The 69164-nt window shown below is 47.8% G+C and overlaps 3 protein-coding genes and 2 long non-coding RNA genes across 11 annotated transcripts in view; 2 read left to right on the top strand and 3 right to left on the bottom strand.

Annotated features, from left to right (window-relative positions):
- The first annotated feature begins 2412 nt into the window (after positions 1-2412).
- On the top strand, positions 2413-6084 carry TXNDC15 (thioredoxin domain containing 15). Its single transcript, XM_027747660.2, has 5 exons — positions 2413-2509; positions 2598-2953; positions 3466-3629; positions 3828-3958; positions 4651-6084. The coding sequence occupies exons 1-5, from the start codon at positions 2455-2457 to the stop codon at positions 4845-4847; spliced, it is 903 nt and encodes a 300-aa protein (XP_027603461.1). The 5' UTR covers positions 2413-2454; the 3' UTR covers positions 4848-6084.
- A 1050-nt stretch (positions 6085-7134) lies between these two features.
- Positions 7135-28652, top strand: PCBD2 (pterin-4 alpha-carbinolamine dehydratase 2). 6 transcript variants are annotated; one of them, XM_027747670.2, is made up of 4 exons: positions 7135-7191; positions 9863-9994; positions 27013-27093; positions 28536-28652. In XM_027747670.2, the coding sequence occupies exons 1-4, from the start codon at positions 7135-7137 to the stop codon at positions 28629-28631; spliced, it is 366 nt and encodes a 121-aa protein (XP_027603471.1). In that variant the 3' UTR covers positions 28632-28652. The 6 variants fall into 6 exon arrangements, with proteins under 6 accessions (XP_027603471.1, XP_039240799.1, XP_039240796.1 ...); XM_039384865.1 differs by lacking the exons at positions 7135-7191; positions 9863-9994 and adding an exon at positions 11897-11961; XM_039384862.1 differs by lacking the exons at positions 7135-7191; positions 9863-9994 and adding an exon at positions 13851-14022.
- Positions 28653-30512: 1860 nt separating this feature from the next.
- On the bottom strand, positions 30513-32288 carry LOC120323933. Its single transcript, XR_005564882.1, has 3 exons — positions 32226-32288; positions 31735-31973; positions 30513-30621 (listed from the first exon to the last, which is right to left on the bottom strand). It is a non-coding gene; the product is annotated as an uncharacterized LOC120323933 (long non-coding RNA).
- Positions 32289-33025: 737 nt separating this feature from the next.
- Positions 33026-33503, bottom strand: LOC120323935. The gene is made up of 2 exons (XR_005564887.1): positions 33388-33503; positions 33026-33261 (listed from the first exon to the last, which is right to left on the bottom strand). It is a non-coding gene; the product is annotated as an uncharacterized LOC120323935 (long non-coding RNA).
- A 29213-nt stretch (positions 33504-62716) lies between these two features.
- PITX1 (paired like homeodomain 1) overlaps positions 62717-69164 on the bottom strand; it is a 14975-nt gene continuing 8527 nt past the window's right edge. For both annotated transcript variants that reach the window (XM_027747641.2, XM_027747642.2), the window contains exons 2-4: positions 68920-69101; positions 65859-66064; positions 62717-63301 (exon numbers count right to left, since the gene is read on the bottom strand). In XM_027747641.2, the coding sequence (XP_027603442.1) occupies positions 62762-63301; positions 65859-66064; positions 68920-69082 (909 nt within the window). In that variant the 5' untranslated portion in view covers positions 69083-69101 and the 3' untranslated portion in view covers positions 62717-62761. The remainder of the gene's footprint in view (positions 63302-65858; positions 66065-68919; positions 69102-69164) is intronic.

The raw sequence follows: 69164 nt of genomic DNA on the forward strand, positions 1-69164 counted from the left end.
GACAGTGCTGCCTACCAGAAGCTGCAATCCAGACTCCCAGGTCTGCATCCTCCCCTTGTTTTCCAGCACCCTTTTTTTCTTCCATGAACTTCAGAAGGCCTTGAATACATCTGGGGTTGGGACATTCCAAATGGCAGTTGCAGTTATTTTGCAGACTTTTTTCTTTTACCTGAAAAGAACATCTGATGCCTTGTTTGTTTGTGTGGGTTTTTTGTTTTGTTTGGGGTTTTGCTTGTTTGTTTGGCTTTTTTTTGTTGGTGATTCTGGTAATGCTAAATATTTGGCTTTCAAAGTGACTGGATATGTTCAGAACAGAGTTCAGCTTCAGAATGCTACATCCTGCTCTAAAAATCAGTTCCTGGATGTGATTCTTGAGCAAAATGGATTATTTTCTTGGTTCTAAGGAAACCTGAAGTATTAGCTATTAAATCACACAAATGATATCATAGAAGAATACAGGCTTTTCAGCTCAGCTGCTTCCATGGCTGCTGTGTTCCCTGCCATGGAGGGAAGGATGGAGGCTGCAGGGCAGGCTGTTCCCTCAATGCACACCTGGTGTGGTTTCTGATGACAGTTTATGATTTATTCATGCTGACAGACTGGCAGTGGTGGGGTATCAGCTACACAAGCTGGACATCTTCAGAGAGTCTTTGAGATGGTTCTGTCTCTTAATAATTTCAGATTTCTGTATGGTGAGACAGCAGGGCTTGTTCTGGGGCTGGACTGGCATTTTATGTCTGGTACCTGGTGTTACTGAGCAGTCCAGCTGCACAAGTCTCAGGTGCACAAATACCCACCAAGTTTTCATGGGTGCAGAAAGACTCATGTTTTGCAAATCTTCCTGTTTGCTAAATTTCAGCTCCTTCCCTAGCAAGCAGCTTTTCTAGTGTGGCCAAGATTTTTGAATAGATGCAAAACAGTGTATTTTTTAACAGACTTTTTCCAGAAAACAGACATTTGGCATTAAAAATCAGAAAAATGCAAGCCATTGAAAATAATTTTGAAGCAAAACTGCCAGGACATTAAATGTGCCTTTTCTGTAATGCCTAAGCACTGGCACACTGTGTTTGTTGGGAGTCAGGTGTGGCAAAGCCTGACTATGATTCTGAGGAGTTCAGTTGTGTTCCATTGATAGATTAGAGTCACCATAAAAAAACTACCATTTTGATTTATGTATGGCAGGAAGAGTATTATGTTAGGATTAAATTTGCAGTAAAAAATCATTTCCAAGTTGAAAATGCTACTTTGCCCATACTCAAGCATAAGGGCAATGGGGAAAGGGGCAGCTTTTTCCTGACTAGTCCACACCACCTTGGATTCCTTTTGTGTTTTTGCTTTCAAGTTTGCTCTGTATCAGCTGGTCTAATTAAATATTTTCCTTCTATGTGCAAACCTCATGTTTTCTATTTTTAGGCTAATATGTCCTCAATATCAGTGCTTATGCAAATAGGACTTTAAAGAAAAAATTTCAAGCAAGAAAATGTGCGTTGTAAGGAAGGACAGAGTTAGAGTTGGAGAAGAGTCCCTAAGTAAAAACCAACCAAAAGAATCCCGGTTTTGTAATAAAGACGACACCCATCTTTATTTTTACACACGTACTTTGCTTTCCCTGCCTTTTTCCAGGGTGCGGGTTAATGACCTGAACTCCTTTAAATCAACAGGGAAACACCTCCAGCAGCAGCCCCAGACCTGGGCTGGGCGGTGGCTCCGGGTACACGGTGTGGGCTCAGCCCTGCCAGGGGGGGGTCACAGAATCACAGGATGGTTTGGGTTGGAAGGCACTTTAAAGATCATCTTGTTCTGGCCCCCCTGCCATGGGCAGGGACACCTTCCACTAGCCCAGGTTGCTCCAACCTGGCCTTGGACTCTTCCAGGGATGGGGCAAGCCACAGCTTCTCTGGGCAACCTGTGCCAGGACCTCCCCACCCTCACAAGGAAGGATTTTTCCCTAAAAGATTTTTAACAAATAATTTTTTCCTAACATCCAGTCGAAACCTACTCTTTCAATCTGAACCCATTCCCCCTCGTCCTGTCACTACACGCTCTTGTAAATGCTCTTGCCCCATCTTTCCTCTAATCTCCCTTCAGGTACTGGCAGGCCGCACTGAGATCACCCCGAACGCTTCCCTTTTCCAGGCTGAACAATCCCAACTCAGGGTTCAGCGGAACCGCGAGAAAACTCGGTTAAATCCACACGATCCGTGTCTACCGCGGGCAGGGCCGGGCCGAGCCCTCACCGCGCTCCCGCAGGGCCCGGCCCGCGCAGGGCTCTGCCCGACCCTGCCGAGCGCGGCTGTCCCGGCCCTGCCCCGGCCCTGTCCCGCCGCGGCCGCGCCCCGAGCGCCCTTCCCACGGAAATCCAACCCCGGCGGAACTGGAAGTGTCCCGGGGATCCGGCGGAAGCGATCGTTGTCCGGGGAGACGCGGCCGCGGTGGCCGGGGCCGAGGGTGAGGATGTGGCGGCTGGCGCTGCTGGCGCTGTCCTGGTTCGGTAGGGTCTTTCCCGCAGGTGAGACCGGGGGGCTCTGGGTGCGCGGTGCCGGCGCGGGAGGTGCGGGGCACTGACACGTCCTTTCCTCCCCGCCTGGGTCCCGCAGGGGGGGCGGAGCGCGGCGCGGGCGGCCCCGAGCCCGTTCGGTACCGCACGGCCGAGATGGCGGACGCGATGCTGGGCAGCGGCGCCCCGGCCGAGCCGCCCGTGCTGCTCTCGGCAGTGCCCGCCGAGCCGAGCGGCGGCCCCTGCGAAGGGACGGCCGGGGCCGGGACGTGCGGCCCCACCGGGAGCGGCCCCGCAGCACCCCCGGGCCCGCCCCGCGAGCAGCCCGTGCTGGAGCCCGTCCTGCCCGAGGAGCCGAACGGCACCGACAGCGCCAAAGCCCCCAAGGTGAACTGCGAGGAGAGGAACACCACGGGCATCGAGCGCTTCACGCTGCAGATCCTGAACGTGTCGCAGGTACCCGGGGTTGGGGTGAACGCCAGAGGGGGGGAAGGTGTCGGTGTGGTGCTCTCAGTGCTTCACTTAGTGAATGTTATTGTGTAACATCCTCTGTGCTACCGAAGATATATCCGGGCAAGGAGGCCTTTCGGGTCATTCTGATTGGAAAAAAATGGAAATACAGCGCACTCCATGTGTCTGTGTCTGTCATCTCTGTGCCTGCAGGGAACTGCCAGCTTTGCTGCTCCGTGCACTGGTGCTTCTCTCTGAAATCGTTAATGGCACCTACTGCCAGCTTGTTTCTTGTAATGGCTATGCCTGTGTATATTTTTTAATTATTAACTTTTAAATCAACCTTTGAAAATGGTTAAATGCAATCCTCTACCTGTTGTAAAAAGATTAAGCACAGGTGCAGTTAACTTGGTAATATTGCCCAGTATTTAATTAACTGAGCGGTGCATCCCTACGTAGAATTTAACTCTGTGAAATATGTAGTTGTCCGTGCTTGTTCTTCTTGTTCTTTCTCCAAGGACCTGATGGAGTTCCTAAACCCAAACAGCAGTGACTGCACTTTGGTCCTGTTCTACACTCCGTGGTGCCGCTTTTCTGCCAGCCTGGCACCTCATTTTAACTCTTTACCCCGAGCATTTCCAACCCTTCGCTTCCTGGCACTGGATGCGTCCCAGCACAGCAGGTAACTCTCACTCCCTGTGCTCCATCGGCAGTTTAGTTCTGTTAAATTTGAGTTTTAAAAATAGCAGTGCTCTTTTTTCCGTATAAGATGACAATTTAATTTAGTGAGACTGACAATTCCTGTAACATGACTGTCTTTATTTCTTCCTTCAGTAGATTTAATTTCTTTCCTGCTTTGTGTTTGCCTTATGTCCACCAGTTTATCAACTAGATTTGGAACTGTGGCTGTACCAAATATCCTCCTTTTCCAAGGTGCTAAACCCATGGCTAGATTTAATCATACAGACAGAACGCTGGAAACCCTGAAAGACTTCATCTTTAACCAAACAGGTGTGTCAATCAGCCCTGATGTGTCAGTGGGAAGAACAGGCTGGCTTTTAACTCCAAAATTTCCTCTCCCTGTGTTTGTTCCTTAAAATGAACTTCATGAATACCCTGAGAGGACCCAGCAGAGGTTTATATAATCAGTTGCTGCCATGAGCTGGATTTCTGTGTGGGCTGAGAGTAGAAAATCAGTTCCTTGGGCTGCAGTCATAGAGCAGGGGGAACAGTGGGGTTTAGCTAGAGTGGATGGTAGAAGGTTGGAGCACATCTTCCTGCCCAAAGATTTAATTGAAAGTGAAATAAATTTAATTCTCTTTGCCAGCCAGCTAGTTCTCTTCTAATCTACACTGAACTGCTGTGTGGGTCTACATTTCCAGAAATGCACAAAAATAAAATTCCTGAAAAAACACTCTAAATTAAATTTCCGTGCACTGAAAAACCCCTACAAACTTACCCAAGTCTGTGCTGTGGGAGGACAGAACGAGCCCTGTCCTGCTATGAAAATACACATAAGAATCAATGTTTTTATGTAAGTAAATCCTTTGATAGATATATGTTAACACACAAGGGCCATCTCACCAAAATTTTAAGTCTACCTGTGCATAAGCCTTAGTCTGAGAACTGAAACAAAGCTCCAGGTAGAACCAGCCTCTCTGTATTTGAGGATTATGACGTTGCTCAGGTGATTTGTTTTTTAGGGATAGAAGCTAAAAGTGACGTGGCTGTGACAAAGGAGGACTGGGAAGGGCCCCTGCCCAGCGTCCTGACGAAGGGCATAGACTGGCTGCTCCTGTTCTCCGTGCTCTTCCTGGCCAGCTTTGTCCTCTACGCGACCCTTCGGACCGAGAGCATCCGCTGGCTCATCCCGGGACAAGAGCACGAACACCAGGAATAACCTCAGATGCTGAAACGGGGACAAGAAATCCCACTTATTGGTAAAGCGGGAATTTCTGTGGCCTAGAAGCTCCTAAGAACGAACTGTTGAATTTGTCGGTTGTAATTTATAATAACGGCTAAAAATCGGCTTTATTTATCCACTACTGAATCTGTAAAAAGCACATTCGTGGCGACTACGGTGGTAAGAAAACAGATACGAAGAAACACGAACTAAAGTATTTATTAAGCTGCTCTGATTGGCCTCTTTCTCGTGGGCTCCAGTGTAATTAGTGATACAGTTCTACTTTGCTCTTCTGAAGAGCTCCCTGATCTACAAGCTCTCCCTTGTAGACCAAGGAAGATTTTTAGAGCTCCCTGGTCTGTCTGTACATGGCACTGGAAGGAAAACACTGGTGAAGGGAGATAAATGATGTTTTACAAGACAGTGAACTTCAGATGAGCTGTTCCATTGTCTGCCAGCAGTAACAGTTCCAAAGCTGTTTCATTCCCGTGGCTGACTGTTCCCACCTCTGGCACTGGGATGGTGCTGCTTTTCTCCTTCACTCTGCCCTGAGTTTTGACTCAGTGGCAGTTCTTGATGAGATTTAGAATAACTTCCCAAGCTGACCTCACTATTTTTGTGTGTGTCTATACAGCTTATTTACCACATTCCTGGAGAATGAAATTGTATTAATTGTCCTTTTTAAAAAAAAATAAATGAGGTTTTTAGTGAAACCTTTTAAGTCACTTTCTTATAGGACTTAAAACATGCGATTTCTGAACTATGGCTCACCTGCCTAAATTAGCAAGACCAGTCCTGATGTTTATTTAAATTTCTACTACCATGTTTGCTGGTTCCACAGTCTCCAGCTGAGGCTACATAAAGAATTGATATTTTTTTAGTTATAATTAGTATGGAAGACTTTGGATAAGGTATGGACTGGTATGTTGTGTGGCATTTGGATTATTTGATTGCATAGCATCTACCACAGTGGAGGCTTGCCAGAGTACCCTGATAGGAAGATTTAGAGAGCAAACTAAGCTAAGGCAAAACAAAGACTTATTGCTTCACAAAGAGTTGTATCTCTGCAACCTAACTCTTCAAGTATTTCTCTGCTGGCTCTGTCTTTTCCTTTGGAAAGTGGAGGTCCTGTATTTCTGTGTCCAAAAAGGAAACTGCACTGGTAAAACGTCGGTATGACCGAAGATAAAGCTACGATGGATGTTATTAATAAAGATCCAAGATTTTGAATGAGTGTTCTTGCCTCTGCCATCTGGTTCATTTGAGAGACCCAGGGCTGGATTGTCCCTGGTGCTCATCTCCGCACTGCTGAAGAAACAGGGATGTGTTTACAAATGGAACGGGGCTGTTTCAGTGCAGCCCCATGGGATGGAAATGAAACCTGGCAGGATCCACCCACGGATGCCTCCCGTTCTCCTCCCGGGTACGTGTCATGGAATAATGGAATCACAGAGGTTGGAAGAGACCTTTAGATCGTCCAGTCCAACCGTCCACCCGGCACCGCCACTGTCACCCCTACACCACTGAACCACATCACCCAACGCCACATCTCAAACACCTCCAGGGGATGGTGACCCCACCGCCTCCTGGGCCGCCCTTCAATGTCTGACCACCCCAACAGGGAAAACTTTCTAATATTAAATCTGAACCTCCCTGTCTCAGCTTGAGGCCATTTCCTCTGGTGCTCTCACGGCAGCACAGCCCCGTCCCACCTCCCTGCACCCTCCTGGCAGGGAGTCTTACAGAGCCATGGGGAGCTCCTCGAGCCTCCTCCCCTCGTTCAAGCGGGAGGCGCGGCGGCGGAGGCAGCTCCCTGCTCCCCGTTCCCAGCTCCCTGCTCCCCGTTCCCAGCTCCCTGCTCCCCGTTCCCAGCTCCCTGCTCCCCGTTCCCAGCTCCCCGTTCCCAGTTCCCTGCTCCCCGTTCTCAGCTCCCTGCTCCCCGTTCCCTGCTCCCCGTTCCCAGCTCCCTGCTCCCCGTTCCCAGCTCCCTTCTCCCCGTTCCCAGCTCCCTGCTCCCCGTTCCCAGCTCCCTGTTCCCAGCTCCCTGCTCCCCGTTCCCAGCTCCCTGCTCCCCGTTCCCAGCTCCCTGTTCCCAGCTCCCTGCTCCCCGTTCCCAGCTCCCTGCTCCCCGTTCCCAGCTCCCCGCTCCCTGTTCCCAGCTCCCCGTTCCCTGCTCCCCGTTCCCAGCTCCCTGCTCCCCGTTCCCAGCTCCCTTCTCCCCGCTCCCCGTTCCCTCCTCCCAGCCCGGTTCCGGGGCGGCTCCGGCGGGGGCGGTGCCGGGGCCATGCCGGGCGGCGGGGCCGGGCTGCGGCGGGCGCTGCTGGGAGCGCGGCGGGCCATGGTGAGGGGCTGAGGGCAGGGCAGGGCCGGGCAGGGGGCTCGGCGGAGCGCGGGGGACCCGCAGGGGCTCGGGGCAGCCCGCCCGCCTTCCCCCGGCACTGCGGGAGCCGCGGGAGGTGGGATGGGCGGGATGGGCGGGATGGGCGGGATGGTGTGCCTGGAGCACGGGGGGCTGCGGGGACACCTCGGTGCCACCGCTCAGTGCCTGAGTGGGGAGGGGCCTCGTACAGGGACAGGACAAGGGGGAACCGCTTGAAACTCACCCAGGGCAGGGTTAGGGGGGATACTGGGGAGAAATCCTTCCCTGCCAGCGTGGGGAGGCCCTGGCACAGGTTGCCCAGAAAAGCTGTGGCTGCCCCGTCCCTGGAAGTGTCCAAGGCCAGGCTGGACGGGGCTTGGAGCAACCTGGGCTAGTGGAAGGTGTCCCTGCCCATGGCAGGGGGGGTCAGAACAAGGTGATCTTCAAGATCCCTTCCAACCCAGACCATTCTGTGATTCTCCCTGTGTCCTGCCACCATCCCACTTCATGATTGATTGTTTTGTTTTACACGAAGCTGATAACGAGTGGCACGCACAGGGTTCAGCCCTCGGCCCTCAGGCATGAGATGTTTAGTACTAATTTTTTTATGTAATTAATGAACCATTTCCCCAAGCTTCCTCCAAATGAACAGTACCAATTACAGGTTCAAACCCATGCGATGCCTGTTCCTGCCTCTCTGGGGGCTCTGGCTGTGCCCATGACGTGCTGCTGGGAGGTGGTGACTGCAGAAATGCAATTTGAATCTCCCACCTTGTGTTCTTCCTTCTTCAAGCGAACTCCTGCTGCTTTCTGCTACATTTCCGAATATCATGATGCATCAGGACGTGGCCTCCACAACCCATTCCAAAGCAAAACGTCTGCATCAAACCAAGTCTCCATATTCCTATTAAAACTGCCTGATCAAATGTCAGGTCACAGCACTGTCTTGTCGATGCCCGTGTGTCAGGTGAGGTGTCGGGAAGGCACCACAGTGTCCCCAGAGCTGACAGGACATCTCTGTGCCAGCAGGAGGAGTGGACTTTGTGCTGCCTCCTGGTCGCAATCCTGGACTTTGCTATCTCAAAAAAACCCACCCACCCCCATGGTTTTTTGTAAATTAGCAGACTGACTTCATCCTGCACCAGAGAAAATAGTTCATTTTGAGACAACCTTGAACTGGGGCGATTGTTGTATAGGCTTGAAAAAAAGAGGAACGTAAGAAATTCATGCCTATGACTGTGGTTATAGCAATGACAAATCTGAAATTTGTGTTCTTGCAAGCCCAAAGTTGTGTTTGAAGTGCAAAGTCAGTTTGAGGTCAGTTTGGGACCTGTAAAACCCATCCCTTGGTTACATCTCTGGATGTGTCCCACTGAACACAAGCAGCAGCAGTGGTGCTGTTAGATTGATTTACACTGTTTTGGGGTTTTTATCCCATATTATTGATGAAAATGTTGCTCCTTGGCCCTCCTGCATCGTAAAGCCTTGCTCAGGTCACATTAATTGCGTTAATTCCTGCTCTGCTCAGACTCACAGCCCCATCTGGTGGCATCGGGGCTCCCGCTGGAGCAGCGACTGGCAAAGGTGGAAAATTCTGAGCTGCTGAGCTGGCAGTGGGTCCTCACTGGCCTCCCATGTCTGAGAGAAGTTCTGGAGCAAAACTGCCTTTCTGCAGGTTCTCAGAAAGCTGTGCCAGCTGCTAAAGTAAAGACTAAAGCAATCTGAATTCAACTGTACTGGCTGAAAGGTTCTTCCCACCAAAGCAATGCCTTTGTCGTGTGAGTCTGAGACCCCTCTGTCAGGATCTATTGTCCTTAGTATCTTCTTTTAGGAGAAGTGTCAAACCTCTTCCAAAGGCCCCACTGAACGTTCCTCTGTGTCTGGCTCTGGCCTGTATCAGCCCCTGATTCAGATATTCAAGTGTTAGTCTGTCGCATCTGTGCTCCCAGTGGCATCGGCAGGACAGGTCACTTCAAATAAACCATATTTAAGCATCAGTGCTTTGCAGAATCTAGTGCTTATAGCAGTAACTTCAAACTTCTTGTAATTGTCTCTGTATTGCCATTCTTTTTCTTTTCATGCAGTCAAAAAGCTCTTTGTTTCTTGTAGAACTCCACAGCGTGTGCTGTCTTAAAATCCATTCCTCCTTTCTCAAAATAGTGAACTACAAGCTGGGTAGAATACAATCTCCTGTTTTGCTTGTCTCTTTTGAAATAGATATTTCCTGATATCTCTTTTAGCCTTATAATTGTACCTTTAGCAAATAATGTAAATAATCCTTTGCTTATATGACAGAGTGGAATACCTGAAAGTTATTTGAGGTGTTACAGGATCTGAATAATCCAGATGACCAAGGGTGCAGGTTTGCTGGTGTCCATATTCATTCCTGGGGAAAAGCCTGTTGCTTTTCCTTAGTTTTGTACAAAAGCATTTAGCCAGATTTATCTGCATAAAGAAAGATGATGGGGTTTGGCTGTTTTAGGTATAACTGGACTGTGAAATTATAAACAGTAAGGAACTGTACCGTGAATATTCCACATCCTTACCTTTGCACAGCACATAACCACAATTTCTTCGTGTGGTTTTCTTATTGTTGTACAGCAGAGAACCTCAGCCTCACTCCTGCCGTGCCTTTCTTTGTTTCCCTCAATAGTCCTCCCAGTCTCACTGGTTGACAACGGAGGAGAGGAACCAAGTTTTACTGGATCTCAAAGCTTCAGGCTGGTCTGAGTTGGGTGAAAGAGATGCCATCTACAAGGAGTTCAATTTCAAAAATTTTAATCAGGTAATTACTGTTATACACCACTTTTCATATAAAGGAAATGTAATTGCTTTAATTTCCATACAATCCTGATGGGAAAATATTTGTATTCAGAAATTTGGGAGTATCCTTGTGAGGCCAAATCCTCTTGGCTTTGCCTTGACGAATTCCTCTCTGATTCTGATCTCATTAGGTGGAGTAAATTAATTCCATTTCGTAGTTGATAAGTAGATGATTATAATATTAGGGCCAAGGTTGGTACTGTGGAATTAGACAAATAGTATTTGATCTCCATTTTTTTGTTGTTTTCATTGCCAGCGTGCGTAAATGAATGCTGGAAATACATAACTGATGGACAGTGGGGTTCATTTTTGTCAGGGATAAACTTGAGAAAAATGGGTAAATACAAGAACAGAAACTTTAACAAATAAGGTGGGGAAGATGGGACATGTTTCACCTTCTGAGCAGGAAGACAGAGTTCTGGTACATCCTTGAATGAGTTGTAAAAGACGATCTCGCAGTGTCTTTGGCACACAAACTGCTGGTTTTTGTTTGGAGGCAGGATCCTGAGCCACATCTCAAACCCACAAGAACTCGTGCTGGACCATCAGTTACAAACTTGCTTCAGAAACACTGAATTTGCCTTGAGATGTGCGTTCAGCCCCATTCCCCTGTAAATTCCCTCCTGAGGAATCATGACATTGCTTAGAAAAAGTCAAGTTCCCAGAGCGTGCATTTCCCTTCTGTTTTATTTCTGAGGGAGGGGTGAGTGCTTTCTGGGGAGGGAGAGGATTCCCAGGGGTTTGTTGGGATGATGGCTCTCCCTGAGCCGGTTCTCTCCCTTGCTGTGGAGGGACATGGTGAGCTCCAGCCTGGGGATGCCAAGGGTTTGTTGGTGTGTGTGGGGACCAGGAGCTGTGCTCTGAGCTGTTTATTTACATGGCTGTGCCTAAGCCCAGACCAGGATGTTTTAGGAAACCACAGTGAGCTGGATAAACAACAATTTGTAACTGTGGCTCTTTTTTTCACTGTTTCAGTCAGCAGTTGTGGGGTTAGTAAAGCCCAGGCAACAGAGAGAAGGTGAGTGAGGTGATCCCAGCCCCTCTGAGCTGGGTGAAAGCAAGAGAGAAAACCACTGCAGGAAGATCCAGCTCAAGAGCAGGACAGGGCTGGTCCAGGGAGTACATTTTTTTCTGGATTGCACTTCAGACCTGAAGGTTACTACAGAGCAAACAGAACCATGTCAGATCATGCAGAGGGCAGTGAAAGGGAGAAGCCCATGAGAGGGAGCTCACATGAAGCCTTGGTGAGATGTGCAGGCAGCTCAGGGCTCGAGCAACCTTCAGTTTTGACATGGTGAGATAGAAGTGACCCTTGGAAGAGTTGAGATTTCCGGCCTTTGTGCTTTGAATATTCATGAAAGAGCTTCTCTGCTGGGTTATTGGTTCAGCACGACTACAAATGACTTTTGTTTTCCCCAAAGTTAATTTAAAAGCAGTTTTACCCACTGTAAATAAATGGGTCAGTTTGATCAGATGGACTTGGGCAGTCTCTGCCAACAGGCAGGTCAGGAGACAGATCACTGTGTGCACCAGCAGGTACCTGGAAAACCCATTGCTTTGACAAAAATTCACAAAGCTGTATTTTTTCTTGATGGTGTAGATTTGTCTTACAACATGGGTACATTTCCATGTGTCTTTCTAATGTGAAGATTGATGGAGCACATATCAGTATAGGAAGTTGAGTTTATTTAAATGTGCTTATTGATAAATGATGAACTATGCATTTATGCTTCTAGTACATGTTGTCTTACAAAAGGTACTTTAAAAAATTGCCACTTTAATTGTTTGGGAGATATTGGAACAGTCATTTCATTCTTGGTTCTTTCCTGCTGCCCTTTTGCAGATGGAGTAAAATCAGGTGCGGGAAAAAAAAATCACCCCAAAAAAACCGACAAAAAAAAGTAGAAAGTGGTTGAGCTGACATGAAAGGTATTTCAAATTTATGTTTTGCAGATGATATTGGTATGATTAATGTCTTCATTGCTTTTTTTATTTTTTTATTGCTTCTTGCAGATAGTGTTCATGATGCATGGAAAATTCTGTGGCTTCAAAATCTATGCCAGGTTTACAAAGTCTGTGTATGTCAACAGATGTTAAGAATATAAACACAACTTTTTATTATAAAGTCGTGCAAATGTGTAGACATGAGCTTGGTTTATGTATGTTATTTTCAGCATGAGAATGAAATGAAACTTCTGTGCAACAAGAGTTATTTAGATTCCTGAAGCTTTCAGGCTGAGATTAACTTGGTTAAAAGCGATCAGCAGCGAGCTGCCTTTGTGAGGCTGACAAGCTAATGACACTTCTGGCTCAGGGAATTAGTTTGTAACCCACAACTTGAAAGCTCTGGTGCTGTTTGTTAGTCTGAAGATACATTTTCATGAAAGTGGGCTTTGGTGGTGAAATTCTCTGAAACAAGCTGGAGCCCAGTCCGGGGGCCGTGCTGGAAGCCCTGTGTTGGTTGTGTTGCTGCAGGTCCTGGTGGACTGGAGGATGTTGGTGCTGGATGCTCCCGTTGCCTTTAGTGTGAGGCAGGCTCCTGGTGGGTGGGTGTTCTGAATCTCATATAAAATATAGAATACAGCAGTGTGTGTGTGGGGAAACAAACACAGCTCAGCTGTGGAGGAGAGCCTTGTCCAGAAGAGCTGTGCTGATGGCACCACTGCGCCCGTTCCTCCTTAAGCCCTGCAGTTCCTGTGAGTTATTGCCACTGTGGAGCAGCAGGTGGGCAGCAAGGATTTAAAGCTGGAGTCTTTCACCTCCAGGGCTCTCACTCTTGTGCACTCACTCAAGAGACCCCGTGTTGAGACTCTTTTCCCAAGGAACTTGTGCTGGGCAGGAACCTCTGGCTGTGAGTGGGGTCTTGGAGAGCGGGTGGGCTCGGAGCACTCCATGGTGAGTCCTAATCCCTACCACGCATCTGGGTGCTGGTGAGCCTCAATAAACCTCGCAGCCACGTCAGAGAGCTTCTCTGGGGCCTCTTTCCCAGGCTGCAGGGCAGAGAAAAGCAGTGAGCAAGGCTTTCAGACCGTGGTATAGTGTCATGAAGGGACGCTCTTTTCATCCATGTCTTTGTGCTACTGAAACAAAATGTTTTTCTTCCAGTGGAGCAAACTCTCTGCTTCCAGTCTGCTCAAGCAAAATTTGGAATTGGGATAGAAAGTTAATTTGCACCTCCAGACCGTGCCGGTAACTTCTCCCAGCATTCCAGGTCAGTTCACCTTGGGAGCAGTGATCCAGCAAAGGGGACAGCCCTGGCTTAAAAATGTGAATTTCTCCCAGATCCATCCGAGCCCAGTCCCAGGCTGGGCAGGCTGTGAAGGGCTGTGAGTGCTGGGTGCCCAGTGCTCCCTTTGGTTCCTGTATCCAGCTGCTCACTTCCACCAAATTTGCTGGAACATCTTAGCTCTGAGACTTCCATGTCTCTTGTCAAAGTTGGTTGGATTTGACCGGGGGGTTTAAGGGGCAACTGCCTGTGTGATTGCGTTTCCGTAGGTAATCACACCAAGGCAGCAAATGCAGTTAGGAAATTACAAAGGTGGGCAACTTTGCTGATGGTCAGGTTCAGCCTTTACAGCTGCTTTCTTTTATAGGGTAAGTTTTTAATTAAGTTTGGTTTTTTTTGGTTTTTTTTAAAAATAAGATCATGTAGGAAGTCTCCATGAGACCTCTAATGTCATTTTCTAAAATGACAGGAAATCAAACGCTCCAAGAGTTTTAAAGCTATTAAATACATTTTGTGTTTTGGGGCTAGAGGATGGAGGTGGAAGATGAACCTAAGTGGAGGGGATGGTATGGAAACAGTGTGCAGCGAGAGTAGAAGCACATGTGTTTCAGTTCAGTTGTGGAGTCTTGGCATCTTATTTAAAGATGCTCAAAAAACCTAGAACTATTAAATAAATTATTATTCTCACTTTGTATTTCCCTTCCAGATTTACTATCTCTTTTGCTTGGAATCCAGAAGAAAAAAGTCAGACAGAGCATGTTACGGTAGATGCCTTTTTTCCTCCCTCCTCCTTGTGATGCCAGTTATTTTCCTTTGGCTGTAGGGAGACATGCTCAGATTTGCCCCTTTAAATTGACATCTTTGTTGTATGATCCCAATTACACATCCAGATGAATTTGGTAGGATATGCAATGAATGCTCTTGATTTCTTTCGATGGCAGTACTTGGTGCCAGTGTAATACAATCTGTCAATCCTTCCTTTTTCTACTCCCAACACATTGCTTTGTTTTCTACATTGATCAAAGGTTGGGAAATTTGTTTTTATATATACAGGCAGTGTATTTCATTGCGGCTTTTTTGTACTTAATCTTTTGGCTGTTTGGCTGAAATACGTCCACGCCTTTCATGTATTGAAAACATAATATCCTTTAACCTACAATCTGCAGAGTTAAAATGAATTTTATGGTAAATATTCGGTTGTGGACCACATCTCCAGCTTTTTATATGCCACAGTGGTCTTGTGGTTTTTTTTCTTCTCCATTGTCTGATAGTGAGGTCATTTTCAGTCCTCTGAGAAATTTTATTCCCAGCCAGATGCGGGCCATATATTAAAAGTAGCACCTGTGGCTAATATCACAGCAGCTTACCATAAATTTACATGGTAACTAGGATTATATCTGTCAAGACTGTTAAAAAATGTCTAGATTTAATTTGATTTCCAGTATTGAAGGAGCTCTCCAACATTCTGCTTCATAACTATATTTTAAAAGTTAAAATCACTCCATTGTTAAGTTTTATAGCACTCCCAGTGCCCATTAAGTTGATTTGTTAAATGGGGGTCAGAATAAAGCAAGTTGGCTACGGGAGGATCGGAAACCAACCCATTTGTGACAAATTCAGTCCTCGCGTGTGAATCTTCTCCGAGCCCGGGGAGTGATTGGGTTCAGGTGCAGCTTATGTCACTTGTGTTTAACCTCAAAGCCCGAGCAGCCTCGGCCCCACTGTCACTTCTGCTAATCAAAAGTCAGCCCCATTTCTGTACATTTTGGGGGGAATTGCTGTTTTTAGTGCAGGATCACTCTGCTCACTCCCTCGGCCAGGGTTTTGCGTTTGATTGCTCGTCGACCGAAAATAAATTATATTTTTTATCCACCTCGGTAGGTGCTGGTTTTCATAGAGGCTTTCCTAGACTGCTTCATTTTCCATTATCCTTTGAGTGCCTCTCCCATATGCGGTGATTTGTGCACCTGCAAAGTTATGAAAGTATTTCTGTTGGTAGTTATGTTGTTCACTGACTTCCCGGCGTTTATGAATACAATAACCGATTTGCCATAAATCAGAATTATTTATGGGTGGGTTTACAGAGCTGAGAAAATCTTTGTATCTGAAAATAATGAATTTCTGGCGTATCTGCCTGTTGACATTTTCCTTTATTAGAAACTGATAGTGAAGTCTGTGGGACTGGCAGAGGTTAACCTGCAGGCTGAAACGCAGGGAATGAACTGGATCAAGTGTCTTGGAGCAGAGCACAGTAAAAATATATGATTCCTGGATGGTCACACCTTCCTTGAGTTTATTCTTGGGATGGACTGAGTGAATAACACTCTCACCTCGCAGTCAGCAGGTCAGGGTGCAGCTGCAGGACCTGGACATGGATTCACTTGCCTGGCACTGCCCAGGGGAAGAGGGTAGTGCAGGGTCTGGGGGAAATGAAAGGAGAAATTCTAGGAAGACAGCCTGTTTGAAAGCTTATGAGACTCCTTCTTTGGCCTTAGGGGAGCAGGACATGACACTGGTGCTCTGGTCAGTGCAACCTGTGTCCAGTGATGCCTCCAGTTAACTGGCAGTGGTGAGAAATTATGGTGGAAATATCTGGGAGTGTCCTTGGTGCTGGGAGCTGGGAAATAAAGGATTTGTTTTCTTCCCAAGGCTGATGGTGTACAAAACCACAGAATGACAGAATGGTTTGGTTGGAAGGCACCTTAAAGATCATCTCATTCCAACCTCCTACCAGCCTTCCACTAGTTCAGGTTGCTAAGTGATATTTCTCCCTATAATAAACCATTATTTTATAGTTTATAATTATTGGGGGGTGGCTTTTCTACTTGCTGAGTTTCCCCCCTCCCCTCCAGTAGAGCTGCTGTATCTCCTTTTATTCAGACCACTGCTTAAAATATGCCCAGTTGACCTTTGGGCTGCTCTCCAGTTGACTCAAATACAAATTGCTTTCCTTAAAAGATGGATTTATTATCACTCAAGTAAAAATTATTACAGCATTTGCCTTGTGTTTGTTGCATGCATTGATCTGAAAGTGCGAAAGAAATTATTTGTCAAAATGCCTTTTGGATCTCACAAGCTGTTTCTCCTTTTTTTTTTTTTTTCAGCTGCACAAATTGATTGTTTGAATTAAACAGAACAAACGTTCTGTCAGCCATGTGGGCAGGGCTGCTGTATTGTCATACCCAAAGAGGGCAAATGGTCAACTTCATTTTAGCTACAGTTTGGGCACTTTCCTTGTTAAAACTCCTTTGGAAAATGAAGGGAAAATTCAACGGGTTTGAATTTAGTTGAGCAACTTCATTTGGGAAAATACAGGTCTGAGTGCTGCTGCCTTTTCTGAAGAAGACAGTCACTCAGCTGAATTTTTTTTACCTTCTCAGTTAAGGAAAACTGGTGCCTTGAAACTCTTTATGCATTAAAACTTATTTTTATGGGGGTGCTGGGGCGATGCTGGTTAAATGCAATCTTACCCATTTAACCTTTTGCATCCCCCTTGCTTTTGGAGCAAGGCCTGGGTATGGTTCCAAACCTTAAATTGCCTTTAGCAGCAGCAGCAGCTCTCACTTTCTCATCCTCCCACGGCGGAGCACCATGCTCGGGGACGTCGCCCGCCGCCGCCGCAATTAAAAATGAACCGAAATGAAACTGCAACGCCCCTGCTTCAAAATTAACCATTACTCACCGAAAGCACATCAAACCCACTTAGCGGACATCCGTTAATCCCGCCGTGAGCCGCTCCGGGCTTTAATGCCCCCTGTTTTACACGTTAAGGGGTTTGAAGTCGCGGGCCGGCGCTGACCTTTCGCATCTGCTCCTCTCGCAGTAGGAATCTCCGCTCGCTGCTCCCCGTCAGCCTGGATTAGCGTGACGAAGTGCAGCGCTTCTGCTGGCTGCAATTTGGGGTTTTGATCAGAATTATTTCTTTCACAAACAATCACGTTTTGGCTAAAGCGTTACATCTGCTCTGCGAAGCCGCCGGCAGGGCCGCGGTTTGTCGGGGCGAGGCGAGCGGAGGGTTTTTTGGGTCCTCTTCTGTAAAGCTGCTTCACGTGTTTTGTTTTTTTTTTTTTGTGGGGAGAGCTTCCCTTCTTCCTCTTCTCCCTGCCCTTTATTCCTTTAGTTTTGTTTGGCTGAGAGCAAAAAGTCGCTTTTGGACAAACTTCATGTTGGTTGTGATGTCTTGGAGGGGTTTGGTGGCAGCCCCGTGCTGAGTCAGCACTGCACTGTTGGGTTTATTGCTAAGGATGCTTTGTAGGAAAATGTTGTTTATTCCTAGGATCAGAGGGAAAAGTGCTGATTTCATGATCTACCGTGATATTTCTTGTGCTGTGATGAGAACAACAGTAGGCAGTTAAATACATGTCTGTGTATGACCAAGGGTGTCCCTGGTTGAGGGAATCTTTACTCCGTGATGCAGTGGATGGGTGCTTGTAGTGAGCAAAACACAAGCCCAGAATGTTGTGTTTGTGCACGGGTCTTGTAATGCCCAATCTAATAAAAAACCAGAGTTTTACAAAGGGTTTCCCTTTGTGGTGTGCTCATATGAATTTCTAAAAGAAATTGGATGTTCACTGGAGGACTTAGAATTTTCCTCCCCTCATGAGCCCATCTCTCCTCCACTAGATGTACCAATGTAAAAGCAGTGTGGGTTGCCCAGAGAAACTTTTGTGTTTTAGTAAAAAAAACCCCATCAAACAAAAAAAACTGTGGAGCTTCTCAAAATATTGCTCACTGGACATACTCTGCCACTTAGGTGAGCCTTGTTCTCAACAATACATCTTAACTGCGGCTGCCTTTGCCCTTTTCTTCTTGACCTGCTCCTGCCATTCTTCCAAATACCAGAGACAGGAGAGGAAGCTCAGGTCAAGGTGACCTGCAGGTCACAGAGGGAACAGTGAGCATGGCAAACCAGGCAAGGGACCTGACTGCATGGAGCTTCAAGGATGCTCTATGTTGTCTGGGAAGGTACTTGGTCTCTCTTATTCTTTTTTTTCCCCAAGGATCCATCACTTCTAGACTTGAAACGATTGATTGCAAAGTAATATTTGAATTTTAGGGTGCAATATAAATTAGCAGCCTGCCAGTGCTGGCCCAGGTAAGTCTCCTACTGAGTTCACTGCCCCTGTGTATCATCTAAACTGTTCTACTATAGGAGGTGTCCAAACATTAAGACCCATTCTGACAGCACAGTGGGACACCTTCAGCAGTTCAGTTTAGTGAAATAATCCCCTGACTGGATCTACAGTAAATCCTTAGTTTGCTTTGTTTCACATCTTCAGGTCTTTTTAGCTTCTGGCTTGGCCAAGAGGGTGATGGAAAGACCTCTCCAAATTCCCCAAGTCTCCATTGTGATTTCTCTGTTGCGTGTTTGAATCATTGAACTTGTCTTTAAAAAAAACAAACTAAACCAAAAATGCTGACAAGACAGTGGAAGATGAAATGGTCATGAGACCAGCTTCTTCTTCTCTTAATCCATCATAAAGCAAAGCCTTTCTTACCACTCTTTGATGTGTTCTTAGGATCATAAAGGGCAGAGCTTTAGAGGATTATCAGAGGCAGGTTATGATTGCCCTTGGACACTCAGCAGAGAAGATCTTGGATATTAAACTGATAGTATGTGTATCATCTTGGCCAAAAGACCAGGGAGAATTTTGTCTGAGCATTCCTGGTGTTATCAACAGCATGGATGGCACGTGAACTTCTCTTTCATGTCTGCAGGATGAAATCATTCCTTTGCATGTGAGTAAAAAGAAACACTGGGGGAAATAGTGCAGTATTTTGTTCTGCTCCAGCCAGATCTGTTTCATCCAAAATGTGGTGTGATGAGATAAAGAACTTCTCTGTTCTTCTGCACCATACCTGCACTCAGAGGGTTTGAGCACCTCTGAGAAGTGGAGCATTCACTTAAATTAGTTCTGATTTGCTCTGGTTTCCAGCACCTTCATGTCATGGTCTGGCACCGTGAATCGAGGAGGATTCAGGTGCCTGAATTGAGAGGGTTGGAACTGGGGACTCCCTGCACCTTGTTACTGCTTTATTTTTATAGTGGTTGGTGTGATGGCTTTATTACAGTACAGCCAGGGGTTTGATTTGCTGGGCCAAACATTTGCTTTAACAAGTCAAATTATCATTGTTCTTTCAGTTGTGCAGCCAAGAGAGTTTATTATTTTAAGTGCCTGATTGCTTTAGCAGGTGCTCAGTTAATGGGGGCTTCGCTGTGTTATTTCATGTTTTTAGGTAGGGTGCAAAAAGCTCATTTTAAAAAGTCATGTTTCTTGAAATAGCTATTTTATTTGGTGTAAACCTCCTAAGTGCAACCTTTATATTCCATTTTTTAACACAAAGCACACAATAATGGCTTGGGAGGTGCAGAGCCACATTTAGCTGATGACGTAGCTGGAGGATTTATTCCACGTCCTAGTTCAGTTCTGAAACCTGGGATTATGTCCCTCTTTTTTTTTGGAATATCTAAGTTAGATATCTACATTTTTTAATAAATAAGATAATATTTATGAGTCTTTGTTTACCTAGAATGTTAAGTGACTGGGGAAAAAAAAAATTTATTTTGAATATTCATATATGAAATGATACATCACAAATACCTTCTTCTGGGTTTGGTTGGAATTTAGGGTATCTACTTATTTTGCAGTAGTCTTTATGGACAACTATAATCATATTTATCTACCTATAAGCAAATGAATGTATTTTGTAATATGGTTGTATTGACACTGAAACTTTTATCACTCCCAGGAAGGAGTTTTTATGCTGCCTTAAGACACCTCCACGTTCTGTCACTTCTGCTCCACCAAGTCTATAAATCTTTTTGGTGGAATAGGTGATTAATTTTGGTGTGAAGTCTGTTCATTGAATCACCAAGAATATTATCTGTGTTCTGTTCATGAAACCCAGGTGCAATCACTTACCTTAACAAAAAGGAGAATAGGAAAAAAGATCCTCAGCACTGAGGCAGCTGGAAAAATCAAGATGTGATGAAGAAGGCAATAGGTGAAACATTTTGTATTATATTATCACCAGTGAGGGAAAAAAGGTCTAAATTCAGCAGTTATTAAAATCCTGATATAAACAGGCTTTAGAAAAGATCAAGTTGAGGTTTGTTGTGCAAATTGCACACAAGGGTTTTTCACACTCTTGGAACTCGAGAGGAAGAGCAGAGCAAAGCAAGGAGCAGGATTTGAGTGCACCTTTAGTGCCCTCTGCCTTCCTCCCAGTCCCTTGCCCTGCCCTGAGCCGTGTCCCTCCCCTGAGCAAAATGCTCCAGTTTGCTTTTTGGACCAGTTGAATCTCAGATGGGGCAAACGGCACTTGCACCTGCTTTGTGACTCTTAACGGCTTTCAGCTGAAAGAGGGTAGGTTTGTATTGGATATTAGAAAGGAATTCTTCCCTGTGAGGGTGGGGAGGCCCTGGCACAGGCTGCCCAGAGAAGCTGTGGCTGCCCCATCCCTGGAAGTGTGCAAGGCTAGGCCGGATGGGGCTTGGAGCAACAAAAGGGCTCGAAGGTAGGGAGCCTTGAAAGGTAGGGGCGTTAGAACTAGATGTTCTTTAAGGTCTCTTCCACCCAAACCATTCTGTGATTCTGTGATGTCATAGCTTAGGTCACTGCTGAGCTGGGAAGATGAAGCCTTGGACTCAGAGAGTTGCATCTCGAGCATCATCAGAGCTGTGTTGTGTCAAGAGCCACACTGGGTCTAGATGGTGCTGAGTGAGTGTTAACCTCCCTTTGCCACAGGCAGCACGGGCTTTCCCTGGGACAGCATTCCTGGAATTGCCTTCTGTCATCTCGTGCAGCTCTTGACATTGCACTGGTACCTGTGAGAGAACCGTCCCCGCTGAGGCAAGGCCGTGCCTCCCAGCTCTGCTCCTCTCTGCCTCCACTTACTCTTCATGTTCTTCAAATTGGGAAATCATATGACAATAAACAGAAATACCCTCAGTGAAGAGAGAAGGGGAAACTGTTGTTTATCTGGTCAGGTGGTTTAGATTAGCAGTGATGCTGGTCTGTATTATGTTACTTTAAATCATAGTGTCCCAACAGGACATAAATTATGAAGATTGTTACAGTATGTTTCATCCAATGTAAGATCAACAAATTGGAATAATTTTTTTAATAGGAAAATCAGTGCTTTGGCAAGGTTATTGTTGAAGAATTTAATTTAACTTGAGCTTTGCTTGCATTATTTCTTAATATATAAAAACTATTTGCATAATGTACGAAGTATAAACATTTTTAGAATCAAAGGCAAGAATGCCTTTTCCAAGATTACATAGAGTGGCAAACTACTTAGAATAGATCAGTGTTTGTGCTTTTGCTGTCAAAAATGTTTGATATAGAGCTGGCAAGCTGGTTTCTTCACGGACATAATTGTAAACAAGTGTTGGGAGACAGAAACAGCATTCTTTGGAGAACGTGGTGTAAAGGTTTGCACATTCACTGCTGCAGATCTAACACAGAGAGCAATGTTTACAGCCAGAATAGGAATATAAATAGGTAACTTTTTTTAGAGTGCAAAGCAGCATTACACTTCTGTGTAAATGAGGTGTGCAGATAAGTACTGGGGATGAGAGGGATCAGCTCTGGATTTTTAAAGAATATTGTAAACACAGAAAAGCACAGACAGTTCAGTTGGAAATGGGAATTGTGGGGGTTTTCCCAGTTTCAGATTTTGCTATGAAGACAGAAATGGCATCTCAGTCCACGCCAGTATGTCTGAGTATTCTTCTTCCATCCCTTCCCCTCATGAGTATCCTTCAGGAGCACTGTTTTCCCCAGTCATGAGTGATGCTGGGGAACGGGAGGGTTGGCTCTGTTCACAGTATTTTGCTGCTTGAGCTATTAAAGGGGAGAACACCAAATTTCTACCAGTGGTTTGTCAGGTGGTGTTCACCTTCAGACCCTGCTGGCTGCCTGTGACAGGATGGGGTGGGATGGAGGGAGTAGGGAGTTGCAGGCACAACGCCTGAACTGCCAGAGAGACGGGGACATGAGTAACCTGAGTTTAACTCTATTTTGGGACTTGGTTTAGTTGCATTTTTAATTACTGTCCCACTGTTTGTGGAATGATATTAAAAAGGGGGAGAGCAATGGGAAGATGTTCATCTGATTTACGTTGTGGGTGAATCCAGACACAGCCAAAAAAGAAGAGGAAAATACCCAATGCCACGTGGATCCAGTGTCCCTGAGGATGGTTCAGGCAGACTGATGATGCCAACAGGGAAGAATCCCAAAATGGGCACATGGTTCTGGGAATGAATACCTGTTCTCCTGTGCTGCCATCACCTTCCTACATACTAGTTAGATTCCTCTTTTTTTGTGTGTTTTAACCATATTGTCAGTCTCAGATGAAGAGATGTGGCAGATGATCAGATGAGGAAGATGCTTTGTGAGATGATTTTTGCATATTCATATGATCAAAGTCTTTAGTAATGGAGTAAATAGAATTAAAATAAACTAATTAAAATAAACCCTGCTTTTTTCATGAGAGCACAACCCTTGGGACAAACTAAACCTCCTCATTAAAGAGCTTTTTCCTTCTATCTGCTGGCCCATAGCTCACTGTTAGGTAATAATGTCAGCTGGATGTGTGAAAGCTTCTGCAGTTTGGGAGTGAACCTTAATGATTTAACTTTGTTGTTCTAAGTGTCAAACTGGTGAGGAGAACACGTGTTCCAGGGTGTTTTTTTACTCGGGTGAGTGGAGAGCAAACGTGTGAGGCGTGGTCATCTCCTGCAGGACAGTGTCACTGTAACTCGACTAATTCATTAATTTCCCACTGATAAATGGTACAGATGCAGCCTGGGTGGGTGGGGAAGGGAAGACAGGTAGCCCTTACACTGCAGAAGGTCGAGGTTAATGCTACCTCCAGCATTATAATGACAGATGGGAGGCAGAAACCTTAATGTACTTGCGATTAGCACATGCTTTCCTTGGCTGGGCGTCCGAAGGATTTAAGAAGCCCGAGTGCACACTTCATTTTAAAACAAACAAATAAAAAGTGTGTGTGGTTATATCGTGGAGCCTTTCAGCTGTTTTTTCTTAAATATCTCCACTTCTGAGTCAAGTACTGTCAGCTGCTTCCTCCCGGAGATGCGCGGGGGTGATCCATCACGAGGGGCTCGCGGTGGGTGATGTATGAGCACGACACAGCGACCTGTGGGCCTTTGATGTGTAACTCATCAAGATAATGTTGGCAAGCATTGTACAAAAAGCAGCATGTTTAAAACGTATTAAGATGAATGGATTCCTCGCTTAAGGAGTGTGAAAGGAAGAATAATAGCAGATTAGCTCCGGGATCCCGCGGTTCTCCCGGAGCCGCACAGCGCGGCGCGGAGGGGAGGATGGAATTTCATCTTTCCTCCCACTCCTGACAGCAAAGTGTCTGGCCCTGGTTTTCCCATTCTTAGGAAACAGGAGTCATATTAAGTCTTATTTTGTGATGGAGGATTTTATCACTTCCAAAAGCGGTTTGGCCAAACCTTCTGAGGTAGCTGGATTTTTTTAAAGTTTGCTCTTGGGTTTTTTCCACTTCGTGGGGTTAACTTGTTCTTCTAAGAGTAGCCCTGATTTTTATCTCATGGAGGCATATTATGGCTGGTAGTGTTTAACAAACATTTTAGATGTGATGTTACGATTAAAACAACATTATTTTTTAGTTCCTTCTGAAAGACACGAAGGGAAGAGATGTAGCAGTGCACCCAAGGCATCTTGTCCATGCAGGATTGCTTCACTCCTTACTTCTTCTATTGCTCTTCATGGTTCATTGTAGGACTCTGCACTCTGCCATCATTTGGGTGATGTGATGTACTTATGTAGAATACCCTGTCTGGGTGCTGTTTTAGCCCAAACGTCCTAAAAGGGTTATATTGAAAATGTCTGTCTAATATGCCTGTCACTGAAATACCAGAATACTTTATAATATTTAATACATCAAAGTCTCTTTTAATACTTTTTTGTGGCTTCCAGAAAATGCACGTATCCTTTTTTTTCTCCTCTCTTTTTATTTTTGAAGGAAAAATCAGAAAAAGTTCTCATTAGGGGCAGAGGGGCTGCAGATCCCTGTTAATAATATAGTGAAAGTCAAGACTTTGTTGGGTCTCACTGTCGTGAGTAAAGTGCTTGTCCCACTTTCATCAAGAAATGTGTGATGGTCTGATAAACTCTGCCCACCAGTGCAGTCTTGACAATGATCTTGCACTGCAGACTGCATAATAATTTTCATTATTTTTAATTAAAGTTGAAGAAGTGCAGACTCCTGCTCAAATTAGGGTTGGTTGTGTTGCCGGAATGCGGTAATTACTTTAATTGATCACAAGATAGTTTCCTTGATCACCAATTAGACCAAATTACCGATCAAGTTTCAAGACGTGAAGAAATGTCCAAACTGATTTTATGTAATAGTGTTTTCATATCTAATCAAATCTAAATAACTTTTCCTTCCAGAACCAGTTGTATTTTCCCAAAGAAAGGTTAAGGCTCTACAAATATAAAGGTGATTCATAAACAATAGCGTTCCAATTCGTTTAATTAGCAAGGGAAGCATTTAGGACCTTAATGGAGATTGCATTGGTAGCTCATTTTCCATAGCTCATTTTCTTAGTGGGAGATGCTTTTTGTGTGTAATTAAAATAAACTAAAATGCAAGGAGTAAGTTGCTGTGGGTGCAAGGAGGGAGAACGTCTCTGAGCAGAGCGGGGCACAAAGGCGGGCGGGCTTCGTCCTTGGCTGGGACACCAGACAGGGGCTGTCGTGGGCAGCTGGAGCAACAAGCAGCAGGACCTGTCCTGGAGGGTTCTCCATGCTGGAATTTATTCCTTTTCGTGAGTTGGACAGCCTCAAGCTGAGCAGTCTTGGTAGGATGAACAGTTTTGGGACCGATGTCCGTTTTATCCAGCCGGAGACTTCACTGACTGCAGGGAGCAGGTAGTGGAGTGGTGTGTTGGTGCATGGACTGGGAGGATTTGGTGGTCCACTGATGGGGAGGATTTGTCACCTGAAGTCTGAAGGAAGGTCTACAGAGCAGATTAATTTTGCAGACTTGTTTGCTTGTGTAATTCTCTCTGTGAGCCTTTGCTGGATAGATGATTGCTGTCCCACAGCCAGTGACTGTTTGTGCAGTGCAACCTGGGTTTGTATCTGGCTGAGTTCCTGGGATGCACAGACAGACCCCAGAAGAACATCCAAAATCTAGTAGGGGTTTTTATAGATTTATTCTTATTTTTTCCCTTGCTGTTTGCTTCTACAAAAGCAGTCTGGCTGCAGACACATCACTAATTTAAACTTCTGGGGACATTCCTGTGTATGGATTGCTGTGTTGGAAATAGCATTGCTGTCAAGGCCATGGACCCTCTAAAACCCATTTAAATCAAGTATCATTCAGCACTATTAATGCAGAAGTTTTCCAAATCATTGCTAACATCTGATGCACAACTTGCAGCTTTCTGCCTCAAAGCATGCTGCTGAAACGTGGGCAAATTTTTAAAAGTAATTGTTCACTCCAAGTAAAACTAAACCGAGCGAGAGCTTCAAGGGAAGTTAGATTTTTCTGAATTTTGGTATGCTCCTGGGTCAAAGAAAAAAAAAGCTTTTTAATTGCTGACAGTTTGGTGATTTCCAAATGACAAACCTCATTGGAGTGATTTTCTCTGATTATAACGTTTGCATTCATTTGACTGGCAAAGCGACCAACAAAGTCATACTTCATCCAGGCACCGATTCTTTTTCCTTTCCTTAAAGGTTTTTGTAATTTGTGAGAGGAAAAAAGACTTGAAACTATTATCAACCATTATATGTTATTCATGGACCACATGTTTGTTTGAAATGGCCATCGCTTGGTGGAATGCGGGCTATATACATTCTCTTCCATAAATTAGCACTAAAAAACTACCTAAATCAGGTAGGGGTTTGTGGAGCTTGTTGTATTATAATCTGAACCAGACTGTGATGTGGATGTTCCTCCAGCTTTGCATCTTAATTCAGGTCCTGAACCCCATGGATGGAGCTTGGTATGAACAAAGCTCGCTGCTGAGGCGTCCTGCTCACGCTCCCGGGCCCTTTGGGCCCCGCTGCATAATTGCATTCTTGATTTACATGGACATTCTAATTTTCTTTATAATGCAGTGATTTGCTCTTAAGTATTTTGGCAAGGGCCTGTTATTATTTTCTTTTTGAGCCTGTGATAAAACCTGTGTCCTGGGGGAGTGTGCTGTGCAGAACGTAGGGGCAGAGGATTGGAAAGCCTATTTTAACTCATTTTAAGGGAAAATATTTCTCATAAAGCAGAGGGGCAAACCCACCTGCTGCCTTTTTCTCCCCAGTAAAATAAATAGCAAAATAGTTAGGCAGAAGGATGTGTTTCTGGTAGCAGTGTTGGGAATACTGTGGCACGATGCTTAATTAGAAATGGCGTGTTTCTAAAATGCATTAAGGGAGAGGGGGTTGGGGTGGATATTGAAAATCCCTGTTGGATGGTGAAGGTAAAATCAGTGCTCTTCTGCAATAGCTTTGAGTCCTGGAGTGAATGACACTGAGCAGAGTGATTTACCAGGGTCTGCAGGGCATGATTTCAGCAGTTTTGGGAAATGCACCGGTGGCATGAGAAGCTGAAATGCTCCTTTAACACTGAGGCGCTGCCTCTGTGGCATCTCGAGGAGTTTTTGAGATTTTGGGTGAATCTTGCCAATCTGCTGCCAGTCCTGGCAGGTAGAAGAGTATTTTCCTCTTTGTTCTCTCTTTCCCTAGGCTTTTGGATTCATGACCCGGGTTGCTCTACAAGCAGAGAAGATGAATCACCACCCGGAATGGTTCAATGTCTACAACAAGGTAACCTGTTCACCAGCCCTAGTTACTCACATGGCAAGTTAAGGAGACCAAACCACTGGTCCATTCTCTCTGCCTTGTTTGTAGCTTGTCTACAAGATACAGGAATGAGAAATGTCATTATAAAGAGAGTTGAGATTTTAAAGAGATGCTGAGATTTGCAGTGGTGGGGAATGGAGAATGAAGCTCTTTGCACCTTCTGCCAACTGTATGGTTTGGGCCTGTGGCTTCACCTCTCTGGGCTGAGATCTAAAAATAAAATAGAAGCCTTTAAGCTCTTATTTAGCCAACCTGAATAAATCACTCTTTTGAAACTACTCACCAGCTCTCCTTCCTTTCTGTGCAGCAGGTCGGGAGCTCAGTGGTGTAGGGTAGCAGACTGTTGGTGTGTTGGTACCTAAAAGGGAGCCTGGCAGTCTCAGTTTAGGTGTGATTTTTTAAAAATTTTAGGCTCCTATGTCTGAACATAGCAGCTTATAAAATTTGTTTATAATATTACCTAACTGATGGTGGTCTCATATTTACAAGGGTCACAGGGATTACTGCAGCCCTCGAATGAAAGGTGCTGTGTGAAGGGGGAAATTATTGCTCTCCCTTTGGTTTTATTTTCTAATACTTCTCATTGCATTGTATCACTTTGTTTGTTGTAGCATTTATTGAATATATGGCAATCCCCCTAAAAATATACTGAAAGAAAAGAAAGGACATGTGGATGAGCAGCCTGCAGCAGGACATCCCACCTCTCCACACAGCTGAGGCTCCCAGCACAGGCCCTTCCTCATCAGCCCCTCAGGTTTAAGGGACATTAAATGGTCACTGGACAAAGTCGTGATCACCAACTCTTCATGATTTTCATGGCTTTCTAGAATATTCAGAATATGTCTTTTTTTTCCTCTTCTGTCTTCCAAAAGTCTCGGCAAAGGCAAGACAAAGTAATGCCCAACTTGGCATCTGGCTCAGTCTAGACAGACCCACGAGGCAGCCACGCCACAGCAGCGTGCACTGGTCTGGTTCTTGTTTTTTTAATTAACCTGCAACAAGCTTAACAATTTCTTCACCTTCAGGGTGCTGGTTTTTAACAAAACACATGAGCCCCTGACCCAGCTCTTGCAGCTTGGTCACTGGCCCAGGTTCTTCATGGAACCGATCCGTGGAATTTATTGTAAAGACCGAGTGATTTAATCGGGCACCTCTTCTTGGATGAAGCCCAGGAATGCAAAGCCTGTGTTATTCTGCGAAGGGGCTCATTTTGGTGAGATTCCAGGCTCTGTTAAACCTCCTCACCTACAGCATCTTCTGGTTTGCCTGAGCAGGGAAGGTCCCGCTCTGTCCTTGCCAGGAGTGAAAGCAGTTCACTGTGGAGACACACAGCATTCCCAGTGAACTCTGCCTGCATGTCAGAGATCAAGATGACTTTGTAACCCCTTTCTTTTGCTTTTTGACAGGTTCAGATAACTCTGATTTCCCATGACTGCGGTGGGCTGAGCAAGAGAGACGTGAAGCTGGCTCAGTTTATTGACAAAGCTGCTGCCTCAGTTTAACCAACATGTAAATTGCTCTAATGCAGTGTCCACCCATATTTTTTGTTTAAATGGTGTCCCTCTTTACTTGTAACCCTGATTTCACAAACCCCTTGAGACAAGATATTCTGTAAAAAGAGTGGCTTAGCTTTGCTGACCTTTAAGACCTTAATCTTGAGACCCTTCTGGATGCCTGTGTTTGTCCTTTCCCATTGCTGGCTCTGCAGGAGGATGCAGCAGATAAACCAGCAATAAATAAGTTTTGAACATATAAATAAGTAAGTTTAGTAACTAAACCAAGCTGGAATGAAACTGGGAGCCCACCCACGTGTGTCAGTGTTCCCCAAGCCTAGAGGAGCTTGTGGCAGCTGCCATGTGATCTTACCCCATGCCTGGCCACTTCCCTCCTATAGATTTGTACCTCTCTGCACTTCACACAGGGTAAGAGCAGCTCAGCCAGGTCAGTCCCCTCTGGCTTGGTTTGGGTTTGGGAGGAACCTTAAAGCTCATCTTGTTCCACCCCCTCCATGGGCAGGGACACCTTCCACTAGACCAGGTTGCTCCAAGCCCCGTCCAACCTGGCCTTGGACACTTCCAGGTGCAGGATTGGATCTTGCAGTTGCCGAAAACCTCAGCTCTGGAACAGCAAATACAAAAAAATCCCGGTGAGCTCCCAGCACTCACGTCAGTAAATGAAGCCTGCTTGGCTTAAGTGTTTGGCCAGGTCAGTGCTCAGCACCTTGCAGGATTGAGCCATTATTTGTGTTGTAATGCTCCAGTACCTGCAGGATCAGGCCGGGGTAGCTTGGCCGGGTGCCCGGAGCCCCAACCAGAGCTGCTGGCGGTGAAGGAAGCGGCATTAGCAGGATTCTTGCTAAGCTGGGCTCAACTGAACCTGTGCTCACCCTTCCCTTTTTTTTTTCTGTAGCTACAATTACTCATTGCGAACGTTGTGGCGGGAGCTGCAGATCCCACTGTCAAGGTTTAAAACCATTCCTTCCGCGGTTTCCAAGTCTTTGTTTTTATCCCGTGATCCTCACCCAGACAGATTCCCAGTGCCGGCAGGGAGATTTCACCCTGCTCCAGGCTCCCAGGAGGGCCTCTCTCCCTGCAGTCCCACTGCTGAGTGTCCCCAGCGTGCTCTGTCATGCCTTGGGAGCAGCTCCGGGCTCGGAGCTCCCGGGAGATTGACACCTCCGAAATGCCGGAGCGCATTGCTGGGATGACCCCGGCGGCGCAGCCACCAGCTACTGAGAGCTGAGGCGTGAGTGCCAAACCCTGTATCGGGGGGATGTGCGAGGTGTGTGGTCTCTCGGGTATTTCGGGCTGCAAAATGCCACGAGCTGCCACCCAAGCGCTCGCGTCGATAAAATAAGAAAGGTATTTTTTGTAAATCCTTGGCGAACGCCACTGTCACGTGCTAATTAGTTGCAGGAAGCGAGATGTTGGGGTTTGTTGTCAGAAACCCTACTTGGGATATCGAGTTAATACCTAAAAAGAACCCAAATTCAGGCTGCGTGCTCAGATGTCCTTCTCTCACAAGTGCCTTCCCCCAGTGGAGTGGAGGATTTCCCCGATATGGTTTGAAAATGGTCACTGTTGTGAGGAGTGAATAAAACTAAAACAAACAACCAGGCTGTGATGTCTCCTGTCACTGGTGGGGAAGTGAAATGAGCTTCACCCAAAGTTTTGACAGCGTCTCTAATGAACTGTGAAAAGCCTGCTGTTAGGAATTGATATATAACTGTGTGTGCGTTGAATAAAACCAATAAAATCAAATTCCTCTTTTGTAATTTGTTTCTTTATTATTGTACATATGTGACAAAGCTGTTTAGTTTGGAGATAAATTTAAGATAAATAATATTTAGTTGCTGGGAGGTCTTTGGTTTAGAATATTGATATTTATTTACATACTCTGAGGAAAAAAAATCCCCATCAACTGATTCAGCTCAGAGAACTGCACTGTCTGGCTATGGCACAGAGCTGTCCTGGGGCTGTCGAGAATCCTGATCTGCAAAGAGGCAAAAATACTCAGGAAAGGGAAGGATGGCTTTGAAATGCTCGAAGTTCTATCATCAGTGCTTGTTTAGCCATAATTTCAGCCATAATTTAGTAATTTTTCGTTAACTTCTGGGGCATCCCACAGACCTGCAAGTGAGGTGAGCATTGCTGTGTAGTACTAGGGAATAAACAGCTTCCACTTTCTTTTCCAGTGAGTACTGACTTGGGAGGCACTCTCACAGTGAAATCCTGGCTCTGCAGATGCCATAAAGAGGATCTTTCCTTATACAAACACCTTTTGTTTTGGGGTGGTTTGGTTTTTAGACAGGTTTCCCATCATTTCTGAAGTGCGGCCCCAAAGTGCACTGAACTTCACCTCCCACCCTGTCTTGGCAGCATCCCCAACTTTCTGCAGAGCTGGGCAGGGGAGTCCCGTGATGCTGGGGAGCCCTGACCCACCTTCTTGTAGCTCCCTAAATCCACGGCAGGCAGCTCCCAGCCACTCCATGCTCCCACCTCTCTCCAGCTCCTCCCCACCTGTACGTGTGCGGCCAGCGCGGGGTGCCGGGGGCCATGGGGAGGGGAGGCACAGCCCCCCTGGCTGAGCTGGAACTTCACAGCAAATTTAGACAGCAAGGATTTAGTGACAGGTGCTGGATTTGGGCCAGGAAACTCAGCCTAAGGCTCCTTCTCTTGTGAAGAGCATCATCAGCCCAGCTCTGAGCCGAAGCAGCCGGTGTGCAGGGGTTGGGTCCTTCCCAGGTGATGGCATTGCTGGAGCTGTGCTGCTCTGGGATGTTACAGCCCGAGCAGCTGCCCAAAATACAGCTTCCACTGCTGTGCTGGCTCCTCCTCGGGGTCAGCCTGGTACCTGCTCCCCGTGAGCCCACAAAGTTGCACCCCAAGGCAGCGTGTTGCTGCTCCTGCAAACTAATCACTAGTCACAGCTTCAGCTCACGGCTGCCAGCCACCAGGTTAAACACTCCCCTGGAGTTTTGGGTTTTTTTTTGCTTTAAGACTAATTGTGGATTAAAATATTTGGATAATCCATCAGAAACAACCTCCTTGCAGGCAACTTCCCTGCGTTGAGACTGATATGACTCACTGTGTCCCCTCCACCAACCTTGTCCACAGCGTATGAGAAATGCCGTCCCTGGGAGACCCTCCAGTGGTGCTCTGTGGCCACAGGAAATTAAAAAAGCAAAAACTCAAGGCTGAGAGATGCCTGCAGTGTGCTGTGTGGTTGGGATTGGTGCTCAGCTCCTGTGAGGCTGGAGATCAGACCTTCACAGGACCGTCTCTGAAACAGGGCCAGCAAATAATCCCTTTCTTTCCCCGCAGTGGGAGCTCAGGTCCAGTAAACTGCAAAAGTCATATTGAAAGGAGAGGCAGTGGCATCAGATGTGCTGCAGGGCTCTGGGGATGGGCTCCCACAGCTCTGCAGGAACATGTTAGAAAGCAAAAGTCTATCTTGGTGTGTGAGTCACAGCTCGGCCTGGCTGCACAGGGATTCCTGCTGCCCTTCCTCCTCCTGCCTGCCCAGACTGCAGACCAAGGGGGGGTGGTGGAGTGGCTGAAGAAGAGGTGGGTTTTCCGTTAATTAACCCCTCTCACCTGGAGCAGTTTGGACATTAGAAGGCTAATGAGGACATGTCCTCACCCAGCTGCCTCTCCAGGCTGGAAGGACAGACTGATGTGGTTACTTTTCAGATTGTGACATGTCCCTGGCTCCAGGGTGGGGCTGGAGGGATCACAACATCCCTTGGAATGTGTCAGGGCTTCTGTGCTGGTGACCACTGCCTGTTCATTGGTCTTGTCTGGAGCCCTGGGGGTTCAGCAGAGCAAAACCACAGGGTGGATCCCATGGCAGTTTTGAGTTGGTTTATGTTCCCTGGATGGGGCTTGGCCCAAGGTCAGGGGTTCTTGCAGCATCCTTGGTTTTGGGTGACGAGCACAATTCCTGAGTTTGCCCAGTCCCTGCTCCAGCACTGCCTCCTTACTCAGTCTCGCAGCCTGCCAGGTCCTCAACCCTGCCCTGCCTTTCCCTCCTCCACGGGGCTTTTCAATCCTGCAAAACATAACTTTGAAAACTTTGCACTTTCTGCAACTTCTTACATGTGTGTGCATCTCCTCTGGCCCTTTAAGCCTCAGGTTAATGAGGGGATTGTCAATTAACTGAAGTTAATGAGTTCTTCTGCATGACCTACTTTCAGTTTTCACCATTGTTTGCTCCAAGAAACAAATATTTGTGGCTCACTCCAAGATGCACCTTGGGATTAACCAAACTCGTGTGTGTCCTGGAGCAAGTGCTTGCACAGCGTCCAGACTCGCAGCACAGAGATGCTGACTCATGGAAATGGCAATTGTTAGTGCTCTTTCTCCTCAGGATCCAAGGAAAGGAGCAAACACGGACGTGAGTGTCCTGCTGACATCAAAGGCTGTGTTTATGTAAAAGCTGCTCACTCTGAAGATCTGTTGCAGACTTGGGCTGTGGTGAGGAGCTGACAACTCGTTTGCAAACGAACTTTGGAAGGAGCCCAGGCTGCCAGTGGTTGTCCAGTCAGAGCCAGCCAACCCACATGGACTGCAGGGATGCTGGAGCGTTGGGAGAGCAGAGGTCTCTGCTTGGGCTCCTGCTCCGCTTCCAGACCTGGTGGGTGCACAAAGAAAGGAGGGTGACCCCCCAAAGCTCAAAGTCACAGTTTTTGCTGTTGGACACTGGAGCCAGGTGACAGGGGGGTGTGATGGTCTCCATCCCACTGCTGGCTGCTCCCACCTTGGCACGGAGGCAGGCTGGTCCCTGGGATGCTGGGAGGGATCATACCCAGTGTCTGCACACCTACTCCCCCCGGTAGGAGCAGGTGGGTGCCTAAACTTCAACCCAATAAATTAAGAATAATCAATGTCTGCTGGTTATACTGCTAATGCTGGAATTTGATTTACCCAGGACTTGGCCCTGGAGCTTGCCTGTGTGGTTTCTTCTGGAAGTGACCTCATAAGGTGGTGACATCAAACAGCAAGTTCCACCCTCCCACTCATGCTGAGAGTGACTTGGGGAAGGTAAGAAGCACCCAACTGTTCCATGGATCCATCATGCAGGTGGCACATGGAGCATCCAGATCCTTCCAGGGTGGATGAATTGCCTCCAGTTTTGTTACCAGATCCTTACATTACCTATTTGAGGCTGTTGCAAGGTGTGCTTCCATGTGCCTTGGCCAGGAGGGGATGGGGGGCTGGCACCCATGGCTGCTTGGGGTGGCTGTCAGGCCACTGTCCTTCCCTGTGCCACTGCCTGCACTGGCTCAGAGTCTGGATAAAATGCATTTCAGCTTCAGATCCCTTTGCCTATTTGACACTTACCATTCTTAAAATGCCATTGTCTGGTCCTTTCCACAGCAGCCCTTTCCCCCTCGTGGTTTTGGCTCAGCACCCTTTTAATACTCAATTTTCACATTGAAAAATCTCTTTTGGTCACACTCCTTGATTTCCTTGTCTTACACAAGGCAGCTACTGTAGGCAAACCTCTGAGCCTTAATTATATATCCCAGTAAAATATAACCAGGCCTGGCTAATGTCAAGAAACCCAGTCATGAGCATCAGAGGTTTCCAAGAGCTCTGGCTGCAGGACCAGGCTCCCTGCAGGGAAGTGAGTGGCACATGCCTGGCACTCTGAGGCACTGGCACAGGTTTCCCAGAAAATTTGTGGCTGGCCCATCCCTGGAAGTGTTCAAGGCCAGGTGGGATGGGGCTCTGAACAACCTGATTAGTGGGTGGCATCTCTGCCCATGGCAGGGGGGTGAAACGAGATGGCCTTTAAGATCCCTTCCAACCCAAACCATTCTGGGATTCTGTGACCTCAGGTGCCACCATCCTCCTCATTGCCTTCCTCCCATATGTCTTACCCATGGACAGCACCACACACACCCACTGGAGGGGACAACCAAAGGTTTCCAGACCCTCCACATCCTCCAGCTCACCGAGGACAGCAGTGGGATGAGCGTGGAGCACTGCTCCACAGTTAAGTCACAGCAGAAAGGGGGGGATCCAAGCCCAGGACTCTCCTGTACCCACATGTCAGGGGCTGGCTGGCCCAAGAGGGGCTGATGCTTGTGGTAGCCCATGAGAAAAGGTGAAAATTAATAATTCCTGATTTTTTAAGAAGCCCATGGCTTGTCCATTGTATTTCTCCCCAGTTTCTCTATCCCCAAAGGAGGGGAGAGATTTTTGTTTTTTACTACAGCAGAGTAGACACACACACAAAAAAAACCCCATATAAAACATAGGTCATGTCCTATTCTTGGTCTGTGTGTATTTTTCTCTCCAGCACACCATCTCCTACTTAGTTTTCTCCTGACGACTCTGGAGGTTTATTTTTCAGCAAGGAGCTTATGTGGGCAATGAATGCTCAGCCAGCATTTCTGCCTGTAATTAATTGGCTGGGTAGCCCACCAGAAGTGGGATATTTATTGGCACAGGGCTCTTATAACGTTCACTTCTGAGCCTTCGTTCCTCTAGTTTGGATCGTAAACTTCACTTATCACCAGACTTTTATATGTTAATTATTCTGTGTCGCTGGGAGAAGGGAGGACACGTAGGAGTGCATGAAATAATAAATAATTTAGGCACGGGGGATCAGATGCTCTGGTTTGGGCTGACTGATTATAAGAGAGAAAACTGATGCATGGCAAAATTGGGGAGATTTAAATCAGGGTAAGTGTGTGTTTGTTGGTTTGAGCCTCACGCCATGCACTCGTGGAACTCACTGCCAGGAGATGCCTCGTCTGGGGACCACAAGGAAGAAAAACTGTAGGATAAGATTTGGCACCATTGCCCCCTGAGACACTTAAAACATTGAGGTGCTTTGAAAAAAATCCCAGTCAGCACAAATCTACCAGTTTAAGAGCTTAAACGCCTTTGAAAACCTGGGCCATGCAGCACTAGGGTTTGATGGAAGTCCGTGGGACTTAACACCTGAGGGACTGGGACCACTGGGAAATTGCATCCTGGCTTTGGGAGAGAGTGCCTAGAATGGCATTGCTGGGGGAAAAATGCCAAAGAGAAAAATTCTTCAGGGTCTCACAGTCCCTTCCCATTCCAGGGGTGCTATAAATATCCTGCAAAGCCCCACCAGCTCCAAGGGCATTTGGTACTTGGCTTTGTGTCCTGACCTGAAGGGACAAGTGCCCTGAGCCACTTGGCATCCCAAACACCTCTTTGCCTAAAATTTGTTTAAAATGCGCTAGAACCATCTAAATGCATTTTGCTGAAGGTGCAGGAGGCTGTTTATGCCTCTGTGTGTATTGTTATTTATTAATTGAAGCCTAAATTAGCCCTCAACAGGTTAGCAGTATTTAATGCAGAGAGCTCAAACATGCAACACATTCTTGGCACGTTTCCCTTTATTAATTAAAAACCTCTTTAAAACACTCTGCCTTCCACCTTGGAGCAATAAATTTCCACCTTGAGGAAATAATTTCCTTGTTGTATTCCATACAGAGACGTTCTGTTAGCTGCAATCCCCATTTCAGTGTAGGCCCCATTCAGCCTTATTTCAATTTCAAAATAAACTTTCAAAATGCCAGGTTTTTCTATTAAAAAAAAAAGAAAAGGAAAAAAGCTAAAAAAGAAAATAATCAACTTTTCTGCTTTTTAAAAAATATATTTGGGATTAATTCTGATGTAGTTTACTGCTTGTGCAGACTGTAAGCCACAAAGTTCCCTCTTAATAAGAGCTCACAGGACTCTGCAGTGGTTCCTGAAGCAGGAGAAGAAGCCTTGCTGATCCAAAATGAGCTGATGGCCCTGCATGGGAGGCACTGGCCTGCCTGCAGTTGCTGGGAGTGTTTTACAGCCCCCCTGCCACCCCCAGCTCTGGGTGGCTGGTTTTCTTTATGACCACGTGCCCCAGCCCAAACCTGCCCGACCCCATGACATAACTTGGCAAAAATGTCACCTGATTTGGGGGGTTGAATGGCTTTTGTTCCCCTGCTAGTCCTGGGCTGTGCCTGCCAGACTCAGAAGGATGCACAGGACTGCAGAGCAGTGGAGAATGTTGCTGTTTGGGCCAAGAAACAGAAGATCCCAAAAGGTCTTCTGGGGTTCTTCAGGGGAAGAATATGAGCAGCCACCCAAGTCCCGCTGCAGCAGACGGGCTCTGGGCCACCAGCACTGCCTGCGAATGTCAGATGTTGCTTAGCAGGGCAAGACATGGATGAAAAGCTTTCCATGGAGGAAAAATTTCCTTTTCTTTCCTTGCCCATTTTTATAATAATCCAGGCTGTGTATCCTATAGGCCTTTTTGGTAGGCCCATCACACGTGCAGCTGAAAGTATTGTGGCGGCACAGAGCGCTTAAAGTATTACAGAGGTGGGGAAAAAGCTCTTAATGGGTTTTGATGGGTTTTGCCTGAGTTTGTTTAACTTCAAAGAGAAGTTTAAAAAGGAATCCTTTCAGGTCATGTCAAACCAAGAGCCCTGTCCAGCATGGCTTGGACTCCCTTTCTGTGGGTGCTCGAGGGAGGTCGTGCTCCTTCCCGCGCTCTCGCAGCCCGTCGATGTGACCTATCCAAAATGCTACCATGGACTTGAAACACATGGTGCAGGAGAGCTGAGCACTGCTTGATGAAGGGCTTTTGCAAAGCTGACTTGAAATAAATGCAGTAAAGCTGTCACTGAAATGTAAATGATTAGAGCAATGTGACTCCCTGTTTCCCCCAACTCTTCTGCTCGTTCTTGCTTTTAGCAAATGTAATTTAAAAATAATCAGTTCAGGATGGCTTGGTTGAGAGTGTTCTTGCCTTTGGGCCAGAGAATCACTGGTTTCAGTCCTAGACTGAGTGGGCCAATGGTTGGGTCCCACACAAGGGCAGGGGTGGAGGTCCCTGTGGGGCTGCAGGACCTGCCTGCCTGGGTGGGCACCGGGGACACCCCAGGGTGCCTCCCTTGGGACAGGCACCCCCATCCCATTAGTGCCCAGGAGCTCCTGCCCTATCTGGCACATCTGCCTTCTCCAGAAGTGCCCTGGGAATGGATATTTTTCTTGGGATGAATGGATATTTTGAGGCTGTTTTCCCTGGGGAAGGCACCAACATGTGGTGCATTCTAGAAATGGACTGGATTCATCCCCTTCAGGAGGACTAAGGTCTCATTTCTCAGGACATGCAGTGCTGGTGTGGGATCGGGGTCCATCACAAATGGGATCAATATCCTGCTGGAAAATTCACTGTTGTTCCTTGTGCCCAGCCCTGGCATGGCCTGGGGTTTACAGGGTCCTGGGTCTCCTCTGGGTGCACAGTCCCAGACTCCATCCTCGTGATCTGGCTCACATGTTCCATCCCTCAGCAAGCCTGGGAGAGAGGAGAGAGCACATTCCATGTTTATGGGGACAGTGGGGTTGGAGAACGTGTTTACATTGAAGTTTGGGAGTAAGAAGAACTTGCCTTCTTACAGCACTAGTCCAGGCTGACCTGGGCTTTCCCTCAGCAAGGGACTTCTCTGGATCTTATATGGGGAACAACTAACCCCAAGCAGCAAGTCTAAACCATGTAACCAGAAAAACCTCCCACAAATCCCCCAAATGGAGACTGCTGAGTTTTACATATCTTGGGTTAACCTTAATGTGGTACAAGCCTATGATCACAGTGTGATACCTATTGTTTAAAAAACCCACAGTCTGGCCTGGAGTCCAGAAAAAAAATCCCTGGATCTCAAAAATTCTCTTTTACCCTGGACTTCAGGTGACTGTGGTTACTGTCAGGAGTTTCTGTGTTATTTCCTCCCCACCACTGATCAGGACTAGGGCTCCTGAAAACTGTTTTGTGTGCACATGGCACACGTTGTGAAGCCACTCCTGGGTTGCCCTTCTGCCATTGTCCTCTGATCTTTTGGGAGAAAATTATTTTCAAGGATATGAAAGAAAATTTGCAGAGTCAGGAGGCTCAACATGATTCAAAATACTTGGGATCTCTCCACTGCTCCTTGGCCTGCTGGGTGGATGGGGGGGTGCTTGCCAAGGGTGCAGTTCTCCATGTGGCCTAGACATGGCCCTTCCCATTCTGCATAGCATTTTGGGACCCTTTTGCCATACCCTTCTCTCACTGCAGGTTGCAGCATCACTACTGGGAACATCCTGGCATACTGGGAGAGACTGTGGAAGTCACGAAAGCAAAATCTTTGCCGTGTCACGAGAGGGTGGAAAGTTGAAAGCTTTTCAGGCAGAACAGGATCCTTGGTGGCTGTCAGAGCCCTGCCTGCGACCTGTGCTTCCAACCTTCTTTCAAATAAGGCAGAAACCTTTGTGACTGAAAATAATTCAGGAAATCTCTGCTCTCCCTGCTGTGCTCTGAGCGGGTGGAAGCGCAGCCGCCTCTCAGGCCCCGGAGCTGCTGATGGAGGGAGGAACGTTGCCATTGAGAGCTGGAGTGACTGTGGGCTGGGAACACATCACAGCCTGCGTCCTTTTCCTGGAAACCTTGTGGCAAGGCTGGGACTAGAGCCCAGGCCTGCATTGCTCTCCCTGCCAGCTCCCTCTTTCTATGATCGAGCAGCCTTGGCACAGCGAAAGGGCTGCACTCCGAGTCGTGGCAAACCAACCGGCACTGAGGCTGCGATGCCTCAGAACAAAGCAGCTCGTTTCTGTGCTCTGATGCTCGTTAGCACCTTGGAACAACGCACTTGGCTTCGTCTGGCCATGTCTGAGTGCAAACACACCCACCCGGTTCGGGGTAACTGGAGAAGGGAAGGGCAGAGCTGTACCAGCAGCTGCTCCCTGCACGGCACGGGCTGTGCCGGCACAGAGCTGCACCTCAAGGGCTGGGTGACCGCGGTGGCAGAGCCTGCTGTGCCAGAGGCGATGGGGACTGAGGCACCCTGACCCCCTCCCGGGGATTAGCAGAGCAGGGCTGGCTGCACAGCTTTACTTCGCCCCCGACACAGTCCCCTGTTATTGTTCCCGCTGTGGCAGGAACCCAGAAATGGGGTGACAAAAGGGGGGAAAGTGCCTGGAGGGGACCTGGCATCCCTCCTGGATGGATGATGGGGGGTAGAGGGGTGGGTGCCTTGTGGCAGGGATGCTGAGGGCTCACGGCTGCTCCTCTGCTCCTGTGCAAACGGGCTCCTGCCTTCCATGACCTGGACATGAGGCAGCCACGAGCTCTGCCTTCGATGGCACTGCTGGTGTAACATCAGGTGAGTTTCTCTTGGTCTTGACAGTTTTGTATGACCATTCCTTGTGATCCTGCACAGTCAGTGGGAGTTCAGCGTTGCCAGAGGAACACAGGATCCCAGAATGTTTGGGTTGGAAGGGACCTTAAAGAACATATAGATACCTTGGACTAGACCAGGTTGCTCCAAGATGGTGGGCATGGCTGGGGGAAGGTCAGATACTCCCCATGCCCCACTGATTTTCCATCTCATTGGACTGTATGCCACCGAGAAAAGCAGGTTTTCATCTAATCTCTCCACCAAATTTGTCACATCATGTATTAGAGCACCACATGTGTTTCCATCATGTTGGCAAAGTTTTAGGAAGTATCCCTCATAAAACACAAAATGATTACAAATGAGAACATGAAAAATAAATTCAGCAGGAGCTGAGTTGTCCCTGGTTTCTCCTTCACCCTTTTACAAGGAGCTCCTGTTAGCAGCTCTCAGCCAGCTTGGGTGAAGGCTTTGAGGCACAAAACCCCTGCAAATGGCAACCCAGGGCTGGCATTGCAAAGGCAGATTTAGGAGAGTGGCGAAGATGAGCTGGGGTTGGTGAGAGGCAGGCAGGGCCTCAGCAGTGACAGGGAGAACTCTGCAAGATCAACCCACTCATCTCTGTTGGGATGCATCAATAATTTTGCTTAGATACTGTTCATGTCAGGCTCTCATTTATTTCACTGCTGGAAGGCACAGCATAGTGATGAAGAGGGTATTTTCTAGAAATCTTCCCTGTGAGGGTGGTGAGGCCCTGGCACAGAGAAGCTGTTTGTTGGGACATTACTCGACCCCTTTGGCCAGGCTGGGCAGTGTGAAGCAGCCCTCTGGACAGTGCCCTTGGTTTTGGGAGGTGCCAGCAGCCTTGCTGGTGCCCGCTCACAGTGTGATGCTGACCCTCAGCTCTGTCCTGGGGAGACTCACAGAGCAGCCACATATCGAGTGGGGTTCTCAGCAAAGAGACCCCTGCTTATTAATGAGGGATGTTAATGTACTTTGTGAATTGGATTCTCCTGCAATTTGGGCTGGTGTAGACTAGGACCAGGCCAAAAAAGTCAGGAGGGCTGCACTAGTGTGAACTGGGCTTCATAAAATAGAAAGGAGAGGCCCCTTTTGTCAGGCGATGGCTTTTCCTCAGAAGCTAAATGATACATAATGTTTATATAGTGTTTTGCCTCTCCTAAATGCAGGCTAGACATTAATTGATTCCAGGTTTGCTCTGTGAAGTAGGTCAGCTCTTTCCATGCTGCAGATAAAGGAGAGGAGGGGATGGCTGGGAGGTGCACGGGGGGTCAGCGCCGGCGCCGGGGCACCCACACTGGTGGCTGCCCTCCCTGCTGGACCACGCTGCCACCCTAAATATACACCACTCCTGATGTATGTGGAAATCAGCTGGGCCTCTGTAAACCCAGCTACATTAAGCCCGGTTCAAATGAAATCTGTTTATGTCTCCGTCGCTCGCCACCGGTCAAAGCAGGACTTAACCAACCCAACGCTGTTTGTGTTCAAGGCCTCTTAAACCCCTGCTCTGACGTCTTGAAGTGAGATACAAAGCACTCTCTAGGACCTGGCTGGAGGCCAGGGAACCGTTTCAGACCCCCCTCCCATCTCTTTTGCTCGTGGGGCCGTTTAGAAAAAGCATCACACATTTCAAACAGTGATGGAAAAAAATAATTTTAATTCACTTCTGTTTACATAGCGTTGGAAGCTTGGGAGGGTTTGTAAAGACAACTATTAATGGCTCGAACTGGCACGATTAAAATGTTGCCTTGGTCTGGGAACCCGAGCTGCATCCCAAGCCCCTGGCCCTGGGTCAGCCAAGCACTGGCTGAGGGTTCTGGGGAGCGAGGACCCAATGGTTTGGTGGGTCCCACTGTTGGGTTCCCTTTTGTCATCTTGGAATCAGCTTCCTGCCCATTCTGCTAAGGCTGAACTGCTAAAACACAAAGCCTGGACCCGGGGAAACACCTGGCTGTTCCTAGTTGTCCTCATTTCTGGCTGCCCAGCCTGGAGGTGTTGGGTGACCAGATCATAGGGAACTGGAGCATCTCCAGCCTCTCAGCACTGTTCCTCCACTGCTGTCTCACAGCTCAGCTTCACAAAGCTTTTTGGTCCAGCTTTTTGGGACCATGGCCCTTTAGTTTTGGTTGGTACACTGTGTGACTCAGCTCCAGAGCAGGAGGAGCCGTTCCCCAACGTGCTGTGGGTGGATTGGATCCCATGTGAAGTGCCCCGAGCTCCCTCAGGCCATCAGGGAGGTGGGATGAGCAGGCACTGGCACACCTGCAGCCTGAGCCTGGCCTGTGTGTTACACACAGCCCTGCATGTGTCCATCAGAAGACTCAGACACAGTTTTACTGGTCCGTGGCACAGCAGGATCTTGCACCTATAAAACTGCTCTTAATTACTTCCCAAGTTACTCACCAGGGTGATGCTGATTTTGTCTTATAATCCAACAGGACTTTGTTTAGTATAAACCTCTGCCCACCATAACTTCCTTGTCTGTCTGTACTGGTGTGTGATCATGCACTGAATGCACGTGTCCGTGGCTGGATTTTGGACACCATTGGCCTGCTCATGGAAGCTGCCTGTGTCATTTTTGTTTTCCAACCTGTGCCTTCCACACTGCAGCACTTCCACACAGAGCTGTGATGCTGCTCTGGGGGTCTGGCAGGTTGGGAGGTGTCTGCACAGGGGGTAACAGCCTGGGAAGTGCCTGTGAGCCTGGGTTGGAGGGGGACAAACTCCAGGTCCTCCATCCCAGTGTGTCCAGCTCCCACATGCACAGGGAGGAAGAATCATCCCGTCTAGCCATGTCACTGGCTGCCTCTGATGTGTTTTTGCTCTGCTTTGCCAGCTGAGTTTGAAACAAGCTCTGTAGTAGCAAAGAAAATAGTAGAGAAAATTATGGTTGGGAACTAAATCCATGCCAGCATCAGTTCCTGCAGCATCTAGACACTGCTTTGAAGCTCTCCACTCCAAATATTACCTCTGTGATCCCTGGGATTACCATGTACCGTGGCATCAGAGTGCCAGTGTTACAAGATGCATAAGCACACACTTTATCTGCCTGCTTTGCAAGTCAGCCTTGCCCAGCAGATGATGGGGATGCTTAAAGGCATGTTGATGTTAGAGGCTGGATCACCTACTGCTGCCACTCTGGCTCTGGCTGAAACCAGGCTAGGACTAACCTGACCTCATTACCCAACTCTGATGTATTCTGCACCCAAATCTGCAATGTGTGAAATGCTGTATTTAAAAGAGAAAAATTAATTTGTGAAGATAAGGTTTTATATGCAGACCAGAGACTGATCTTTGCCAGAGGGCTCCCTTGAGGTGCTGTGATGTGTTTCTCCAAGGCTGCAGACCCTGAACAATGTGGTTGCACGACAGGGAGAAGTGGATAGAGAGGGGGTTTCCCGCTGCAATCATTATTTTCTGCAGTACATTATTTTCCTGTGCTGGGAGAAAGTGTTGGATGAAAGATCTGTGAGTAACACACAGGCTGAGGAATGCTTTGTGAGCTTAGTCATCACCTGGGTGAATCAGGCAGGGAGAACAGCCTTTATTCTGCAAGATATCCCAAACCTACAGAGTTTTTTCTTAAAAAAGGGTTCAAAGTTCATTTCAAAATTATGCAGCTGGGTGGAGCCCAGCTTCACCCTGCATGAGAGGTGATCTTTAGGTGGATGCTGTGTTTGATACGGCACTCATAGGTAGCAGCATGCTCTGACACATAGAAGTCACATTACCCAGAGCCATCCCCTCTGCCTGTGCCAGCAGCAAGGAGCATTGTAGGGGAGGGTTTGAACTCGGTGGGAACTTCTCTGAGTTTAAGGAGTGGAGAGTCCAGTTAGAAAGAGATTAAGAAAAGTCCTGAAAATGGGTTTTCTGTTATAATAGGGATCCTTACCTGGATCCTTCAGTTCCTGCTCCTCTTGCACGCCCGTGCACCACGGTGAGTTCCAGCTGAGGAAATTATTCTGGACTGAAGTTATTCTGGACTGAAGCTGATGTGGGAAGAGAATCAGCCCCAGAGCTTTCAGACTTGTCATTAATGCTCACAGGCGTGAGACACCACGAGGGGAAAATGCAGCTGGGGACAACTGTGAAAGGCAGCAGCACAGCACCTCAAACCAGCACAGGAGCCATGGCAGTGAATGTTTCATGGCTTACCACCCTCAGCATGGGATGCACTCCAGGGCCTGCTTTTCTGTCCAGTTTTCCATTTTGCACTGAAATTGGGCACTTCTGAACAGATTGTGTGCAGCTCCCCTGGCTTGACAAGCTGCTGCTCCACAGGGAATGCTCCCCACCAGGATACTCCCCTGCCAGGCTGAGCCCATGCTGGGTGCCTACCTGTGGGTGCAGGACAGAGACTTTCTGGAGTCAGGTCCTCAGCCCCTGGGCTTAGATGCTACAAAGAGAAAAAAATGGTAAACCAAGACATTTGGAAATCTGTTTCTTATTTACTGTACTGCCGAGCTGCTGTGAGACTTGCTGGAATCACAGTCCCAGGAAAACAGAGTGGAAAGGATTTTCCTACTGATTTTCCTACTGGTGGTGGGAGAGACCTCACTGGCTGCTGTGGGATGGGACAGGTGAAGGTTGGGTCAGGGATGGACCTTCTGCTTGCTTGTGAGGGGGAGGTGAACGTTCCTTGTTTCTGCTCAGCCCTTTCTTTTCAAGAGGGGAGTTTACTAAATATTGTGAAGAACGGAAGGCAGACTGGAATACCTGGGGAAGGAATACTTGGAGAGATGCTTCACAGGTTAGGTTTTGGTGGTGATGAAGGATAAACATGATGTCAGATCACAGTGGCAGGACAAAAAATGTCAGATGCTCAGGCCACAGCAGGTTTTGTTGGATGTTTCCACGCTGGTGGCCTCGCCTGAACGGATCTCCCAGCACTGCATAATTGTGGGCACACAGGGAGGTGCCAAGGCAGCCTCTGATCCAGGGACTGTGAGCAGAAGAGGGTTTATGGTACCAGGGAGCTCTTCCCAGTGCATCAAGGACTTGCATCTTCCATTTCCCACCACGAGAGCCGTGCCTGCACCTCTCCTGGGAATGTCACACATCATCACACACACCGCGAGTGGGGTAAGTGGAGCAGGGAAAGTTTCCCAGAGGCTTTTGGGCCGTGGTGCCAGGAGTCATAATTGCCTTGGCAGAGGCAGCCACAGTTGTTCAAACCTGCCCTCTGCCCGTGAGTCAGAATGGAAGTGCTGGAGTCACGGGATGGCTCAGAGCAAAGATGCAAAGCTGGGAGTTGCTTTCAGAGATTTTTATTTCCTTGAGGGAAAGCCTGAAAAATATTAGTGAGGGAGTGAGAGAGACTCCAGCAGCCTCAGAGCCTGCCTGCAGCCCACAAGGGCAGTGCTGGGCTCTCCCAGCTGGGATGGCAGGGAATGGTATCAGAGCTCCCACTGCCCACAGAGGGTGGGACCATCTCTGTGGCCCCCAGGAACAGCAATGCTACGGCAGGGAAAGCAGCTGTGCAGTTTGGGTGCCCGTGGGTGAGCCCTGGCACCAGTGACATGCCCCATGAGCTGTTCAGGGCACATTTTGCAAAGGCAGCATTTGCCTGGCAGCCACCATCCTGCTCGGTGCACAGAGCCATTTCCAGCAGAGGGACAGAGCCCCAGGTTGTATGAGAAGTTCTTGTGGAGAACCAATCCCCCATGTGTGGGGTTACAGATTTGAGTGTGCCCCATTCAGGCCAGAAAGCATGAGGAGATGGCTCAGCAGGGCTTCCTGAGGACTACTGGATTTGGCCACCCTGGAGGATCATCAGTAGTGAAATACTTTTACTCTTGGGGTGTTGTCAGTCCCCCTCTGGTCTGTGGAATGGAGCAAAGAGCAGAACTGAGGGGGAATAAACCCTCAGCATCACCAGCCTGGGCAGAAGGGATGGGAGCTGCTTGCCCTCCCAGCATCACACCCTTGCCCATGGCACCCAGCTCCACTTGAGCACGGGGACAGGCAGCAAAAGGACTGGGGATGGAGGAAGTGTGGGATGGGTGCTCGTGGAGCTGGAGCTTTGCAAAGGCTCTGGGGAGGACTTGGCATGTGAGCTGCTTCCAACACGTGGAAACCGTGATGGGACAGAGTCAACCCTGCTCCACGGGATGGCTGAAGTGCTCAGAACCTGGGATGTCCTGAGGTGGGTGTTGGACCAGTTTGGAGGCAGATGGGAATGGAAACCCCAGTACCAAGCTCTCCCCAACCTTGGGGAGGTCCTGTCACCTCCAGACTCCGAGTTTGTGGCTCGGAGCCATCTCTCGTTTAGCCCCAGTGAATTACTGAGCCCCAGGAAGCCAACCTTACCCAGGCTTTTGTACAAGTCAGGGGCTCAAATTGAGCGGGAGCTGGGGGAAACCGTTTCCCTTGTTAAAATAAATGTATTAGTTTAATACGTACCAGGAGAGGATAGGGAGTTCTCCTTGTTAAATATTTACCAGTCAAACCCTGCTGAGGACTTACTTGGAGCAATTCAGCTTTAGTGATTTCCTTCTATTGTGGTCTCAGTCTCCAGCATCGCTGGGAAACCGCCCGGCAGGGCCAGGAGGGCTGGAGGCAGTGAAATTGTGGCTGGGATGGTCACTCACCACTCTGGGGACACTGTGGGGCCTTGGTGGGTCCCCAGATCCTCCCTGGGACCTCCATGGAGATGCTGGTACCTGCCTGGAGCAACAGAACAAACAGCCTTGTTCCCAAAGGGAAGAAGGTGCAGGAGGGATGCCCAACAACCAGGCAAAAGTAAATAAATTTTAAACATTGTTTAAAATGTGCCTCATCTGTCCTAGCAGACCTGGGAGCACCCCAACAGTGTTTTTCTAGACTCATCATGGTGAATTTTAACAAGGAGCATTATTTCTATGGAGCTAATCACCTTGGGAGGGGGAATCATTGTAAAGAACCCAAATTGTGAATTACCTTCATTTCCCTAAAATGTCCCTCCTGCAACCTGATGTTCTGATAACCTCCCATAGCTCAAGATTTCCTGACGCAGATATTCTATTTATAGGACTAATTTTTATTTATGTCATTTACATGTATATATACCAACCTGACACACATTTACATAAACAATTCGTCATTTACAAGTTTATATTCCAGCCCTCTCTGCGGTTCTTAAAAATGGGAACACATTTTTTTTTTTTTGTAATCAAGCTGAATTCAGATTGTGTTGTGGGTGACTCCCACATTGTTTTGTAACAGCGTTGCTTTCCCTTAAACTCCCCAGAGTAAAATGGGAAAAGGGAGAGCGTGAGGGATCTCTGTGGAAACGCCCATGGCTTGTTGGTCCCTCGCTCTCCCGAGCGCAGAAATCCCAGATTTCCAGGGATCCTGTCACCGTGTGTAATGTTAAGAGAAAACAGATGGGTGAGGTTTGCAACCAGAACTGTGGATATTCCAGGAGACATCAATTGTTGGAAGTAAACAACAGCCCTGATTCAACAAAGCTCTTAAGCAGACGCTTAACTTTGAGCATGCACTTAGCCCAGGCTTCAGCGAGGCGTTAACATATGTTCTGCTATATAAGGAGGGACTTAAGTACCTACTTACAGTTAAGCTTGTGCTTAAGTGCCTTGTTGAACTGGGGCCAACACTTGAGCTCTCCCTCTGTCTCCCTGACATTAACTGTGCCTGACATCCAGGAAATTCAAGCAGGGGCTGCTGTAGTCACCTTACCAGCACAACTTTTCCCTTCAGACAGTGGCTGCACCTATTTCACAGCACGGCCAAAGTGCTCTGGGTGGCAGGGTCAGGTCACCCCCCCGTCAGTCCCCATCCCTTGGGACCCCCATGACACCTCCTGGGGAGAGACCAAGAAACCATCATATTTCTAAGTCTCTATGAAGACCCCACCTAGAAGACTATTTTGCCTTTATTTTTATTGGTTTTTTTTAATAAATATTTTTCCATAATGTTTTGCATGTTCATTAAAGATGCTTGTTTTCTTCGTGCTTGTTTTCAGGTGGTTGGGTGGGTTTTTTTAAGTCCTGAGCAGCAAGAAGTGCACTGTGCAATGATTTAGCCTCCCTGGTCCACCTTTATGAATGAAAACTTAATTTTGTAGCTTTTTCTCCTGTTACATCCCCCATCTGTTGAGTTGGACAGCAGGTGAATATGAATGGGAAAGGCTTCAGTGTCTTCACAAGTTACTGAGGACTTCCTGAACCAGCCTGGATGCTCTGAGAAGCCCTTCCAAGTAGCCTTAGACCCTTCTCTGTGGGGGCTGTAGGTGACCTTCATTTCAGACCCAAGTTTCTGAGGATGAAGGTCTTATCCTGTCACTGCAACAGCCCTTTGAATCAGCATCACCAAAAACCTCAAAGCCCAGCTCTGAGTTGTGCCTTGGGATCAATTCATCATCATGTGTTGGCTTTTATTTGCAGCTACACAGATTTCTCTGAAAACTGAATGGATCTTGTTTCATGAGCCAAGGAGAGTTAAGCAAAAGCAGGAACCAAAGCTGGCACCTCCAGACCCAACTCACACAAGGCAAATCCTGAACCAAGCATTCCCAAAGGTTTCCTGATCTCCTGAAGTTCTGCCCTTCTTGTAATCAAAGGGGACTTTTGAACTTGCTTCAGTGGTACCAGGGCTGTTTTCTCCTCAGGAATTTATTTCTGGATGGTTTTTAAGCTGTGGGTACAGAAGTTGCCTTTTCAGTCCCAGCTTTCTGTCTGTGCCAGCTCTACCCAAAAGTCACAGCTGAAGAGTTGTGCTCAGTGCCAAAGAGAGGAGTTTAGTTTGCCAGTCAAAGCCAGGTGTGAGGGACATGTGGCCCTCAGTTAAAAGTGTCCCAGGGAGTGTCATCCAGGTACAATACCGAGTTTACTTGAATTAAAAAAAAAAAATGAGTAAGGATCTCAAACCAGCTCTTCACTGCCTATTTTCTTTGCAGATGGCAGCATCCAAGTTCCAGTTATTTCTGTCTTGGAAAATAAAAAAAGTCTACCAGAGGAAAAGGAATGTGAGTTTGCAGCTCAGTTTGGTACCTGGAAGACTCCAGGCTGGAGTGCACACTCCTGATTTATGGTGTACTTGTTAAAACCACTTGTTCTTGTCATAACAAAACAGACCGAGGCGAAGCTGGGTAGAAGGTCCCCTTCTAGTTGGCACTTCATCATGGCTTCCTACTCTGTCTTAGGTTCTGGGGGTTTACAGTTATATAAAACTTAATGAATCAGTATACTTCAGATTTCCTTCCTAATGCATATGGGTTCAATTAACTGCACTGTTTGCTTATTTAAGCGTTTTCATTAAATTGCTTTACTATATGTTCCCGCAATTGAAGGGGAACACGGTGGGGCTGATGCCATCTGCCACCATCAGTTTAGCAGAACCTTTCTCTTTGTTCAGGCCCATTCTTTTTTATTGGAAGAGACCCTCCTACCCCCAGTTCCCTGTGTGCCACGCACTTATTGCATTCTCCTCTCCTGGCTGCAGACTGATAAATAAAAGGCTTGTGGCAGAGCCTTCATGTTCGGTAGGGTCTCTTTTACAAGATCTGTTGTGTTTTGCTCCCCCCCCACCAGCCTCTCTCCCCCTGATTGCAGATTCCTTCTTGCTCCAGCCTGTGAATAAAGAACTGTTGCTGTTACAACAGCCCAGCTCTTGCCTCCTGGCTCTGGGGGTGGGGGTTGCTCTGGCCAGAACACCCGGCCGGGCTGCAGGCTCAGCCCAGGACAGCCAGAACAGGGCAGGAGAGGCTTTCCCCTTGATTTTAAGGAATAGCTGATCCCAGGCATCTCACCAAACCTTCCTAAAGATCTACTCGTGGCAGGGGGTGGTCTCTGGTCTCCCTGCCTTCACCCACAGCTGCTTTTTTTGGATTTGGTGCTTTTAGGGCTTCTCACACTGCTCTGCCCCCAGCACAGAGGGAGTGTTTTATCACATTCCTCCTTGTTGCTTTACTCCATCCTTTTCTGCTGCATCTTGCAGGGTGAGGGCTCTCTCTGAGCAGCCCTGTGCTTCTCAAAGGGCTGGTGGCCCCAGGAGGGCTCCTGCCCATGTCCCTCCAAACCCTCACACCACCACAGGGATGCCCATCAGGGGCTGATGGTGCCTTTCCCCGTTCACAAACTAAGCTGAATAAACTCACCCCCTCGATCTGGGATGCAGTCTGCACCCTGTTATACAAAACAAGTTCCTTTATAGACATCACTAATAGGAAAAACACCTCTTGGAGAATATAATAGAAGAAGGAAAAACATTCATCCTTGAGGACTCTCATCCAGAGGTTGGCTTTTTGATTTGGAAATGCAGCATTTCATGTTGCATCAGTTACCTGCCACCTCTGGGTTAGGGAGCAGAGAAGGCATTTGTGCTCCTGGAGCAAAGGGATGTTTTGCAACAGTCTGAGGTGGAAAACGCCCCAGCATTTTCTGTTCCCTGCCACAGGCATTTTATGTAAGAGAAGATGCAAAGACAATAAATAACTTGTCCTAAAGGTACACAATGAATCTGTGGCAAGGCCAGCAAGGGAAAGGCTTTTAACCAGTTGTGGTTTTGGAGGGGCAGAGGATGATGCTGTGGGACTCTTACTGAACCTGTGCCTCCCTTTTGTAGAAGGGTTTCAGTTTGTGAAGTGTGCCAGACCAAACCCCTCCAAGAACAGAAAAGAAAGAGAGAAAGAGAGAAAGAAAGAGAGAAAGAAAGAGAGAAAGAAAGAGAGAAAGAGAGAAAGAAAGAGAGAAAGAAAGAGAGAAAGAAAGAGAGAAAGAAAGAAAGAAAGAAAGGAAGGAAGGAAGGAAGGAATGGAACAGCCTTCAAGTCCTTTTGTTTGCAATAAAGTGAAATTAAGAAAAAAGCAAAATGTGGAAAAATACATTTAAACTGGAAGGAAAAGCATCCCCCCCCTCTTACCAAGTGGTAACACTTTTTTTTTCCTTTTCTTATTTTCAAAAAAATTTTCTTATTTCTGGGGGTTTTTTTCAATGAAAAATGCAACCAAGGCACCAAAGATTTTGCAAAAAATTCCAAGTTTCCAAATTAACCTCGGGGGGGAAGTTAGGGGGGTGGGGATCAGCTGGAAAAACAGCTTGTACCCTCGATGGCACCCCAGTACCCCCCCACTACCTACTTGATTCCTGCTGGGCACAAGGACCCCAACCTCTGCTAACAGCCCCACAGGCTGCAGGACCCACATGCAACAGCCTGGATTTGCCAAAATCGTAAGGAATCACCAGAAAAACCCCCAAACTGAGGCAGAGTCTGGGCTCTGGGAGACTTTCTGAGAGAGTGGCTTGACAGCCCTGCCATCTCCAACCTCTCTCTGGTGCCCTTTCTTCTAGAAGTGAGGCATAAAATAAATTTAAGCTGCTGGCTGTGGTAAACATTCCCTCCAAACATGCCTGTTCTTGATACCCCAAATGCAGATATTCAATTGTGGAAGAAAATGGAGAAAGGAAAAAAAAAAAAAAGGAAAGAAATGAAAAGGAGAGAGAGAAAAAGCCCGACGCTTCCAAGACACTAAAAATAGACTCTGATCACTTACCAAATGGTAAAATGAAAATGATTTGCTTTGAATAGTCTCCAGAAAGGCTCAGATACAATGTCTTGTGGAGCAAAATTGAATCAGTTGAAAGTGCAGACGCCAGCTCAGCCTAATCCCTCCCAGCTGCTTTGCTTTCCTTTTTTTCCAACAAGCAGCCCCTAAAAGTCATCTCCCTAATCCTGCAAACTGAAATTCAATCTTGTATTTTTTTTTTAAATCAAGTTTCAAGCCTGGGGCTTGCAGGGTGGGGGAAGAGGAGGAGGGAGGGCTTTGGGGTTGCCTCCTTCCCCTCGCCCTGACTGCAGTAAACACAGCCTTGAATTCAAGGAAAAGCTTTAGACTACAATTCACTTGGCTTCAGCCAAACACACAAATCTGAGGCCTTTAAAGCCCCTCCAGCAGACGGTAGATAGCTTTGAGATGCTCACTAAATGGCTGTCTGGTTGCTGCCTTTTTGTTGTTGATTGGGGGCCCAAGGAGACCTTGTCTCTGGGTTGTTTTTTCTTTCTTTTTTTTTTTTTTTTTCCTTTTTTCTTCGGTGTCTGCTTTTATCAGTGAATTCGGGTTGGGCATTTACCTAACGCAAAGACCAAGACAAACAGTTTCGCAGTGAGGCTGGTGATTGCAACCAGCAGTGCATGTTCGGGCTCTGCTATCTCAGGGAATACCGAGAGGTATTTATGACACTTTCCCAAGAGTTTCCCGACTCCTGCCCTCCACTCCCCCAGTTCCTGCCACGTGTGCGACTTGCAAGGACTCAGAAAAGCCTCCCCGGGCATCCCAGTCCTCAGCTCCCTCCGTGGCACCCGGGAGTGGAACTCCACACACTTCCAAACTTGCTTTGTCAGTCGTTGCCACCTGATGGTTGACTGATTCCAAATTTTTTTTGGCATCAAGCGATACTGGTTTGGTTTCGGAGAGTAATTGAGAATAGATAAAATAACAGCAAAGCATTCAAACCCAAATCCCAGGGGCTCAGCATCCTGATAATCCAAATTCCTGGGTCTAAACTATTCCAAACTCAGGGCTTGGGAGGGGTTTTCCCCACTCAGCCATTCATGTTTGAACCCAGGGCAGGGTCCAGAATCTGAGCAGGACAAAAAAAGATGTCAAAGAGTAAGAAGAGATTTTACTGTATAGGAGCTCCCCCAGAAAAGCTGCAGGCAGGTGTAGATTCGCCTGGTCAGGGAAAGATTCTGAGTACCAAAGGAAAACAGGAAACAAAACTTATAAGGGGCTGGAAAGGTGAGGTGAGAACCTTTGACAGCACTTCTCTTACCCTGATAGACACGATGACAAAAGTGGTACTGACACAACACCCCTGCAGCTGCTGCAGCCACGGGGGTTTGAAGCTGGAAATCGGTCCCAGACTATGAAAATCACCCTTTTTATCAATGCAGAGATGATTGCTTTGTCTGTTCCCAACATCCACTTTTCTTCCTCTTGTTGGCATGATGGTCTTGAGCCCCTCACCACTTCTACTTGTTTGCAGCTGGTTGTTATTTCTGCTTTGGGACATGGAGTTACATGACATTTACTCAGACAATATGTGTTCTGCCTCTCTGTATCCTGTACCCATCACTCTGATACAAGGCTGGGTCTCTGAGAATGATAAAATCATTACTGCTGAAGTTATGTGGATCTGAATTACAGTTTATCTAATGAGGGAGAGCACGTTGGGCACCCACATCAAATGGCCCTACGTGCTGCTGGCTGGCTTTTATGGTGTAAATTTAAGAACAGTTTAGATGAACATACATAAATAAATGTGTAAAGATCCACAGGCACATGGGGGATGGATGTATTAGAATAATCAGGGGGCTGTGCAGAGGGTGGATAGTTTGATATTAATGCAGAAGACATGATGATGGAGGGAAAGCACGTGAATTTGACATGGACTAGGTGGCCTAGCCAGGGGTTTGGTGTGGTAAGGGTGGTGTTGATGCACGTCAGGAGAAGTAGAAGAGAAGTGGGATGTGATGTGTTACAGCAAGTCCTGCCTGGGTGAGTAGAAAGTTTATTTAGCAGCTGACTGGACAGCTGAGCAGTGGAGTAGGGATGAGGTGGCTGATGGGCTGCATGATGAACCCACAGGATAAATAAGGGACAGAAGAGAGGGCTGCCACAAAATAGAAATATTTTAGAATGTAGAGCTAGGTATGGGAGAAGAAGGATGGAAGGAAGGAAGGAAGGAGGGAAGGAAGGAAGGAAGGAAGGAAGGAAGGAAGGAAGGAGGGAGGGAAGGAAGGAAGGAAGGAAGGAAGGAGGGAAGGAAGGAAGGAAAGCTTAGAAAAAACCTGAAATTAGTTTCACAAGAAATATATATGGAATGGGTTGCAGCACACCTAAGCCTGATGGCCATGCTAAAATGAGCAAATAGGTGTCCATGTGTCACATATTGGTTTGTTGAATGGGTGTGGAACAGACAAATGTGGGAGAAAGAAAGCTGGACTGGGCACGTAAAGTAATTGCTGAGTGGCTGATGAGTTAAGCAGAGTAAATGTAATATGGATAGATTAAAATATGGCAATGTGAACTATTGCAAGTAGGTATTGTAAGTATGTGGCTGTAACAGGTAGGAAGGAGATAAGTACAGATATAGGAGAAAAGTTAGCGGAATGTAGGGAATAAGTGGAGACATGAATTGATACCTGTATCAGTTAACATGTTCAGGTATGTAGGGATATGTTTGGCTACATAAATTAGAGTGACACGAGCAGCAGTGGCACCACCAGATCTAAAACAGGAAAATGGGTGTAAGGAAGAAGAGGTGATCCACTGGAAATACTGTGAATATTCTGGGGTTAGATCAGCTGGGTAGAAATTGGGTGGATGAAGAGATGGGTACATGTACTGGCTGAAGAGATTATCAGCTGAGCTTGTATTAGCCAGAAAGATTGACTAGATAAACCTGTAGAGAACAGATTAATAAATTAAAGGCCAAAAGAGAAAGAGATTAGATTGAGATGGATGAGTTCACAGCAGACAGAACATGTGTTGTCTGGGTAAAGGGATGGAAAGATAGCTGGAAGAATGGAATAAATATATGGCAGAAAATATGGGCTGATAGGGTGAATAGGGCACTGATTATGGGGAATGTGGATACTGAGGGAGGAACAGATAAAAGAAGAATAGCAGAGTTAATAGATGAGTAATGAACAGAATAGTAGATGAGTAGCACCCACAGAGAGGGTGTCTGGTCATTGAGACCCCCTGCAAACACACAGGCAGAGAGCTGTGAAAAAGGTGATGCACGAGAGGGGGATGAGTGAAGGGAGCACTGGGTCAACCCACACAAAAAAATTAAAGTGCACAGACATGAGAGGAGAATAGATATGGGAAAAAGCAAAAAAGCACTTAAAGAGGAGTGAGGTAAGACAGTAATGGAGCAAATATATTGCATAAAAAATTCATGCAGAACAAAGAGATTATGCTGAAAAAACAAACTTGGAACAATTAGCGAGCTAACAGGTTGGACTAGATATTGGGTAGATAGGGAGACAGAGGAGTATTCATGAGCTGGGAGTGTTGAGAAATTAGCCTGATGGTACGAATTAGGGGGATGTTTAATGGCAGAGTAAAGCCTGGACAGGATGATTGATGAAGAAGGATGTGGGTGCACATACAGATGAGTGGGTACCAGGAAGTTCATCAGAGTGGGTACGAGCAAGCAGAGAGATGAATATGGATGGAAACAAGGAGGGAGATGAAAATATGGAGTTTAGGAGGTACTATGGAAATCTAGGGAGATTAATTGAAATTTGCATTAGATTAATTAAATAGCTAAGTAGTCACAGGCTCTAGTTTAATGAGTATGTATAAAAGAAACTGTGAAAAGGTATCGTTAATCGTGGCACTGGTTGCATTGATGTCTTGGGCATGACAGGCAAAAGCAGAAGGGGTGAATACATTAGTGTTGTAAGAAGGGGTGAGAGTGATTAGTGAGATAGATTATAGATGTGTGAGACAGGAATACATGCAAAATAGGCAAAGAGGTCAGGTAAATGAGAAAACATGGGGAAAATGGATTATTAAGTGTTATGAAACTCACGTACAAACACCTACAGGGGTGTGTGGGAGAGAGGGGAGGTGATCGTCAGTCATAAGATGGACAGAAAGGGAACAGATCTGTTTACACAAGAAAGAAGTGTAGAGAGGTTACATGATCAGGGCTGACATGGCTCCCAGATCAATCCTAAAACTAACACTAATTCTAAATTCTGACACCAACCCAACTCTTAGCTTAAAGCTTATCCTAACACGACACTAAGCCAAACCTATCCCTTACCCAAAAATATCTGAACACAGCTCTAACCCACAACCCTGACCCCACCTAAAACTGCACCCAATACATAACCCTAACACAAACTGAGACCTCCCACTGGCCCTGACACCAGCCATAATCCTCTCCTAAACCTAACCCATGCCTTACCTGAACCCAGCCATAAACCAAACATAATCCTAAATGCTGAACCAACCATATCCCTAACTCTAAACCAATCTCCACCCAACCCTAACCAAAGCTTGACCCTAATTCTAAGCAGCAAACCTTAACCCTGTCTCTAACTCAAGATTAACCTTGCATGTTAGAGGAATGGGGAGAAATATGTGAAACATTTGTATTTAGCTGATACTAAACTGTGTTAAGACATAAGGAAGAAAATGAGGTAAAGATGTCAGAGGTGGCGTTGTCAGGTTATGTATTATAAAGTTATATGGCTTTTGTTGGCAACAGGGAGGCAGGAGGGTTGGCTGACTGAGTGGGTACAAGGTAGAGATGAACAAATGAATTACGTGCCTCTAAGAAAGCTGTAGCAGAGAGCTCAGAGTGTGCATGTACATAAGAAATTCACAGTTATGATTTCAGGTCAGAGATCAGACGGATGAAGATACATAAAACAGAGTGATGTGTGTAACCAGTGGTTAAATCACACATCCAAGTAGACTTGAGGTAGGTGTGGGTAATGGTATGGGATAGACAGGTGAGGAATGAGAGGGGGGTGGAAATGTGAGTCAGGTGAACACACACAGAGTAGGGGGGTGCCCTGGATTGTGTGATGTCAGAGCCTGTTGGTGTGTATGGGTGGGACAAATAACGGGGTGGGATCAGGTCAGAAAGCAGACAGGACTGTGGATTGGCAGTTTCTGGCTTTTTCAAATTCTAGCCCCTGCGAATGTGCCCAGTGGAGGTGCCAGCCCCTGCCTGGTGAGCTTTAGCCCATGGGCTGCAGGAGATGTGGAGAGACCTGTGCAGGACATTCCAGCCCTGGCCTCCACTCCTGAACCCACCTTTGTGGGGATGCTCCCCAAAGCTGCTGCCTTCTACAGGGCAGGGAGGGGAGGCTGCTGCCTGTGTTCTCTGGTCCCTGGGAGGGGCTGGCCCTCAAACTTCTCACCTACTTTTCCAGGTTTTCTGTCAAAGGTCCAAAACCTACCCCTGTAAAAGTTTAAAGAGTGGGGTCTTGCTTTGTGAGACCGTAAGATTAAATTTAGAATCTGACTTAAAGCGGAGACTGTGAGAGCACGACTCTCCAAAATGCTTCCAGCACCTTGATTGACTTTATGCTCAAATTTAAGCCACTGTATTTTACTGACTTTAGCAGCAGAGTGGAGGAGTGGGGTGTGAGCAGTGCTGTGGGTATCCACCACAGCCCCCTGCCCCACAGCCAGAGGCAGATCTCCAGCTGGCCTCCCTGGGACCAGGGCTTCACCTCCCCAGAAGCATTTCTCTTGAGTAGTTTCCTTGAGTGCTTAAATACTTTCCTGAATTAGCTCTTAAAAGAGTGAACCCTCCTTTCAGACTTTCTGGGAAAAAAAGAAAGGAAGGGAGTGGAGGGAGAATGGGAATTTTTGAGGGTGCCCAAATGCCCAGAGCCAGCCTTTGGGAGGGATTTGGCTTCTCCCAGTTTCACCCAGGCAGTTAGAGGAGCCCCAGAAGGAGCCAGAGCAGATACCTCTGGTAGACACTGGTACTGGGTGCTTTCAAAGATCCCACTGTGTACTTAGCTGTATCTTCAGACATCTAAATCCCTCTAAAAGTCTCACTCTTAGTGTCTAAATCCCAGGTGCCTAACTCACTTCTAGGAAAATCTCACACCACCACTGATTCTCTGAGTCTTTTTTTTTTTTTTTTTTTTTAAATCTGGTCCTCACTCACACGTAAGGATTTGAAAATCCCACTGCTAATCTCCTGTACCCAGGCGTGTATCACTTTGAAGACTTCAAATAAATTGCTCTGTGCTTCTGGGGGACAGCCACTACTCTGTCCCTGCTCGTACTGGGTCAGATTTTTGTTTCTTGCATATTAACACGTAGGTTTTGTTGGGGGTTTTTTTGAGGGGAGGGGGGAGGTCTGAAGCTGCTCTGCGAGACTTGAATTAGCAATTCGGAGCTGTTTTACATGTAATTCCGGGGAGGCATCGCGGGCTGCATCGGCAGAGGTGTCGGGAGGAGCTGGCTCTGGGCTCCTCATTTACATCGCTGGGGTTCGCCCGTGGGCACAAGCCTTCCCTCAGCTCCACTGATCTCCTGGGAAGATTTGTGAGCGAATCTGCTCATCCCTCTCAGAGACCGAACGTTACCTGGCTTTTTGCAAGAAATTACTTGAGTGAAGAAGGCGAGGAAAGAAAAAAAATCAAATGCATGTGTTCTTTCAATTTCCTCTTTTTATTAATTTTTTTTTTTTTTATTTCCCGTGGGAATTTTTATTTGTTGGGAAGTTATTTGGGAAATAAAATTTTCGTGCATGTGTTTTCTTCATTAGAGAAATTGGAGTTGGGGATAAACAAATTATTTTTTCCTGTTTAAAAAAAAATTTAAAAAAATAATTCAACAAAAGAACAGGCTGGTTGCCATCGAAATATTTTTGATAGAAAATCTGCCTGCAGCCCTCCTGCTTAATCAGTTTGGAGCAGAGTGTAGCCTGTAGCTTGTTAATAAGAGCAGCTTGCCCGAGCAGTTTGCACAATGGTGAGCTGCAGAGAGAGGCTTGTTGCATAGCTGTGGATTTTATTTTGCAGCTCTGTTAATTAAAACATATTTTACTTTGAAGGAGGTTTTTACTGTTTTCTATGAGCTTGAGCAGAAAACTGTTCTCTTGGATAGATTAAAGGAGGGATATGAAGCATTTTTTTAGAAGGAATAACTTGGCTTTGTTTGATGGGCAAAATAAAAAATGCACAAAAAAGAATGTATAGTTTCATATTTTTATTTGCTCTCAGTCCTTGTGTACAGGTTGGTCTATAAATTAGAATATTTTGACTGTTTTGATAATATCAGACTAAGTATTTTACATACAAGTTGCCAGACTGAAAAGTCACAGATTCTTATTTAATTGATAAAGTAATTTTTCACTTATACAAGGGTATACTAAAATAATAAGGCCTGAAACTGTGCCACTGAAGTTAATGACAAACCCTTCATAGGTTTCATATAAACCCTGTATTTTTATTATCCCAGTTCCACGGACTTTTGTTGCAAGACTGCAGCAAAATGTTAGGGCATTTCTAAGTGTTATTTTTATTATACAAAACCCCATTAAAATCAGTACTGAAGCATCCCATTAATTTAAATGGGACTTTGCATGGTTTGCCGAGTTCCAGGCCACAGATAAAGAGAAGTATGCAATTTGGAGTTAAACTGACCACAGCTTTTTATTGCAAGACATTTAATCTTGAGCGAACAGCGAAGGCTGAGGCACAAAGTCTTTGTGAACTTCATCTGGGCTGGTGCAATCGGAGCCTCCACCGTGTAGAAACTCCTGGGTTGGTCGTCTGGGACCTCTCAGGACCATACAGCATTCCCAAGCAAACCTAAGCAAAGCTCTCCCCAGGCAGCTTTGCCTTGGAAATGCTAATAGGTAAGCCAGCACACCCAGAACAAATGGAAAACTTGATGCGGGTATTTCTCTGGCTCCAAGTATCTGCTTGCCTGGACAAAGGCAAGGCTGCAACCCGTAGCAGGAGTCTGGGGACTCCCTGCAGCGCCCGCTGGAAGGCAGGATCCCACCGGGATGGAGCAATGCCGGATTGAAGCGATGTAACTTCAGAAATCTCAGTTTGAGCTTCAGGAACTGGGAGGAATGTGCAGGGCGAGGGATGGAAAACCATCGCCTCCGGTGTGTGGGAACACCCACCAGCCAGACACCGGCAAGGGGAGCTCAAAAACCGAAGTCAGAAGGGTGATGGGGAGCGGCATTTCATACGGGGGACCCCCCTTTGGGGACTTTGGGGGCTGAGGGGCCATAAATGACACTCCCTCCTGTGCTGCCCCAGCGTGACACACACCTGGGCACCCCCAAGGGCATATCCCCAAGGAAGATGTGCTTGGGCAAGGCAGTCCCAAGTCGTGCCTCCAACACACCAAACCCCCAAATAATTCGAACTCTAACCGTTGTGGGGGAGACCTAAAGGCTGCTGGAAGCAGGGCATCCGTAAGAGTGCACAGGGAAGGTGTAGGAGCTCCTTTCTGCTCAGTGTCTCCTTGGAATTTTCCTTTCCCTGAGCCATAAATGGGTCAAGATGCCCAAATTTCGCCCAGCAGCAGCAGATCAGCTTTCCCTGGTCTATTCACAGGGCAGGGGACACGTGTGAGGGACACCAGTACAGAAGCCCAAGCAGGCTGTGTCCCTGGTCTCCAACTCTTTCCTAACTTTCGGGAGGGGGTGGGTGGCTCAGGACTCTGAACCAACAACTGAGTCTTAGGGCAGGGTTTGGCTAAACCTGAGCGCCGCTGCTCTGATTTAGGACTAACAGTGCTACCTCCAGGAACAGGAGAAAACGAACAACGAAATTCCCGGCTAAAATCCCAGCGAAGGCTGGCAGATCCCCTCCCGCCTGGAAAGACTGGGGGAAAATCAGTCCTCGTGCTGCTCTGGGGACACTCTTGTGGCTATAAGAAGGGATGGGGTAGCCGGGGAGACTCAGATTCGCTCTGCTGAGCCCCCGCGTTGGGAGTAAAGCCCCGGGACGGGCGCGGAGCCCCCCGATCCCCGGGGAATGGGCCATCCGCGGCCGCGCAAACAGCGCGTTTGGGTCGGCGGAGAGCCCCGGCCGTGGCCATTCCTGCCTCCGGGTCCGGCTAATTAATTCATTCGTTATATTAATTACGGCATTTGGGGCAAAATATTAACAGGAATCGTAAATATATGTACCAGTACCAGTAAATATATAGTCATTAACGAGTAAAGAAATAGTAATTAAATAATAATGAAATCAGAGGGGTTTGTGTTTGCAAAAGCTTGGGGAGGAGAAAAATCAATAGAACAACCTTTGATATTCAGGAGGCCAGAGAATTTGGAGGAACGAGAGAAAAACGCACCTTAGGAAATCGGGACGAACGGCTGCGGGGGGAAGGAGCGGTGCCAGGGCTGCGACCCACCGGGGGTGCTCCAGGATAAGGGGATTAACTCTTTGGGGAGGGGAAAAATCCCGAGCCACGGCTCGAAGCGTTGGGATTTGGTGGGAACAGCGATGCAGCGGCGAGGAGAGCTGGACTCCCAGCCCCGGCAAACAGCGGGAACAGCCTGCCATAAAATCAGAGGTGGGGAGGGTTTCCACTGCCGGGGCTGCCCATGGGGGGCAGGGAATGGGGGTCCCTCCCTGGCTGGGCGCTGGGGGGGGACACGGGGAGACGGCGGAATTACCGGGGGAAGCGGGGGGGGGCCCTCCCCAAAATGCCACCACGGGGCGAGGGACAGAAAAGCTGCTTTTCTTCTTGTTTAGTCGCTCTCTTAAACACAGCCAGAAAAGAACATTAAAGGCATTTCTAGATTTCGTTTTCGTTTAGTTTTTTTTTTTAAGTTTTCTTTTTTATTCCCATGCTCTTAATTTTGAAAAAAAAAATCACAAAACATAACTTATAAAACAATATATATACTGCATCCTTATCCACAACAGCATAATTGAAACATCCAGCGTAACGTTTACCACAGGTGTGAAATACACTGGGAAAGAAGTACCGGGTGCATTTTATGTTTCTTTGTCACCTACAGGTAATAAGTATCGACAAAAATAAGCAACAAATATGCCTGCAGTTAAACTTCATATGCGTTTTGTATGCGTATTAATAAAAATCATATTTATTATTTCCACGTTTTGTATTTTTTTGGTTTTTTGTTTTTTTTTTTTTTTTCCAACAAGCACTTGTAAAAGTATCTACATTTACATAATAACACCTTAAGATAATAACACCTTAAGATTTTTTTTTTGATTCCTTGTTTTTCCTTCACATTTAGAAAAGCAAGGAACTCTTTAAGCTTTGCTAAGAACCTTTCCAGACGCCGAGGCTCGCTGTTTCTCTAGCAGAGATGCAGTATCTGAAATCACTTCATAACAGACCATTTTTTGTCTTTTTTTCTAGACTCTCTGAATGGGGGTTGGTTTTCGGTTTTACTTTTTAAAGAGAAAAAACACCCCCTGCATTTAAATAAAGATGAATGATAATTTCATTATCAGGATAAGACTTTGGATGGGGAGACAGATGAACAGTTTTTGCATCACTGAAGGGTTTCTGTGCTCTCTCACAGCCGGGGATACTGCAGTCTTTCGGAAAGGATGAAGAGGTAGGAACCTTGAGCTGCTTAGTATCAGGAATGACTGGATTATAGCTTCCAACTAAAGAAAAAACATCAAGAATCATGCATTTTAAAAACGGTTTATTCAACGGCCAAGGACAATGATCCGGCACAATGCAACTGTAGATATAAATATAACCTTATATAAGTGGTTGACCCTTGTCATTATTATTTTTAATAGTTTCATACCTAATATTTTAACCATTTTTTCCCCCGCAGATTGCACTCTGCGATTTTTTTTTTTTTTTTTTTTTTTTTTTTTTCCGAGTGTGATTCTGTTTCTCAGTGGTAAACATTAACCAAACTCTTCCCGTGCGACAAGCGGCCAAGAACCGTCCCACCAGCTCTTACCACCGAGGCGTCCCCTCCTGCCGCCCTCCCCGCGGGGCAGCGGCCGCCTTACCGACTCCTGTGCAAGTTCAAGTAAACACATACAACCCGCATAATCCAGAGAAAAAAAATTGCAACTCATCCATGTACCAGATTTCGGTGTCTCTTGCAAAAGTTTTCTGGTCCGTTTACGGTTTTCGAGGGGGTTATTATTATTATTATTATTATTATTATTATTAATTTTGTACCTTTTTAAAGCGCTGTTTTGTTGGTTGCATCATTAGTTTGCAATAATTATTTTTTTTTTTCTAGACGGTCGAAGTCTGCGGAGCTTTTGGGTCTTTTGTTTTTGGGTTTGGGGGTTATTTTGGGGGTGGCGCTTTGCTTTATTTTTTTTCCTCTCTCACTTGCTTGGGGTTTGCTTTTAGTCATAACCGTGTTTAATTAATTTTTTTTTTGTCTTTTCCGTTAAACGTCGCTTTGCTTCTGCTTTGCTTTGTCGGCGGTGCTTTCTCGGAGGTGGTTTGTGTCAAGTCCGTCAACTGTTGTACTGACAGGCGTTTAGACTAGAGCCGGGGCTTTGCAAACTGCTGTAGCCGAAACTGGAGTGCTGCTTTGATTTCAGTCTGAGGCTGGCTAAGCTGGAGTTGCAAGTGTCCCGGTAGACGCTGTAGGGCGAGCCCGGTGGCCCGTAGGGGCAGGCCGGCGAGGACATGGCCGAGTTGAGCGAGGAGCCGCTGATGTTGTTGATGTTGTTGAGGCCGGAGTTGGCCATGCCCGGCACGGCCGAGTGGCCCATACTGGAGGGCATGTTCATGGAGGGGATGCTGCTGGGCGCCGAGAACATGGACTGCGAGGACAGGGGGCTCATGGAGTTGAAGAAGGTGAAGCTCTTGGTGGAGAGCGGCGCCGGGGTGAGGCTCTTGGTGGCCCAGTTGTTGTAGGGGTACCCGGCGTACATGTCGTCGTAGGGCTGCATCAGCCCGCTGAACTGCGGCACGTAGCCGTTCTTGCACAGGTCCATCTGCTGGTTCCGCTCCCGCTTTCTCCACTTGGCTCGGCGGTTCTTGAACCAGACCTGCGTGGGGAGGGGGAACCGACACGACTCGATGAGTGCGGGGCCGCAGCAACCCCCCCCTCCCCGCCGGCGGTGCGGGGGTGGCACCCGCAGCCCAGCGCCGATTGCCCCCCGGCCCGCCCGGCCCCACCGGGATGCCACAGGAGGCTCCGGGGCCCCGAACCGCCTCTCCCCGCAGCCCCCCCGCCCCCGCGGGACGAGATCCCGCTCCGCAGGGTGTCTGCGAGCACCCCGGGCTCTGCGCGCATCCCTCTGTCCAGCGGGATGCTCCGGCCGGGATGCGCGCAGCCGCCTCTCCGCGCTGGGTGCCTGCGCGTCCCCCCGGTCCCCTCGGTCCCCCCCGCCGCCCCTTTCCCGGAGCCAGGCGGGAGGCGAAGGCACGGCCCGCTCTGATTAGGGCCGGCTCGCCCCGGCTCTGCCGCGTTTCCGAACGCTAATGCCGTGTAATAAAAGCCCCCTGTTACAGATCATAAAAAAGGGGATTGGATTAGTATGTTTAGGTTGGGGGAAAAAAAATCAATCCCCGCATCGCCCTCGGATAGATGCAGCCTCTGCCTTTATATCTAATGAGAATTTACAGCCCTGACTACGGAACAGAGAAGCGGGGCCGCTCCTGGTGTTTGATGCAAAAACATGATCCAGTTTCTTTCTTATTATTATTTTTTTTTTTTTAGCTCTCGGAAAGCGTTTGAGCCCCTCGTGATGGAAGTTGGGCAGCCCCAAAATTCTTTTTCCGGGTGAAAAATCAGCATCCTTCTGCCTGCCGCCTGCGCCCAGCCTTCGAGCCTCCTTTGCAGCATCCTCCCCACCGCACCCCGGCTTTCTCCCACCGAGCCAGGGCCCACGGGCTCCCTGCGGACACCGGGCCCCGACCCCAGAGGCTCCGATCCCTCCGGAGCCGAGGAGGGGGCGGGGGGCCGCTCTTGGGGCCTCCCCTCTCGGCGCAGAAATGGTGCAACTATTATTAAACACACCGGTCTCAAGGATGGAAACTTCGTGGGGGAACGGATGGCAGAGTCTATTTCAAAGAATAACAATAATAAAAAGAATCCTGTATAAATAGGAAACGAAAGCCAACATGTTCAAAACCTGTAATATACTCCTCGGAAGGTGCTTCCAGACAGGAATTTCCTGAAAATGAGGGTAATAGTTTTAATTATGGCTCCTAGACATTTTAAAGGAAGGCCCTCATAGTAAATTAAGGTTAGATTTGCAATCTGCAATCTCCGAACATCAAACTCAAACATCTCCACATAGAGGGAGAACGAAATCATGTTAATTGCAAACTCATATTTTAGTTTTATTTGCTCCCTGAAATATTCGACCAGTATTAATGCACGGTCTTTGTTTTGTTTTAAACTCAATTAAGACAATGCTTTCAGACTCATTTCCCTTGTTTCAGATGGGTGTTTACTCTTTGCAGGTTTAAAACAGAATCTCTGTAATCCCATTTGGTCACTCCAGGTTTAATTGCCAAGAGAAAAAAAATTAAAAAAAGAAAAGAAGAAGTGGATATTTCGGGCGGTGGGCCTTCGCTCCGAGGTTGCCGTTTTCTCCCATGCTCAGCCCACTGTCCCGCGGCCGAAACCGCGAGGGGAAATGTCCGGGGGGGAAAAATGCGAAGGGGAGGTGGAGAAACCCAGACACAGCGATAGATCGATAGAGCCCGGGCCGCTTCGACCCGGTCGTTCTTTGACAGGATCGTTCACTCGAAGTTCTCTAAAAGGAACCGCCGAGGCTGTATATATGCATATGTGAATATGCACACACAAACATATATCCATATATCTAGATATCTAGATACATGTGTGGACCAACATCGCCGAGCCTTCAGTCCAGCTAAGCGGGGCGCATATATATAAAAATATATATATATTAAAAAAAAACCCCAAACCATATATGTGTACATATATATATATACATGGTGGCATCGGCTCCGAGGGGTGTAAAAACCAGGCACCTTCACGGTACAAGTTTGTGTCTTCAGCGCGTATTGACTCTGCGACCCCTCCCCAGCCCTTGCCTTTTGCTTTCGGCCCCCGCAAACATCCGCTCCGCCCGCGGCTGCGGGAGATGCGCGGCCGGGAGGGGCCGGCACCGAGACCCGCACCTCGGGCACTGGATCCCGCAATCCCGCCGCCGCAACAGCATCGAGCAGCGGATTAGTAATTTTGCGATTATTGGGAATAACAAGACCAAGAGTAAATTGCTTGAATGAGGGTTGCTCCTGCTCCGCGCGGCGTTTCGTCCTGGCTGGGGGGTTCTTCCCTGCACAGCCGGGCCCTTCCCCACCCGGCCTCTCGCTGTCCCCTGCACCGCTCGCCGCCCGCTTTTCGAGCCGATCCCCGGTGCTGGGCCGGCGGTCGCGGACCGCTCCGAGCGGCATCTCCCCGCGGCCGAGAGCTGAATTTCTCTTCTCCGGCCTGGGTCCCGATTTTGGTCACTAAACCCCAGGGCAGAGCGGCCTGGCACTGCCGCAAACGGCCTCAGCGCTCCCAGCCGGGGCAGTTTCCCCGAGCCCCCCGTTCGATCCCGATGGGACTGGCGCCCCTCTTACCCGCACTCGGGGCTCGGTGAGGTTGGTCCAGACGGCGATCTCCTCCCGCATGCTCATGTCGGGGTAGCGGTTCCGCTGGAAAGTGGCCTCCAGCTCCTGCAGCTGCTGGCTGGTGAAGTGGGTCCGCTGCCGCCGCTGCTTCTTCTTCTTCGCCGGGTCGTCGGCGGCCCCGTCCTCGTTTTTCTGCTCGCCGCTGCGCTCCTTTTCTGCCAGGGGGTCGGGATGGGGATGGTTGGTTGATTTGCTTTTTTTTTTTTTTTTTTGTTTGTTTTGCTTTGGTTTTTTTCCCAGCGCGGGCACACAAAGGCAGGCACCCCCGTCCCGCACCCAGCCCTGCCCGCTCCACCGGAGGGACGCGTGGGGGCACCCACTCGTGTCCTGCTGGCCCCTGAGCCCACCGAGCGCCCTGCAGCCCATCCCAGCCTTTCCCGGGGCGGCTGGGGAAGGAGCACGGAGCCCTGCCGGGTCCAGGGCACCCAGGGAGGCAGCGCTAGGGACCCTCAGAGCGTCTCGAAGTGGGCCCGAGGGGTGAGAGCGTTCGTGGGGAGCGGGGTCCCGGCAGCACGGGCCGCTCCACCTTTCCACGGCACCTTCTCGCTCCCTCCAACCCCAGGCGCGATCTTTGCTCCATTGTCTTTGTTGTGCTCGGCCGCGACAGGAAACTTTGGAAGGGCAGGGGTGGAAAACCCAGGAGCAATTAATTGCAAAAGGCCCCTCTCCGCTCTCCCGCTTCATTCTCTTTTAATTAGTATTATTTTATTCTGCCTCTTTTAGGATTTTGGTGTTTATTTTAACACGGGGCTGAGCGAAGTCCTCCGCAAAAATCATATCGAAAGAAGGAAAGAAAAAAAACAACAGAAGGGTTTTCTCTGCCAGGATTTGCGCGGACTAGAAACAGGAATCGAGCCCCGTCCCCACCGCAACGGGGGGACGAACCCCCGCTCCGCTTTCATAACGGGCTCTCTGTCTCTCCCAGCCCTTGTTTCGGCCTAGTTTGTCCCGGTTGAAGCGCTCGGAGACGGACTGAAGGCCCTGAACGAAATGTGTTCCCGGGCTGGGCCCCGGCGGCGCGGGGAAGGTGCAGCCGGGCGGTGCAGGGCCGGGGGCCGCGGCCAACCCCGGCCTCGGTCCTGCTGCTGCAGGAGGGAAACTCCGCCGAGAGTTTTCCCTTTTAGAGGTTTTTTTTTTTTTGGTTTTGTTTTGTTTTCCCCCTCCTTTTAATTTCTTTTTTTTTTTTAAACCCCTTTTCGAAGATTTTCTCCCGCCGCCGGCGGGCCCGGGGGCATTTCTGCAGCCCCGACCTCTGCGAGGTAAGCGGGAGTCTAAAAATAATCACGAGCTGGATCCAGAGCCCGGGACGACTCGTCCTTGCAAAGTCACCCTTGAATCGCTCCTCACTGGGCTCCTTCCAAGGGGAAAGGGATGAGGGTGCGAGCAAACCCAAACGGCTCAGTGGACCCCCAAAAGGAGCCGATGGCTCTGCGGCGTTTGCAGCTCAACCGAGGCCTCTGCAGCACAGACCCCATCGCCCCCGGCCCCCCCGGTCCCGAGACCGGCCGAGCCGCACGGCCTGGCGGCGGCGGGGAAACTGAAACAAAAACAACCCCCACCAAAACAAATCCTCCCACTTTCGGCTGGGAGCAGCTCGGGTAAACCGGGCCGAGAGGGAGCGGGGGGCGATCGGGAAGCAGCGGTGGTCCCGATGGGCTCCGGCCGCGGCCCCTCGCCCAGCGCGGGCTTTAACCCCTCCAAATCTTCCCTAAAAATCCGGCCTCCGCGCAGGGCTGTTGCACAATTCCAAATCGTAAAGCAAGGCATCTTTAATTGGCTTTTGTACCTTTTTTTCCATGTAAAAAAAATTATTGAAATCTAAATGCATTTTGCAGCTTCTCGGAGAAGAAAAACAGGCAGGTCCTCAGCCCTCCTGCAGCACCGAGGGGTCACACACAGGGGTAGGGCAAAATGGAGCAAATCTCCCTCTCTAATCTCCAATAATCCCCTCTAATCTCAGAGTCCCTTCCAGACGCCGGTCCCTAACTTTGTTTGCGAATCAGGCTGGGAGGCACGACCCAAACCCTTTTTATCACCGGGTGCCACTTCGGGCCCGACTCTTGCCACAGCCACTCTCTAAGTTATGGGACCTGCTAAAACTCCAAAGAGCAACAACAGTCGTTAAAAAATTTAAATTATATGAAACATAACCTGCCTCTGAAAAGGTCTTGCTGGAGAAGGGGTATCACGCTCCTTCTTGAAGCTTTTGTTCCCTTCTTCTACCTTTCCCTTGTCATTCTAGAAATGTTGTTATTTTAATTAAATACAATCTGTGAGACTACAGCGTTCCTTGAAGCCCTCGCACACGGTGGTCAGGGCACGGGGACCCTTCCCTTTCCCTGCGGGGCTTCTTTTCCGCAGGGAAAGGGTGCAGCCTCAGCGGGAAACCTCTCCGCGGCCGCGCACATCCCCTCCGCGGCGGCCCGCGCTGCCTGCCTTGGCCCCACGCTGCCTCTCCGGCTCTGCCGGCCTTTTCTTTCTTTTCTTTAAATTTTTTTTTTCTCTGACAGAGAGATCTTTTTCCATCTCTGCACCACCCGAGCTGGAAAATAAACCCGGGCGAAAGCTGACATTATTTCAGAAACATCCGGCAAAACCGCACTCCCCGAAGAGCCCCCCTTCCTCCCGACCCCATCAATTAATAACTGTGGTTTTTATTAAAAAAAAAAAAAAAAAGAGAAAGAAAAAAAGAGCAGCTCCTGGGATGGGGTTGGGGAGGTTGGGGAGCCATGTGTGCCCTCCCGGCGGGCTGTCAGCGCCGGGCACGGCGGGGCCGGCAGCTCCAGGAGGGCCCCTTCTCCCCGCTCCGGCTCCAGGGGCTCGCTCGAGATGGAGCCTCAGGGATCACCGGTAACTCTTGCTTCCCCTTGTCCCCCATCGCCTCTGGTTGCGCGGGGGGTGTTCGCACAGCACCCGCGGCCGCCCCGCGAAGGGAAGGTGCGGTGGGGAGGGGGAGGTAGCGCGGGGGGAGCGGGCCGGGGCCGCGGGGGGCGCGGTGGGGGAGGGTTACCTGGCACCTCCGTGTCGGAGGATTCACTGGCTGAGTTGTCGATCGGGTCTCTGGGTTCCGAGGATCTTTGCAAATGGAAGCTGGAAGCCATGTCATGGGAGGGTTGGGGTCTCAAGCTCTCGGGCAGTCTCTCCAAATTCATTCCACCTTTAAAGGAATCCATGGCAGGGACGCCGGGCTGCCTGGGGGAGTTTGCAGGTGTTTATTCCACACAGAAAGGAACAAGGAGGCTTTTTTTTTTTTTT

The sequence above is a fragment of the Pipra filicauda genome, unplaced genomic scaffold (assembly GCF_003945595.2).
Source record: "Pipra filicauda isolate LSUMZ 115617 unplaced genomic scaffold, ASM394559v2 scaffold381_size687511_pilon, whole genome shotgun sequence".
Classification (NCBI taxonomy): Eukaryota; Metazoa; Chordata; class Aves; order Passeriformes; family Pipridae; genus Pipra; species Pipra filicauda.

What these genes read in the sequence shown, in the direction of transcription:
- TXNDC15 (XM_027747660.2), top strand. Translation starts at nt 2,455, where the DNA reads ATGTGGCGGCTGGCGCTGCTGGCGCTGTCCTGGTTCGGTAGGGTCTTT. An exon ending in CGGTAGGGTCTTTCCCGCAG is followed by an intron (nt 2,510 to 2,597) that starts GTGAGACCGGGG and finishes TGGGTCCCGCAG; the next exon opens with GGGGGGCGGAGCGCGGCGCG. An exon ending in CTTCATCTTTAACCAAACAG is followed by an intron (nt 3,959 to 4,650) that starts GTGTGTCAATCA and finishes TTTGTTTTTTAG; the next exon opens with GGATAGAAGCTAAAAGTGAC.
- PCBD2 (XM_027747670.2), top strand. Translation starts at nt 7,135, where the DNA reads ATGCCGGGCGGCGGGGCCGGGCTGCGGCGGGCGCTGCTGGGAGCGCGG. An exon ending in TGGGAGCGCGGCGGGCCATG is followed by an intron (nt 7,192 to 9,862) that starts GTGAGGGGCTGA and finishes TTCCCTCAATAG; the next exon opens with TCCTCCCAGTCTCACTGGTT. An exon ending in GGTTCAATGTCTACAACAAG is followed by an intron (nt 27,094 to 28,535) that starts GTAACCTGTTCA and finishes GCTTTTTGACAG; the next exon opens with GTTCAGATAACTCTGATTTC.